This window comes from Halyomorpha halys, unplaced genomic scaffold (assembly GCF_000696795.3).
Source record: "Halyomorpha halys isolate HHAL.00 unplaced genomic scaffold, Hhal_1.1 Scaffold2465.1, whole genome shotgun sequence".
Classification (NCBI taxonomy): Eukaryota; Metazoa; Arthropoda; class Insecta; order Hemiptera; family Pentatomidae; genus Halyomorpha; species Halyomorpha halys.
This window is the reverse complement of record NW_027105788.1, coordinates 1-70,604: the sequence shown is the minus strand read 5'-3', so window position 1 is coordinate 70,604 and position 70,604 is coordinate 1. Positions and strand designations below refer to the sequence as shown.

General features: G+C 30.8%; 2 protein-coding genes across 2 annotated transcripts; one reads left to right on the top strand and one right to left on the bottom strand.

Moving 5' to 3' along the window:
- Nucleotides 1-36,780: 36,780 nt before the first annotated feature.
- On the top strand, nt 36,781-56,945 carry LOC106691534 (serine-rich adhesin for platelets). Its single transcript, XM_067053506.1, has 7 exons — nt 36,781-36,862; nt 41,556-41,791; nt 48,705-48,862; nt 49,640-49,831; nt 50,373-50,639; nt 50,874-52,642; nt 55,090-56,945. The coding sequence occupies exons 1-7, from the start codon at nt 36,781-36,783 to the stop codon at nt 55,926-55,928; spliced, it is 3,543 nt and encodes a 1,180-aa protein (XP_066909607.1). The 3' UTR covers nt 55,929-56,945.
- Nucleotides 56,946-59,102: 2,157 nt separating this feature from the next.
- On the bottom strand, nt 59,103-63,063 carry LOC106691535 (hypoxia-inducible factor 1-alpha inhibitor). The gene is made up of 6 exons (XM_014437330.3): nt 62,755-63,063; nt 62,424-62,674; nt 61,608-61,756; nt 61,383-61,528; nt 60,083-60,253; nt 59,103-59,402 (listed from the first exon to the last, which is right to left on the bottom strand). Exons 1-6 carry the CDS (start codon nt 62,869-62,871, stop codon nt 59,241-59,243), a joined length of 996 nt encoding a protein of 331 aa, XP_014292816.1. The 5' UTR covers nt 62,872-63,063; the 3' UTR covers nt 59,103-59,240.
- Between the last annotated feature and the right edge of the window lie 7,541 nt (nt 63,064-70,604).

The window sequence follows — 70,604 nt, the reverse complement described above, 5'->3', positions numbered from 1 at the left end:
TACTTATTTAGAATTATAATTAATTTTTATATTATATAAAAATTTATAATTCCGGACCTTGGTTTCATAATGATTATAAATCTGAATTTCTTGGTAACTTAAAATTTATTACTTTTCCATTGATTTATTTTTTATTACCCTATTTTTCAAGAGAGCCCTCATTCCGAGTTAAGTACCATTAAGGGTTGGTGGTGACTGGCGATGGCGGTAAATCCACTCTTTATTAGCTGGGCCGATCCTTCCTTGAAGAGACATAGACAAAGAGATGGGAGACAGAGAGACAATGAGAAGGGTCCTCGAAGTGCTATGGTCCCGGTGATGGAGTGCCGCGTCACGGGCAGATGTGATTCCAATTTATTCAATCACCCGGATTCGATATCTGCCTCTGTTTAGGCCCCTTCTTTTACCCCATTGCGCAGTCAATGACTTTTCGATACTTTTTTTTCATTAGTAAAAAGGTCGGTATGTGCAACGTACTTGTTTCCTTTATTAAATTCATACTCCTCACATTTTTTTTAATTAACTTAATTTATTCAATAAACTATATTCCTATATGGAAGGAATATGGTCCGGGTGCGGTCAAGAAAAACTCAAATAGTAGAAATATACTAATTCAATGAGCCTTGAGTAAATAAGTGGAGTAAATAAGTGGCTCATTAAATTAGTATATTTCTACTATTTGAGTTTTTCTTGACCGCACCCGGACCATATTCCTTTCATCTTTACACACGGTCAATCAATAATCTTTCACTATATTCCTATATATCTTAGTGACCTACTACGAATAATATTTTCTTATAAACGTGTTAGGACGATCTATATACGGCAGCAAAATTTATATTATGTTAACAAAATAATATTCTGATACATCCGACGATTTTTTTTTAGGTAACAAAAAACATGTTAATTGGAAAAATTAAAACCTTTACAACGTTAAAATATTTGTATAGTTACTTACCATAAATCAATACCAAAATTTTTTTAAAATCTATGAAATCAATCCTTATAAAATAAGGTAATAATAAAAACATTACTATTTACAAAAAATAATTTGCAACCGAATGCCTCAATCATTTAAAAAAAAATATATTTTTTTTTAATTTAATAAGATTTACAATAACATAAATGCATTAAACTAGTTTATTCATTTACTCATAAAGTTCCTTTTCTGGCATGTTTTGTAAATAAGAAAGGAACGTTAAAGTTGGAACATCAATTTCAATGAAACTTTTTTTTTTTAGAATTGATCGAAAAACATATCAGAATACATCTGATCCGAGAAAAAAAATATTTTTTGTAATTTTAGCAATTTACTATATTGTTTTCTGTCTTTGCTCTGTATAGATTGAAAGATGATTACATAATAAGAAATATTTTTCTGTGTTTCTAAAATGTGAAAAAAATATTGCCAATCGTATTTAATCAGTTTAATACGTATAACAATGTAAAATAAAATAAATACTATTTTTTTAAATGTATTAAAAATTACACAAACCAAAATACGCAATCAAAAGTAAAAAACAAGTCAGATTATTTTTTATCATCCTTTAAGATCTTTCTAAATAATAATTTTCAAAGAAAAAACGAATAGAAAACGTTTAAAGGTTTTTTTTATTCTTTTTTTTTATTCATGATGTCCGGCGGTCATTTAAACATTCATAATTCTTCTGAAATGTTCTCTAAATTTAACGTTATTACAACCCTTGGAAAGCTTAATTTCAGATCACAATAAAATCAATAACTTTTAGATCGTAAACATTTATATAAAATAAAATTAATAAAAAAAAATTAATTTCAATCAAAGGAAAAATCCCATAACTTTTTATTTTATCTACCACAGTGAATAACCGCTAAGGAAATAATTTAATATGCTCTAATACATACACTAGTACCATAGAGAGAGCATATACATACTGTATATGTAAAGTTATTACAGAGAGGAAAAATAAATAAAAAGCTGTTTTTCCTCATTTTAATTTTCGATTAAGAAATAAATGTTATTGTAATATTAATATTGTAAATGTTGTTTATAAATAAAGAGATATTATTCTTAATATTGATTTACCGAAAACTTCATTATTTTGTTAATTGATTCCATGCCATTTGGTCAATTCAAATTGATTTCTTTCTGAAATTATTACCTTTTAACTAACAATTAAATTAATTTTGAAACATTAATTATCACTGTTTTCAAATGTTAATAATTTCAGGATTTAATTTAGTTGATTGTTTTCCATTGCTCCCCTCCTTTCTGTTTCGCCTCCCTTAGGAATTCCTTACTCCAGACTAACGTTTCTTGGAAATAACTCTGTTTCCCTCACTCTCCAATTTCAACCCTAATTACTTTCTTAGCACTCCGTCATGATTTAACTGATTACTTTAAAAAGGTATTCCATAAATATATAAAATACATTTTCATAAGATAATAATTTATTCAGTGTTTAATAATGAATTTCTAATAAAATCGAATAAATTTTGTACATTTTTTATGGGAATTGAAGATGGCGCACATTACTATTCAAGGACATGGCGGGGAACTATGGCGAAAATTGATCGACCGAAATGAAAATATGTATAACTTTGGAATTACCTTAATATCTCAATGCTGACTTTAAAAACAAAAAAAAAAAATTCTTTTGAATTTCATTTGCTTTATCACTTGATATATTTATACAATAGAATCGACGCCATGTATCAATTACAAATTCCCTTTTCTTTGTATTTTGCTATAAAAGCGACATTAGATTATTCAAATCGGCTTCTATATTTAGCTCAATGGACTGCTTTATATACGACTAGACGGATCTCAAGGCAATCTGGCTGAGACTCTGTATGTCTTCTTACCGGACCAATATGCCTACGTACTTCCTCTCAGCCGTTCCTTATGCGCCATAATTCAAATCGCGACATTAGCAACCAAAGGGTAAAAGAGATGGAGGGCTTTATCTGGAGCGGACTGTAAACCTTTCAAGCTGTCTTCATACTATTTGTAGTTGGACTGTAAATGGGATAGAATATATATTCTCCTATCTAAGTGAACGAATCGCTCTCCCGTTTGCTACAAATCACATCGACATGGGGCATCTAGTTTGGTAAGTACTAAATTAGTCATAGGATCATTAGTAGATCCAAGGGGTATGCGCGAGAGGCATGTCCCTCCCTCAATAAACAGGAAAATATAAAATTTTGGAATATTTTTTTTGTTATATCCCCCAAATTAAGGAAAGGTTAAACATGAACTCTCCTGGTTCTAATCTCACGACCCTGGAACATGTCCTTAATGTGTCAGCAATTTTTTCTTGACAAACTTCGTTGACCGTGGCTTGTATTCCACGTTACGGTTTCAAAATGTGATTTAAATGGTTTTCGCACCTTGTGGACACATCCGTGGCAAACAAATAAAATAAAAGTGCCCGTTTTGAACTCAACTTAAAATCCGATTTACTGTTAGGTTCCAATTGATTTTTCATCGTGTTAGAACATACTGTAGGATGTTTACAAAAAAAAATCATTTCATGGACAAATAAAACCTCAAAATGAAAACAGAAAAAGGATAATTTTTAATATCTTCCGAAATCCTGAAATATGTGTTAGCTCTGAAGTTTCCACTTTCACTCTTATTCCTTGGAGTTGGTCGAGAAGTAAAAATAACGGGTTAGTATGTTTTGCATTACTATTAACATTATATGGTATGGTTAATATTTTATTGTTAAATAAAAAATTAATTGTGGCAATCTTGGAACCGGCCGACAGGAATGATACTTCTAATGATGAATTAATATATTAACATTTTATTAATAATGATCATCCCCTCCTTGTTATAGCCTAAGGCAGAAAATATCAACTTCCATAATAATAATAATAATAATTAGAATATAACAGCCAGTTTCTAAATCAATTCTAGTAGGTAATTTTTTGAAATAGTAACAGCAGAGAATATGTTAACAGAAACTCACTCATATTCCGCATGCCGAGATTGTTCAGATACTGTAAGCTCTCACTCTCCTGTTACAATATAACTTTTCCTGCTAAAATTTACCAATGTCGAACCCCCCCTCCCTCCTCCAACCATATCCGTTTCATTTCATCTCCCGCCCAGAAATCAATTTACTCCAATATATTTTTCTTTCTTGAGTTGTAGTAGACCTGTAATGAAGTTTCATTAAAAAAAAAAATGTTTACATTATATTTTGATTACTTGTTGTTACCCTTATGATCTTCAAAATTAATAATCGGACAGTAATGCAATGTTAAATGATATTCATTTTATAATTGTCATTGTTTATGGATTCATTGTCATGGCATCTTTTTAGCCGAGAGCTATCCTAAGGAGAATCAAAATTTTTAATCGTCTTAAAATAAGAGAGAAATATTTTGTTGAAAGTTGGCTGTTATTTGATAAGGGGCAATTTTGACTCTAGGAATATCTTAAGTGTTGTCATAGATTAAATCTTTTCCTTAACTTTAGCCAAATTTTGCTGTTCTATCTGCAAATTTAAATCTTCATCCCTCGCATTAGATCAGGAGACAAGATTCCTGCCCAAGGACTTGCTGTCAAGACTTTAGGTCATTAGTGTAACTTCATTAAGGATGCGGTCGACGACTCCATTATGGCTAATCTGAACGGATCGGGAAGGCTAGGAAGTAAATCCGGAAGCTGAGGCCCTATTTAAAGGAGACTTATAAGTGCTATCTATAGTGGACATCTGTTAGCACTAACTCTGTGGCGAGGCAAAAAGTCTCCAGTGTCAACCCCTTGAAATTGTCTATTTGGGGGCTGGAGGAGGGTGGTCTATTCTTGTCCTCCTTTTCGAGCTGACATGTAGAATAAACCAAGGTGTTTATAAATTGCTCCTTTGGCCGATAACGGCTTGGAATTGTTTATGATCCAATGATGAGACTTCATTTTCTTCACACTCGTGTTTGCTTTCACTTATCTATATATGGAATAGATAGGTAATGTATTGCGATCATGCTATACTTCAAATTCAGGTTTTTGACAGAAACAAGTGTTTTGAGGTCCTCTGAATACGAGTTTCGCGAAATGGTCTGTGTGTGAACAGTCTAGCTCAAAAACATAAATTCGTACGAAACTGAAGTTTATTATTTAAGGCATGTCTATGCCTGGTATGTTAAAATCTACGTTTTCGTCAAAACAGCTTTAATGATTTTTTCGGTAAACCAATGTAAAATTAAGTGAGCTTTAATTCTGGATAGGTATCTTCATTGAAATAATCTAACAGAGCTTAAATAACGAGTAATTTCAAACTGATAAATGCTGCCATGACAGAAACTCGTATACAGCTTATATCATGGCAGTAGCTGCGACAGTTACATTCAAAGAGGACCGCTTGTGGCTGTGGGAGATGAGGCGTAGGCCTTAACAACCTTGGAACTGCAGTGGCGAAAGTTCGAACCCTGTGGCTGTCTCAGGAAATGAAAACGTGATACCTAAAATGGTTAGAATAGGGTAGTATCCAGTAGCTAATCCCCCCCCCCTTCGGTTGCCAGAAATTACCTGGAAGGGAGTCATGGAAAAAGCTACAATCAAAGTAAATCCTCTGAGTTGAAACGAGCCCTTATACTGTTTTTCATCCCTCCAATTGTTACAAACACTATTCCACACTACTTCTTGACACTTTCCCTGTTTATCATGTCGCAGATCAGAATAATTAAAATCTTTGTTTTTTCAAAAGTTGAACAAGCGATAGTTTTTGATGCGCGCACAGCATCAGAGTTGTTTAATACTCTTGTATCTTATTTAGCTTAGTGCTGGTAGAACTTGGATTTTTAACGAAATATTTTCTTTTCTCGCAGAATGGACCCTCAACCAAATTATTCTCCATATAAAATATTCACATGAACCATAGCTTCAGTCACTAATTATATCTACGTTGAACTTTCTAGTCAACATAGTCGTTAATATTGTCATAAATCAGAGCTAGATGCAAAGTTCAACTATCAATGAACTATTAACTGTATCCATGTTAGTTATTAGTTATTAAGTAGTTATCAAGCTCAAGTTTGAGTTGCACTAATTTTGTCCAAATCTGCTGCTGGAATTTTTGTTACTTTTTCTCTCGATAAAGCGAATCTGCGGCAAAATTTATTGGGTTTTTATACAAACTAATTTTTTTTTTTTATTCAAACCTGTGAAGTTTACAAGTCGAACCTTTTTCAACGTTGACAAGAATGAAACCTGGTCACGATTTTCTGGCAAATAAATGTTAATCCCGAGTGTGGGAGGAATAATAATGGAATCGAATCGGCTCCCTCAGGAATCAGTCTTCTCTACCTTCGCTATTTTTCTTCCGATGGCCCTTCCGATAAAATGCTCAATATATCTCCATTCAACGCTAATTTCCCGACTTATTAAATTAAACCTGACTTGTAAACGGATCATTGGTTTCATTGAATTGGAGTGCTATATTTACCTCAGTCTCATTTATTGGACGTACTGCAGACTTTATAGTAAGTCACATACACTGGAAGCAAAATATACAATAATTAATAACTTCTTAAGTTTTATTGAGTAATATACTTATATTGTTAAGGAAAAATCCGTTTAATATATATTTATTACCTAAAAGGAGGAGTGGTAATATGGTAAAATTCCTTGGGACGTAATGTAAGTGTTTTAGAGATTTTGGATTATGTATACATTTTCATAGTAAGAGAATTCAGCGTAATTTAATTACTTTTTTTTGGGTTCATGTAACACTCTGCTGAGTTAAAGTAACTCTAAATTACGTCATTTGAATATTTTTTTATAATTTTCAAAAAACCTTCCACTAAAGTAATATCCACTATATAATTTATTTATTTTATTTATTTGATATAATTAACCATATTCTATTGCTGTACTCATAACAATATTAACTATGCAGGAATGGATCATTAAACAATAAATAAGAAAAAATAATTGTTTTTTTTCAGGATTTTCTTTTTAGGAAGTTTGATTGTATTTTTTTTTTTAAATTGTTGCAGTGAAAAAACTTCCAAAATGAATATAATCTATTCTATATTTTTCATTATACAACGTTTCGGGACAATTGTTCTGTACTCATGCACCATTACAATCCACATATTTGTCATATTTTCAATTTTAATATTGAAATCATGTGGGGTGACGGTAGCAGCTTGGTAACGCGCCTGTCTGCCATCCCAAAGGATACTAGTTCGAGTCCCCTGCCCTATCCGGGATTTTTTCAAGCATGTAATTATGCAATACTCACTCACAGCCTCCCCTCAGGCACTTGTGAAGCCCATTAGTCAATGGATGGCACTCGGTGACGAATCCACCCTATGAAAACCACCAATCCATGGAACGCGGGATGTATTTCCTAAGTACATCGCGCGAGACCTTGGACCTCCACGGTCCGTCGCGGCAATAGTAATAATTATAATATTGAAATCATGTCATCTATATAATAATATAATATTATATCCATATAATTTATACAGATATCTTTAAATACAGTAGTGTAAAACAATTTTAAACTATGATTATATAGATGACATAATTTCATACTAGAAATTGAAAATATGTGGATTGTAAAAGTGAATGAGTATAGGGCAATTGTCCCGAAATGTTGCACAATGAAAAATATAGAATAGATTATATTCATTTTTGAAGTTTTTTCATCTCAACAATTTTTAAAAATTAATAAATGTTTTTGTGTTTCCATAGTTGTAGTGACAATAGTCATAACTTAAAAAAGTCCGTATTATTTACATTTATTAACGATAAGGAGTATTGGTGATTTGGTATAAATGCTTTAGAACGTTAGGCTTTATTTTAAATAAAGCCCAGGTTCCAACAGTTATAATAAAAATAATAGTGACAGTGATTGCACAGCATCCAACATCGTATAAACTGATATGTATACTGTCAGGATTTGCTTAATAGATGGTAGTACTACTATCTGCGCATTCTCCACAAACTTGCTCGTCAGAAATTCCATAAAATGGGTATTGTATTAATCAATAAAGTGAACTTATGTTAGTAAAAATATCATCTAGACCCTAAGCTTTTTATTACATTTTAATTTTTACCTGATATAGTTTAATAATAATGTGGTTTTTTTCTCGTACACACCCTGGAACAGCGTTATTTAAAAAACTTTTTTCTTCGTTTCTATCTTTTAACCGGCGACGTCTATATCCTGAATCGGACGGATAAGCGTAGTTCTACTGTAATAGAAGCTGAGCCTTTGTCACCATTCCAACGGTACTACGAATATACGATTCTCTCATGGATCTTCAGAAGAGATATTGAACTAGGGTTATTTCAGTATGAAGAGAGAAAGGCATTGATTTAGTACTGGTATTATTGTCCTCTTAGGCCACAACAGATTGGTTCGAGCGCGGGCATCTGTCACTAGTCCCGGAAGAGAGACAAGAGAGAGCTTCACGGATTGGTTAACAAAGCCTAGGCGGAAGTGTAATTACTAGTACTAGCACCTCCCCGCTATCATTACAATATATATATATATATATATATATATATAGATTTGTGTGTTTGAGTGTGTGTGTATTTATGAATTGCCTATAAAATTTAATGCTTGTTCTACTTTAAAACATATAGCAAAAAAAGTTAATTGATCTGATCTACTGTATAATAAACAGATAAAGTGTTAATAAGTTGTGCGGAATAGTGTTTGTAACAATTGAAAGAGCAAAAAGCAGCATACAGGCTCGATTCCACGCAGATACTTATACTGGTATAAATTGTGCAATAGTGGACATCATGACAGCATTTACTGGCCTAGAAGCACTGTCGCATTTGATCTAGTATGATATGATGTAATTGACAGTAAATTTACTTTTACATTAATAGGCATTTGTATACTCGTTGATATTGAACTCTATTATTAAAACTTTTAAAAAGTATTTAAACCAACTTCCACCAGCGGAACGGTCTCTCCCCGTTCCAATAATCCAGTGGCGTAAGCCAACCAAGTTTACAACCTTCATTGGACCCCTCAGCTAACCTTATAATGCCAAAAGATAATCCAAGGTATCCTTCATACCCAGCTATACATATAGCATACCTCCTATATGTACGTACTAAATACCAATTAAAATCTTTACAGGAGGGTACGAAAAAAAAAAAGTTTTTAAACCCCAGTTACATGTTTATATACTTAGGTATACATTAATATTGGTATATGTATTTACAATAAAGAGGGTAAGAAAAAAATATAAAGTATTTAAAACACGATGCATTTGTTATTTGTAGGTAAAACAAAAATCTCTATTCTACTGAAAAAATTGCATGGAATATGGCGTCAAATAAAAATTTTTATATTCTATAAATTGTTTTTTAAATTTTATACGTATGTCTACATTCTTCTGCATATATATTAACTATGTATATAAAGACTAGTTACATAAGTGAGGTTCTCACAGAAGCCTTATATCATCTTCCTACTACTATTTTTTTTTTTTTTTTCCCTTCCTTTGAAGTTACGCCATAACTGAAGCCTTTTGTTGCTAATAACTTTAAAGCATGGCTGTGTAGGCTATTCCTGCGTTGTTTTTTTTTCCTGCGTTATTTTTAATATTCATATTTTTGACAGTGATTCTCATTTTTCGAAAAAATAAATAAGTCCGTGAAAACCCTCTACCTTTTTCGTCAAGATTCGGAACATTTTATAAAATCCATATCAGTTATACTGGTTTTGACTTATTTACTTATGCTTATAGAGTTGAAAGGGGAATGATGGTTGCAGCGTGGTAACGCGCCTGTCTGACAACACAAAGGTTGCGAGTTCGAGTCTCCGGCCCTATCCGGGATTTTTCAAGCATATAATTATATAATACTCACTCGCAGCCTCCATTGTGTGGGCCGTTAGCTATAATAGGTCACAAAAATAGGCGTGGGAGTGACGAACCCACCCTATGAAAACCACGTCATGAAACGCATAATGTACTTCCTAAGTACAATGCGCAAGGCCTTGGACCTCCAAGGTCTGTCGCGCCAATAACAAATATCGAGAAATCAAAGCGTTGAAATAATAGTAAGTGTAAAAGAAGAAATCTGGAATAATGAAAATACAATGAGTTGCCAAAACGAAAAGAATAAGAAAGATCCTTGGAGTTTTTTATTTCTCGTTCCAACCGTATTGATATATGGTCGGATTTTTATATCGTCATTTTTTCTACCTTACTAATTTCATTCTTGATTTATAACGTTTCTACAAACGAAATTTTATAATGGAAGATTATTGATTGACCGTGTGTAAAGATGAAAGGAATATGGTCCGGGTGCGGTCAAAAAAGAACAAAAAAATAGTAATGGAAGATTATTGATTGACCGTGTGTAAAGATGAAAGGAATATGGTCCGGGTGCGGTCAAAAAAACTCAAATAGTAGAAATATACTATTTTAATGAGCCAACGTTTTATAATATTTCTTAACCTCGTCACATTACGGCATTAATATTGGAAAATCTTCAAATCTCGTTGAATAAAAAATCTTCAATTTTAACCTCCATACAATTACACCTTAGAACTTACATAAATATTTTTGTTGAACCATTTAATGAAAGCTCTTAAAGACGGTTGAAATATATTGTTTCCGTCGATCTCCGTTATATATTGAATAATATTATACAAAATAACTACTGTTTTTCACAAATGTCATCGACATAAAAAAAATTGATTAATTCATCTCTTGTTCTGAATTTAATGTTAAAATGCTCTGGAAAGATTATTCAGGATAAACGGGATACTAATGTAGTTTTCTTTATTGCTGCAATAAAAAAATCCATTTTGATATTTTACTGGTAAAACTTCATATGTAATTATTCTTTTTTAAAGCCTCTTTACGAGCATTAAACCCATAATTAGTAGAATGTCGTTCTGCCTTTAAGTTGGATTGAGTTCTTGCAAAGAATAATCTTACAAGAGAACCGTTACATAATAAAAATGAACACATGGCGAAGATACATATACCCGTAATGAACTTCATATCGTCATAAATCAACAATTTCGGTAGGCCATGATAATCAGCCTGTCTTGATGCAATATATGATTATTACAACCTGTCGAATGCCAGACAGCTGTTTATTAAATCTGTCTGTAAATATCGGAAGAATTATTGATGGTATTAATACATTCAACAGTAATGGTTGACTAAGTAACTAAATATATTACATATATATGTTTCAAATTTATTTATTTATTATCTGATTATCTTGAGATACATATGGATAAGACTAAATACATGGTTAGCAGTAGAAACGCGAACAATTTCGGTAATATAGATGTAAGAGGAAATACATGTGAACAGGTAGATAGGTTTGAGTATTTAGGTTCCACGGTAACTAGAAAAAACGAAATTGATGAGGAAATAAAGGCTAGGTTGAAGCCGGGAAATGCTTGTTATTTTTCTATTTCGAAACTGCTTAGCTCGCGCCTCCTATCGAAAAACTTAAAAATTAGAATTTACAAAACTATTTTCCTTCCCACTGTTCTTTATGGATGCGAGAACGTGGCCTCTTACACTAAAGAATGAACAGTAAAATATTCGGAGCGAAAAAGGATGAATTAATGGTAAAATTTAGAAGACTGCACAACACTGAATTAAGAGACCTACACCCGGTAAATATAATTCCAATTATAGCATTGCGACGTATAAGATGGGAGTGTCGGGTTGTGGGGCTTAGTAACGAGCGGATACCTAAAATGTTAATAGACACTGCACTGACCGGTAAACGGCCGGGGATAGACCTAGACGTAGATGGGAGGATTGCCTTAAAACTGATTTAGTAGAATTGTGTTTGGAGGGACATCACTGGAAGGATGTAAGTAGAGAGCGATTGGTGGTATCGGCGTCGAACTTTCGGGTTCTTTAGGCCTTTATTATTATTTATTATGTAATATTAATTTATTATTGATGTTGCTGAATGTAATCCATGATGAATTCTTTGGCAGGTGATAAACAGAAGAAATGTGGGGAAATTTATTCAATTAAAAAAAAATTAGTTAAAAGAAAATAAAAATCACATCTTTATGTTAATCAAAACAACTAATAAATATTGCCAACAAAATTTATAAAGACGAAACTAAGACTTATCTTCAATGCTTTTTTACGGTATATCATATGGTTACAGAATAGAAGAAATGATTGGAGGTTTTAGGTATGTTTTATCGAGAAATATCCTCCCATTTTTCACTCTTGACCAAAACTAATTATCAAATTTAAACATATTTTTTTATTTTTAGATATTTTTTATTGAAAAAATAACTTGGTCTGGATTTATTAGACTTTTCTTATTCTTTTTTTGGTTTAGTGTACAAGTATATTGAAGAAAACGAATCATACATGCCACAAACGGCCAATAGTGTGGTTAAAAAAAAAAAAATCAAATATTAATTTGTTAACGAAATTATCTGAATTTTAATCATTTGTTACGAGTAATTCTTTTTCCTTTATTTGTGATTTTATTCCAAGAGATGGGCAATAAATGGTGATAGATCTCTAATTTATTAAATCATCTTTTAAATTTTTTAAATTTAGTCAGATAAATTAAAATTCTAATTTTAGAGAATTTATTTTTATTAGACATCAATAAATTCAATATTAGTGAATTTAATTTTAAATAAATTTCAGTCAATTCCTGGTGCAACAGAGAATAATTCAAAATCGGAATAAATAATAATAATTAATATTTTGAACAATATTTATTATGAATTTTTCAAAGTTTTAGTTAATTTACAATTAAATTACAAAATTATTAATACTTGAAACCTTAATAAGATAGTTTGGTGTATGTCATATATGGAAATTAGTGTTGTTTTTTTTCGTTATTTAATTGTATAAATATACTTTTCTATTTTGAATTTAAGCCTTTTAAAAAATCTATTCTGATTAGTATCACGTAATGATAAATTAATAAATTTTTACTTAATTTCTTATCTTACGATTTATTATATTTGGTATATGTCAAGAAGTATCTTAAATGAGTGATTCATATTCCCTAGGATGTTGTCAAATAAACGTTCTGGAAAGCAAAACTAAAGATAAAAATTTTAATGATATTTTTAAGGTTTCACTAAGAATATATATCAAAGCTTCATTTAAACCTTATACAGCGGTATGAGAGTTTAAGACTTCAATCTTCCAATTCAATTCTCTCACATCTCAGAATCTATCTTGTTCTGATTATATAGCTGTAAGCACTCGTTAAACTATTGATAGTGTGTAGTTTATGTGTTTCTAACATACCGTGAACTATGTAATAGAGACGGGAAAAGCTGTTATTTTCAGTACGACGTTAAAACTGTCACCGGTACTTGGAATAATATTCATAAGTAAGAGTCATTTATATCAGACACGAAGGCGCTGATTCTGATTCTGAATCATTTATTACTAGCCTTATAAAAAATAATGTTTTTATTAATTAAAAATAAATTAATTTGAAGGCTGTCTCTAATAAAATTCCACGTTGCTTTAAATGTATATTGGTTTAGAGTTAGATGCAATACTGCTGGTGATTCAGCTGGTGGGAGACTGATGTACGACTCCTAACCAGAATTTAGATAAGCTTAGTGCTTCCCTAACACTGTCTACGTGACTCGCCTACTAAACACATTTCTGGTTTTAATTACTCTTAATAAGTTGTTAGATGTGGTTCGGTAATACGATTAGGAAATGGTTTTCGACTTAACTGATTGGCTTAAAGGCGGTCATTATAATTTTAATTTAGATTAATATCGTAAGACTATGGCATTAGATTTGCTTTGGACTAACTATACTCTAGACAGAACTCTCTCTGATGAAGCCCTAAAATTCAGATCGAAACGCTGGTAAAAATTAGTGACTTTTTTTATTAATTTGTGTAATTTTTTTTTTTTTTTTTTTGTGAAAATCCTCAATGGGCTTACTCGAGGTGATATCCAATAACGAAAAAAATATTAGAACAAAATTATATAGGTTTTAGAAAAAAATGGTCGACAGCATCTTTAATTAAAATCGGCTGTAGTGTAAATTCAAATTAATCCTCGCTCGTTCCAGAACAGAATATTTGTATATTATCCTAATTTTCCAATTGTGTATTTTAGTTGACATATTGACTAACTCTAATTTCAACAATTCATTACACGTTGTGAAATTTTAACATTTTTCAATTTCAAAAGCATGGCAAAAAATAAAAAAATATAACAGTTTACTAAAACTTACATTCTTCTCTAAATTATTTATTCAATGCTAAATTGTTATAGAATCAATTCTTTTCATGGTTATTTTTATCAATTTTTCATAGCTGATAAAAATGTGAGATGATTTATTATTTTTAAACAAACGAAATTAAAGGGATTTTGTAGGAAGCCATTTTAAAAAGCATTTAAACAATATAAAATTATATCAATGAGAATTTACAGACTTTAATCTTTCAATTTAATTCTCTCACATCTCAGAATCTATCTTGTTCTGGTTATATAGCTGTATGCACTCGTTAAACTATTGATAGTGTGTAGTTACACTATTAACACTTAGCTAATATTAAAGGTCATTGAATTGTACATTAATATACCGAGTTTATTTCGATGAACTCGGTTTGAGTCGTTTTTGATAAATCCGAAAAAAAGGCGTAAAATCGATTTTATTAAGTGTGATAGAGCCACTTCGTTGAACGAAAACATTGCTGTAACATACTAGGTATATACCTGCCCTTAATTTAAATATTTCACAACAGTTATACTTCCTAATATATACTCCATGTATAGGTACTTGAATATAAAAATCATATAGGTATATAAAAGGTAGGATAAGCCGTTAGTTTAAACAACGTTATTAATAATGTTACCTTAGTGATTTATTTAAATTTTTGTTTATCAAAAGATAGGAGCGTGGTTGTTCAGCGACTACTAACTCCATGGATCCGTGTTCGAATCCAGCTGTGACAGATAAGTATTATTATGCCACTGTAGCAGTAAGTCAAACCTGTGGGTTCGGAGAGCCCTCCGGGGTTTTTTTTGATAAAAAATTACCAACAGATCCTTTAACCCCTTAGTACGTTAAACATTTTCATTGTTTTGGCTTACGATAGCTAATGGTTTACGGCATACTACTTGATCAAAATATTAAGTAAATTTACACATACGATGCAGAATTTAATACCCTTTAATTTGTTCTACATTAGCTTTTTCGTTAGGAGTTATAAGCAAAAAACAAGAAATATGACCTAATTCGTTACTTAATTACATTAATTTCTTAGTTGGTAAGAGTTTTAGCACCGTCAGAAATGAGTTTCCGTAGTAAATGCAGTATAAATTAATTACCAAAACTATTTGTGGATTTATGTTTTATGGAACAGGTTATATGCATCGAGTTTTATGCCTTTACTATTTCCCCCATTATGTCTCTTTCACTCCGCTTGCGGTCCAAGCAGGGTATAACCCAATTTTGAAACGTGTTTTTTGGTATAGAACATTTCACAAACAAATTGAGCATTCGTAAATGCACCTGTTTTTGCATATTTCTGAATTTTACTAAATTATTGTATAACAGTTTCAATTTTACAAACGCCACTATCTAATATCCAAAACAAGTTCATGTGCAAACTACAAGACTTATAATTAAATAGCCATATTTCATGAAATTCTTTTGAAGTGCTACTAAATACTATTTTCTTGTATTTCAAATACAATTTTGTTTTTACAATATTTTTTCTCTCCTTCAAAGAATTTAGAGTTCATTACTCCCAAGCCATCATTTCCCTAACTATTGTATCTCTGCGGTCTTCTTTGGAGTCTCAGGTAATTGCTTTGAGGAGGAATCCGATGTCTCCTTTACAATCCGCTATTCCAGCACGATCCCGTAGATATCCTCTCACTATCGAAATCGATTTATGATCCATTGGATTTTTCAATGAGGAAAATCCTAAATAGCTGAATAAAATTTGTAAAAAAATTGAAAATATAAATATCGATAAATTAAAAGTCTAAAAGCTAAAATATTGTTTATAATATTTTTATTTATATTTTTTATTGAAAGTATTGCAATGTTTTACTTATGGACAATATGCTGTAGTGCTATCTAGCTTAAATGAAATAGTTTATATATATTAGAAATACAGAATAAGGAAAGTAAAGAAATATAATTTTAGAGAGATTACAAATAATCCATTTTACTCCATCCACGCTAATTTTCTTATACTAATCTTATAATTTAATTTTTTTTCTAGATTATTAAATAATACACAGGGTGACAGATTCTTTATACAGGCTTTGGAAGTTAAAATCCTATTTAACAAAATAACAGAATTAGTCTACTCTATCAGGTGGTAATCAATAATCGTGGAACAAATATATCAATTGTCGAAAACTGGTTTTTTTGAACCTAAGTTCTCAGAAATACATAAGTCCTAAGAAAACTAACATAAGAAATGTGCCCGATTGTAATCCATTCTGTTACCTTCTAGTGGTAAAAAGAAAAATATCTAATTATGAATTAGATAATAAAAGACTATATGAAAGAAATCCCTAGATTTGCTATTACTTTAATGATATCAAACGTAGATCTTAGATGTGACCGAAAAAAAAACCATTACTTTAATTGATGTATACAAGAATACATGTGCATGGTTCAGCACTTAAGTGCTCCTTATGTATAAGGAAGTATTGGCTCCTTTATAAGAGTCGATATTCCTAAATATGGGAAAAACAGCTCTTTAAATAAATTAGATGAGAAGCTCACACTTCAAATCAACCTCATGACTCAATGCTAGATTGAAAATTATTGAGGTTTTTCACAACATTTTCAAATAAATCAGAACTTAAGTGCTCAAAATCTGCAAACAGTCCTTAATTAAAAAATAAAAAAGGACGATGATTTCGTTCTGTTACTCTGTTTCCTTGAGTCATTATCACTCAGTAAAAAGAGCTGGTTAATTGACGTAAGCTTCTTTTTAGGAAATTCTTTCTGTTAAAAATTCCTCAACGTAGTAGTTTGTAAAAAAAAAAAAAGTACTTAGCAAATTCGTTTTAACCGAATTCGTAGAAATTCATTTCTCCTTTTCTTGATATGCACAATGCACTAAGATATCATTTAACTCAAATACCAATTAATGATACACCATTAGTATCAAGCGGTCTCGTGTCGCGTGCTGTTACTTTTTTGCACATGAGATCTTTTGATACAGCCTTCCTGTCCGACGTTTCCTATCCTTTGACCAGGTGCAGAACCAAGGACGTGGAGTCCACCTGTGTGTTGAGGTGTAACGGACTTTCCAACGTGTCGATCGTTAATGGAATCCCTGACAGTTTTCCGAGTCATCGTCTTTTGTTTTGTTTACTTGCTGTCCGAGAACATCTGGTAGGTCAATTCATCTCATCAAATTTTTTTTTTTTTAAATTCTCTGTTGATCTATTACTTAACTTGGTACCATTTTGTTGAATGAAGGTAATTCAAAGTAACAATAATTCTAATTGCATTGAAATTATCTCCTTATATGTTTTTTTAGTTCAAGAATTGTGTTGAAAATCCAGATCGTTATTTGAACAATACATGGTGCTCAGAGATATATTATTTAATTTTTTTTTTTTCTCGAATACAATAAATGATACATTAGCATGATTTTTAGCTGTCCAGGGCAGAGGAAAATTTTACCGCCCTCTCATTTAGGTATTTCAATTTAAAATTCTAAAGATAGTTTTGGAAATAACAATCATTGTATATATAATCTTTACATTTTCTTGAGACTGATTATTATTGTTTCAATAATATAGATTTTATCCAATTTTAGTCTCAAAACAATATGTATTTCTTTATAAGTCTGACGTTTCGGCCAATTTTAATTTTTAATTTGATATAAAGATTGACAAAATAGGGTAATTGTGAACTGAAATTGATGACTTGGGAAGAATAGCCTGCAAAAAGTTTGTTTTTTTTAATCTATGTGGTTCCAATATTGTATTAAGATTGTCCTTTAGGATTGCCGAATCGGCCGAAACGTCGAATATATAAAGAAATATAAATTGTTTTCAGACTGAAATTGAATAAAATTTATTTTTATTTTATTTAACTACAACAATCATATTTATCGTGTATTGTATTATGTGGTTACAAATAAAAAAAAGTCATGAAATGAAATTGAAAGATACTGTTATTATTTATTGTGAATTTTTTCCGCCCCCATTGCCCACACATAAGCTACACCTCTGACCAATAGTGTAAATTCTAATAAATTACCATGTTCAACTTTTCTTTTCATTCAACTAAGAACATCAAAAATAAAAATAAAAACAATTAAATGTTAATAGGTTACAATTTGATTATAAAATCGATATGATGAATGGTTGGACATATGACTTGTTATAAAAACTTAATATATTGATTGTTTTTTAAATTAATTTCGATTGATCTAGTGACTTTCTATAAATAGAAATATATTTGTACAATTGAGAGAAATTAAGTTGAAAATATTTTCTTTTCATTCATGCTGTCGTATAGTTTAGGTTTCAGTTTTTATATTTTTATTACATGTTTGAATCAATCGAATAATTGTAAGGAGGGCCACATTTTTTTCTTGAACTCCTTGATGAACTTGACGCCTTTAGCCTCGTGCTCATCAGATAACAAAGAACTTCTTCATTAACCTTCTCAATGGACGTTAGTCTGAACATAATACTAGATCGAGGAAAAAAAAAAACGCGTGGGCGTAGTCGAGTATTCAATTCTCGCCCTGATAGACAACTCTCTCTTCGCATACTTCAACCAACTGTCCCATCTGCCTGGTTTTTCTTTAATTTCTCCTTATAAGGATTATATTAATAATTATTTTTATTCATATCTTTATCATAAAACAATAATACACGTAACAAATGACAATTATCTAAGGAGGGAGTATATTACTCGCATTATACAATCAGTACTGTAAAGGATTTACTTTAATTACACCTCTAACATATCCTGAGCCATATTTTAAAATAAAGTACGAATTAAAACTATTGGTTTCGCAGTTTATATTTACTTGTACAATGCTGACTTCTACTATAGTACTTTTTAAGGCCTATAATATTACTAATAGCCACCCTTATATTATATTAAGGTATTAGTACTTGTAATTTTTAGTGTGTATTTTGTATCTATGGACTAATGCTTTCATTATGTGGTATGGCACTTACACCAACCGATTTTATTTTCAAAATTATGTTATCACATTTTTTTTTTTTTTTTTATTTGAACATCCTGCTTTTACCTTGAAGCAGATGCACAAACCGTTTTCATACAATTAGTTTACACTTATTATTAAAAAAATTTTTATTCAGAAGTTATCAAGAAAGTATATGTGCTTGTAAGCGGGGATTATATTATACCAGTGGTACCTCTTTGGAATAAATCAACAATAATATTTTTATACAATTTAAAATGTTTTTAAAAAATTAACAAATCATTCTGGAGACATCTCGTCACAACCATCTATTTGTTGTAAATTTGTATAATATTGTAATGAATCAATTAGTTTATAATAAATACGTTAATATGTATTCTAAATACTTAATTAATGAAATAAAATATCAATATTTATATTAAATGTTTTTCGAAGTGATTACCTTGAGCACTAAGACAGGATCGAGATCTATAAAATTTCATGAATAAAGCAGTTGAAAATATTGATTTAATTTAATTTAATTTATTTATTATAGCCTAAATAATATAGCGTAAACAAAGCAAACATACCTTCACAGGAAAGTATTTTCTTGTTTTGAGATCCCTAATTCTTAATATCAGTTTGGATACTTAACCCTGAAATATCGTATATAAAATTTTTTTTTGCTTACCAAGTATTATGGCTTAAGAACGATGTATTACGTAGATTAGTAAACGTTATTTAAAAAAAAATGTTCTTTTGTTGATTTTTCAAAAATTTTTATAGAATATTTTTTTAATTATTGTTTACATTTCATCTCAGGTAAGTGATGAACTCTGTTAATTTTGCATAGAAATGAAAAATTGTTTGTAAGTACTTTCTCTAATTGTATACTTAAGTCTTCTGTACTTTATGAGTGAATTAAAATTTTTATAGAAGAGTTTAAAACTTTCTTTTTACACCATACTAAAATCAATTCCTTGAAAATTCGTGGAATAATTTTTAATAAAATAAATAAACCAAAATTATAAAATTTTATCAAAATTAAAACCTGCTAAAAATATTTTAAAGTTTTATTAAAATCTTTAGATCGATTTTGAACATTTTAATCAGAATTCATTGTTTTGTTTTTTTAACTTTAACATTTTTTTGTTTTAGAAAATAGTAGTTGTTTATGGTTTTAAGTGTTTTATTTAAATATGATGCAGTTGCCAGATTTATGTCTGTATAAATTATATGGTTCTATTAAAACTTCCTATTATAAGATAGAGGTCGTAAAATTCTGCCTCCTCCATCCCTAATCCAAATGAACCGTTCTTAATAAAATGTCAAAGCTCACCAATAAATTTTCGAAAAAACATTCAATAAAATTTATTAAGAATATATATTAAACATTTAAATTTAAATATCACTAATATTTTGTAGGATGTATGTTTATTTTTAAATGACGTAAATAAAAATAAACGACTGGAAAAAAAAAATAAAAAATACGTATATAAATTATTTTCTCATTTCTTAATTATGACACTTACATAAACAGTAGTAGGATTGTGACTGCGTAAATCAAGAGAAAATGAAATTTACACTTCAGCCTTTTGCAGAGTAAAATCCGACTCACGTACGAGTACGTGAGACTTACTAGGCTCTCAAGTTCATTCTAAAATTATGTTACAACATCACGAGTCGTCTATTGAGATAAAATTGTTTATATATTTATATTTGTTTAATAATTTTTATGTACTATTAATAAATCAGGATTTTAAGTCAATGAACCTTGTTGTTATGAATTTCATCCTATTTAGGCAGTGATATTGTTAAATCCATTGTGTTTTTTACTTACATTCTATTATATTTGAAGTCTATATATTAAACTAATTCTATAAAAATTATTCAATGTCATTTGATTTTACGCTCATCACAATGTTGTTTATATTGTACTTTATATGAAAAATAAAAAAATAGTACAATTCACCAAGATTAGTTGATTTATGAGGTTTATTATTTTTTTTCTATTTAAAAATTTTTTAGAAATTTACAACAATATGACATAAAAATAATTTAATAAATGTGCTATTAATTCTATTACAATGGCATGATACAGACTTGTGGGGAAACTCATTGGCAGCGCTGACTGGGCATATGCATATCAGGCGCCTCAAAGGAATGTGAGAAATAGAAGAGGAAGAAAATTTAGAAACTTGTGGGTTTGGGTTGTAAGGAGTTTAGAATAGAAGGATTCATATCTGGTTCGAGCAAGTTCGGTTACTTATTGATTTTTGTCTTTATATATGATTCTATCTGTTATAACGTAAGGAGCATTGAGGATTTTACGAAGGATCTTGGTTTGTAAGGATTGGATGGTTTACTGGAGCCTAACTCCATATGTCCATGTAATAATAATAATAATAATAATAATAAAATATTATTAAAGGATGGTGTAGAGACTATACATAATCACCTTTACCCTTCGTCCGTAAGGGTAAAGGTTATTTGTTAGGATTTATTTTAATCTTCCAGTTGTGACACCATTCTTTAAGGGATGTGATATGGAATTGGAGAGAGGGATTGCTTGTTTTATGGAACTACAAAAAAAATGTATTAAATGTCTCTCACGTTTTCGTTGGAGTTTTATCAGTGAATTTTATATCTTTTTCAGTACAAAGACATTAATACATATTCAAGAACAGAGTTTAGCGAAAATTATACGATTGACGACTAAAGTTTTAGTCACAGTTTCTTCTATCAGTATTAATATAAAACGACTAATTGGGATATGATCAGATTTTTTTTTTTAGTCAGTTCAAATAACATATTCTCGTAAATTACTGAAAATTTATAATTCAACTTATATTTAGGTGCATAAATCTTTCTGAGTTCAATATTTTATTTATTAATGATTTCTTCATTTTTTCGGTTTGTCTGAGAATATGAAATCACAAATCATAATTATTTTAATAAGAAAAATTATTCTTCCTGATTTTTATCCTGATACTATTATATATTACATTGTTTCAACTGAAGGAAAATATTCAATTCCTTTAAAAAATAATAATAATAGTAATTTCATGTCTTTTCTTTTTTTTTTTTAATGAGATAAATTTTTAACGAACTAATGCCTAATTCCATTTATGAAGCTCTTACATCCGAAGAAAATATATATCTATATTGAAATCTTATTAATTTATCTTTGATAGAATTATTCCTTCTTCGATAACAATGGTTTAAACAAGCTAATTAGGAAAAAAGTTTTTTTAGAAATTTTCGAATTCAAGAAGTATCCGTAATTGAAAACGATTCCCAGATAATTCGTAGGAATTTCGGACGATAAGGCAAGGGAGCATCATTTCGGTAAATCATGACCCACCGTTGAAGTCTCCGTAGATTATACTAACCGTCGAGAAAACATCCCATGGGTCTGAGGACTCGATCAGATAAGTTCCTTCGAGGCCATATTTGGCTCCATCCTAGGACTCATATCCTTAGTGATACTATCTTATTGCCTAATCCTATGTGCAACTGTTGTCGACGGATTAGGTACCCACTTAATTTTATATAAAAGGCATTGGATGTCGGAATAATTTATTGTCAGTTGTGTCCCCTGCTCGTTGACCTCACTGTTCATTATCTCCTGAGGAATGGAATCTCTGTTGCAAATACTTCCTAGCAGAAGTGTATAAATAAAGTTTGCTCATTATTTCCCTTTAAGACCATGGGAGTACTTTGTTATTAGAAACAGAAGTTTTCATTAAATCTTTTGTCCAAGAAGTTCGGAAAATCTTGTAGACGGCACAGTCATGATTAGAAGAGTTCAGAGAGGAATCTTTAAAATAAATGACTATATGAATTGCCCTCAACATAGAATTTTGAATGTTCACAAAGGATTTAAAAGTTGTTACTTTTTAACTTCCACGGATTGTATTTTTAGAATCCTCGATATCCTGATTTGGTAATTTCAAAAGATTCCATGCTGTATTTTTAAGTTGGTTGGACTGTTGGAATTTGTTTCTTGTTTTTGTTATTTTTTTTTTTTAAAGACTTGACATTAGAAACGTTGACAAAACTATCGTAAACAAAAATAATATAAAATATACACTTAATTTGAGTTACTTAATGCAGTAAAAACTTTTCAATAAAGCTTCTCCCTCTCGAAGGCTGGAAAGCTGGAGGTTCGAGTTCTTAGTGACTTTTGTTCCAAGAAAAATGCACCTTGTTGCATATTTGGCAGGGTGCATGCCTATATCTTCTCGACGCAGCTTGTTAATCCAAAAATAAAACCCCCGTTCACTAGTCTATAAGATAAGTTGGACTTGACCCAAACCGTTGTAAATAAATTATATATTAGTGTCTGATTAAAGTAGTGTTGGTTTGATCTCCTTTTTTTCCATCGTTGTAACTAGAGATTGGATTTTTGTGCAGTAAAAGACCCAAAATGTGCTAAATCGTGCCGTGGAAACTCAAAATGTCTATACAATACCCAAATCCTGGGATAATCGTACCAATTGATTTTTTTTTTTAATTTTTATTTTATTAATAATATGGATAGGTAATATAGTAATATAATACAATAATATAGATAGGTAATATAATAGAATAATATATTTAAAAAATAAGAAATTCCCACTAGTTCCAATAGAGCCTGAAGAAAGAAAGAAGGGCTAGAGATGGACGAGGAATCCAAGTTCAAAACAATAACACTAAACGTTCTCTATAACGATCATCTTTCAGAGAGACTTTTTCATAGTAACCCAAAACCTTTGGTTGTTTTTTCTTTTTTCTTTAGGTTGAATTCTGGTCTTTATAAGTTAATCAAAGCAATGCTTTACCTCTAATTTATCAATTTCAAACAATAAATTAATCAAGGAAAAATATAATAAATATGTAATATAAATTCATACATACACATATATGTGTATAATATGAAAAATGTTGATCAAACATTATTTAATATGCAACAAAAAAAAAAATAGTCCAAATAAGGTAAATTGTTCAATTTTGTACATAAAAACTCAAAATGTGATACATTGTGTAAACGTGTAATTTTGTGCAAAGTAAAATTAGTGTTATTTGAATGTATTTTCCATGATTTGCATTTATGTCAAGATTTGGCGGAATTCGAAGTTAAAAAACTGAAGTTGTAATTTGACGAATATCTTGTCTCTAGTGATAGCTATTAAAATTTTTTGTTGCTTTTGAGTGTTTTTTTTATGAAAAGAGTATTTAAATCGCAAGTCTTGTTGATTAAGTCAGACGCTAGTTAGGAACCATTTGTGTTTCCACCAGTCAGCGCAATTTGAAACAAAGATCTTTAAATATCGAAGAAATATTTACACGAGTTTCAAATCCTTCGTGCGTTCCGTGCACTACCCAATCCGACAAATTATATCCGATGAGCTGCGATGTTTGGCCCCAACTGGTGCTATTAGATCTCTGCACGTGATGGCTTTGTCGAGGCTGTGAAGGAATTTCGGTCGTGACCATTCTTCTTCGAGCAGGTTCCCCGTCTTCTGGTATTGACCGATTCTCAATCCTCCTGTGGTCCCTAAACTCAGTTTGCTACAATAGTTCATTAAGCGCTATGGAAATAGTAACGTGATAATCATTTCTTTTGGATGATATTTATTCAATTAAAATTAATGATAGTGGTTTGTTTTAGAAGGTTCCATGCCGATACCACCATTCAGTGCATCTTCTGTTCCACTGCAATTCTAATCAACTAAAAATCCTCAAGATCAGATATAACACAACCCTTTTATTCTTAATGAAAACAGCTATCAAAAAGAAGTTTTTTTAGCAATCAGTTTCCAGATAAATTGAGATGTTATTTCGTTAATGAGATGTATTACTACAGTAATAACTACTATAGTATAATTACTACAGTAATGTATATTACAACAGTACTAAATAAAACATTTAATAAGAGTTAAATTTAATTTTAATGAGAGTAAAATTTTTCGAAACTATTCTACTGACACTCAGCAGTTTTATCCGCGTTGAATGTGTAACGTACAGAATTGTAATGAATGATGTATGATGTAATGAATGTAACTACCTACAGTAATACTAATAGTATTACTACAGTAATAATAGTATTAGAATATATATAGACTATAGTAATAATAGTATTACTATAGTAATACGATAGTACATGTATTACTGTAGGTAGTATATGCTTTTAAGCAGTTTTTACTACAAGTAGTACATACAATTACTACAGGTAGCGCATTAATTACAATTCTGTACGTTACACATTCAACGCGGATAAAACTGCTGAGTGTCAGTAGAATAGTTTCGAAAAATTTTACTCACATTAAAATTAAATTTAACTCTTATTAAATGTTGTATGTTGTTTCTATACCATAATGTTATATGTAAATATGATGAAATTATGGTGTTCGACAGACTGACAGAATTAATAGATTTATTGAGAAACAAAGAAGCATTTTGCAATAAATTCCAATTAAAAAATTCGGTTAAAAATCAAGATGACATTTAAATATATAACATAAAGAAGTAACTCAAGTAACTAAGTATCGCCCTCTAGTCGAAGTGCAGCAAAGGCCTGAGAAAACTGCCATGGATCTTGAAAGATCGGTGTCTATGCATAAGAAAGTCATCCTTCAATGAATCCCTGGACACTTTGTTCTTGCTGGAAATAAGAGGGCAGCCTTGACGACGAGAGGCCCATTGCTTACTCGAATAAGTAAAAAAAAAAAAAGTAAAATAAAAAAAAACCGTCATTAGACTGCGGTGGATGAGGAGCCACCCACATCACGACCCTGGAGATCCCATCCATGAACTGAACTGATGCAAGTGAGCATTCATTTTCCGCTCTCATCCTTCCGCTCAAATCGGCTCTCTGCGAGTGTGGAGGAGTTGAACATAATGGCCAGAATATACTCCAAACGTGTAGGCTCTTTTCTGATCAAAGTTGACTGGTCTGACCTTCTCAAACTGACGTGCAGATAGAGCTCTATGGAAGCCTGGAAGACCACCTATTTCCTCATGTTAGTTAAGGGAAGAACGCCCAAGAAGAGGAAGAAGTAACCATAGTTAGTTTAATAATTATGTATAACCCATTACTTCTCATAACGTTTTCAACTACAAAAGCTAAAGTGATTTTCTTAATCTCATTTGAATTAAACAAAAGATTTCCTGGATCTAAAAGAGTTATTTAAAAAATTGGTTTGTCGTTTTCCATCTATTACTCTGATAACTTTTTTTTTCTCATTAACCACTAAAGCATTTTACGTATATATAATTGTTAATTCAAAGTTATAGATTAGTAAATAACTCTGAGAAATATTCCAGACAGAAGTATTGGTAAAGAAAGTACAATGCGTTGTCTTTACAATAACGGTACTACAACCGAGAAAACGTTATGACAGTAAATATTATGGCGTCATAACGTTCCGCTCAGTTTTTACCTTAACCAATTATCTTTGTGGTATTTTTTATGTTACGGAAAATATTTTCCTCAATTTTCATATGATGTATCCAAAATAATCTCAACAAAAATATTCAATGAAAACTCGGTTTTAAAAAATACGAAAACATTACGATTTGTCACTCGATTAATCTGTTGCATGATGATATTTGAACTTGGTAACAGCTAAGTCAGTGCATGTCCGTTTTGGGAGGAAAATCATAACAGATTTTTTAGAATTCTCATCTTACAGAGTTGAGTTGCAGTGCAAAACTAGACTAGTGCTTTCCGTTTAATTGGTTCTCCATTAAAAGTTGGACACGTGTTGACCTTTGTACATGTTGGATGTTATTTGTCCTTCTGATTTTCAAAGAGCGTATTTTCTAATTTTTTTTTACGACAAATTGGTGTTAAATAGAGTTAATTTATGGATTAAGTAGCAATATTTTTAAATAACAAAGATTTAAGTTAAGGTCTGGACTTACTCCTTAAATTATAGTGAAGATGGTCAGGGTTGCGGTCAAAAAAGAAACAAAAATTGAAAACAATTATTTATTTTTCCACGTTTTGCCCCACTTGCTGGAGCTTCATCAGGGCTAAAAAGATACAAGTGCAACTAAGAATATTTTGACATTGTAGGATATAATAAGATACAAAAAGGTAAATTAAGGTAGGGTTAAAATTATACAAAAATAAGCGAAAAGAAAATTATAAACAAATAAGAGAAAAGAAGAAATAAAGTAGTATTAATATTAAATAAACAATGATAAAAATATAAAAGATTACGTAAACTATAGGGTTAAAAATGTCGAGGAGACGCAATAACACGAAGAAACAGATAAGTGGATATGGGAAAAAAAAATTAAACACACTAAAATATGGAAAATTTTCATTTCCCATATCAACTTCTCTGTTTCTGCGTGTTATTGCGTCTCCTGCACAATTTTAACCTTATAGTTTACATATTTTTCATATTCTTCTCGTTGTTTATTTTAAAATATGCATAAAAATGTACCTCATACATTAACCATGTAAGGCTCACCAGGCCGATCTGGTAAGAAATAAGATAGGAGGGCAAATTTAGGAAAAGATGGCAAAAAAAAGTTTTTCCAATTTTTTTTTATTAAAAAAAAAGGTTTAAATAAAGCATATTAATATTTTTATAATAAATAAGAATATTTATTACATTCATAATTCGATCAGTGACAGATATCACAATCGAAAAATTATTTACGGGACAGTTATGTATTTATTAGTTAATAGTTCACAGTTTTGGCCCACCTAACGAAAATTTAGGAATATTTGTGTAATAATATGAAATAAAAAACAATACAAATAATTCTATGGTGTTAGAGTGAAACATTCAAGCTGTTCAGATGTGTGTACAGACATGGAAGGGCTTTCAACTCTGAAGTCAAGTGGACACACCATTCTTACAAACAAGTCAAGTCAGATTACTGTAAGATGTGCAAAGGTTCCTACCATCGTTGTTAAGAAGCAGAACTTCTGAAAATTGTTCCTTAAAACATTTGTTGCAGAACATCATATTCAAGCGATTCCTCGTTTTTATTCTATGGCCTTCATTTATTTTTTTTTATTTTATTTTTTTAATAATTTATTTATTGATATTTACAACTGCATACACATACATACAACAAGTAAATTTGCTGTAGGTGACATAGTGACATGATAAAAACATGTGGAGAATCTACCCACTGATAGAACTCCAATAACATTTCTAGAGGAGAAGATCTCGAGGCCATCTTCTTTTCAGACGCCTAGGAGGATTATTAGGTAATGAAGGAGAAGCCAGGTTAGAAACTAGTGGATTTGGGTGGTTGAGAAGTTTATTATGGAAGGAACGGTATCTGGTTCTGGCCAAATCGGCAACATATGGAATATTGAGGTCCTGATGGATGACTTGATTTGTGACAAAGTAAGGAGCATTAAGGATTTTACGAAGGATTTTGGACTGTAAGGATTGGATTCTAGAGGAATTTGATGGTTTAGTGGATCCCCAAAGCTCAACTCCGTATGTCCAGATAGGCCTTATAATAGTCATGTAGATCAGTCTTTTGTAATGGATTGGCAATTTATACTATACTATATATATACCGTTTGTCCAGTAAATGTTGCAATAGTCGGAATCTACGAGCAGTTTCTTGTCTTTTTAGTCTTGTATGAGGATTCCATGTCAGTCGTTTGTCGAGATGTAGTCCTAAGTAACGGATCTCATTTATCTTAAAATTTATTTTTTTATTTTTAATATATGCCTATATATTATTCACTAACAAACATTGAATTGGATTGGTCTGAGAACCAAACCTTTTGTAACTATCTGTTGTTTTTTTTATAAGCAGATTTGCTCTTACTGTTCACGATATGTAAAACAGGAATCACCATAAATTTATATAATATATACTTCTGTCTATCTTGCCGGATAAATACCAGAAGAAAACTAAAATAACTTAGTTTAGGGATCTACTTGCATAAACATGAAAGTGAATTGAATGTGCAAAAGGTGCCGCAGGGCAATACCACTCTTCTTCTTAAGCATGCAATTTTCATAATTTGAATACTTCAGCCTGCTGGATTTGAGATTAAAGTGAAAATAAGAAAAGTTATGTACTTATAAAAAGAAGAAATTTACGAGTAAATGAATAATTACTTTTTTAATTTAACTTAATGTTTCCCTTTTCACCATTAGCATAAAAGGTAAAGTGGATTCATCAACTACACAGTCTTTAACAACACTCGGTAGTATGAATAACAATTATTACTTGGAATTAAAGCCGTATATTTATGTGAAAATGTTTAAAGACTTGAGAATAAAACAAATCGAGGCAGGCTCATTAACGAATAGAATTATTGTGCTCCGTTGTACGGAGCGTGTTCACAATCCATGGATTGATAAATAACAAACCATTCATGCAAAACATCCTAGGGTTTACATTATAGGAGTTTATAGTACATTGAACTTCCTTCTTGGAACTATTCTCACTGTAAATTTAATATGTATGAATACATGATATATTAAGGAGCGTTTAAGATCCAATTGAAACCTCCTTTCGAATCTTAAATGTTCATAATTTATAAAATCGTGTCTATTAATTTTATAAATTCCAAAAATCGCCTGAAATTTTGGGGTTTAAACATTTTATAATACTTGTTTAGCGCACATAACATAATCATTCATATAATGGCGTATTTTTTATGACAGTTTATTAAAGAAAATCAAATTATAATGCGATGTTATGGTAACAATATTGATCAAACACTTCAAAAAGACATTCATCCCAGAAACCAGGTTTTCAGAAAAACGTATCCTCTAAATAAAGCCTTGCGAAATTGTAGCAAATACACCTCGTGATACAACTTAATTTAACATATTTCAACTTAACCCAACGTAATTTAACGAAATAGAACGTAAATTCGAAGTTATGCAAAATAAATTTAACGTAATGCAACCTAAATTGAAAGCAACGGGACGTAATTCAATGTCGTCCTCTCCAACAACCAAAGAAGTTGGAAAATAATCGATATATAATCGATAGGGACTATCGAAAATCTCCACATGGAATAGCAGCGCTACTTTGATATCTAAAATTTAGTTGGGCTAAACAACTGGAAAATACGTTGGGTTCGAGATTTTTTTGCACGATCCCTCAATCAAACTTTTTTGAATGCACATATGGTATGATAAATATGAACAGCCTAAAGGCCGTGACAGCCTTACAGGTTGGGGCGTAGATCCCAGAGCGCTCGATTCTGAACGTTGTGGGTTCGATTCCCGCCTGTAGCAGTTAATATTTATTTTTCGGCGGCCTCAAAGAATGAATCTTGACACTCCCACCTTGGTTAGTACGCGGCGGCAACTCAGGTAGCCAGGGGTTGGCAAAAATGACTCGTCCCCCCACCAAAACCAGTACCAGTAATACTCATTGCCCTTGAGTACAGAAGGATTGTATTATTTCAAGAAATAGTTTTGTAAATAAAAAAAATTAAAATAAAAAGATTTTAGATTTCAAAATTTAACAAAAAAATGTTATACCTTTTTATCGTCATTCTCCTCATCACTATATATTAATATAAAATGATAGTATTTAAAAAAGCACTATTTGTTCCGGAACAAAATCACGGTAAAATCAATGAGATCGGGAGTGCTACATGCCAATCTGTATAAAATAAAAAATTTGAATATTTAAACTATACCATAGATTTAACATTTAGGAACGATGTTTTGTCAAAAATTAATGTGGTCTTGGTATTATATCTTTTTTAACTTTTATAACACTTTTTCTTATTACTGTACTATTTTTTAGTATCCCATTGTAAATTTAAATAAAAATATAAAAATTACTAACTAAAATAAGTTATCTTTAATTCTTCATGTTTGCTACCTGCGAGTTGTTTCTCTACTTCCCTGTATCATGCCATTATGATCATGCATCAAATTTACTAGGTGTATATTAATGTAAATACAGTTCTAAATGTCTATAAATAAATAATAAATTTTTCATATAAATCTATCACAAAACAATACTGTCATTCAGTTACTTAGTTGCCTTAACTAATTAGGTTGCAAACATTTGTTACTTTGCTTGTTTACCAAGCGTTTGTAGGTTTGAATTTGCGGCGAGTGGCAATGTTAACGATCAGCGTTGTACTTGTAAATGTTAATATAGGATAATGGAAAAGACACCGTTCAGTTTCCTGTATACTGCCATACTGCTTACTAATGGTAATAAATGCAAAATATAAAATAATGCTGTTAAAATTTATCTATTAGTATAATCTAGGTACATATTAAACTTTTGTATAATTGTGTGTCTTCCTCTCGCAGAATATTCCACTTAGTTAGGTATATTTTCCAACCCAGTTAAGCGTTTTTAGATACTGTCCCTACAACTTAAACGTTATCGAGACAGAAGACAAACCTGTACCACCCACTCGATAGTGTGGCTCGAACTGAGTCTTGTGGTGGGGACAGTCGGTGGAATGTACTCAGTCGTGTGTGGGCCAGTATAACTCCATACCTATTATATGCTTTGTTACATAGCTCCCTTGTAAACTTTGTGGAATTTATATATACTATATTTTTTATATCAAAATATCATTCCATTTATAGTGTATAAACAATGGAGGATATTCTATCAAAACATGCTCTGGAAAAAAAATTGAAAAATATTTATAGGTTCCATAATATAGGTGCGTAATATGCGAGCACACAATTCTGTTTAAAACACTACAATTCGTACTTTATAGGCCTCTAAAAATACGATTATCTGTAAAAAACACAAAAAGTATGGTATATTACAAGCAAGAAATCCACTTGTAGCTGATCTCAAATTTTCCACATTTCATGAACAGCACTCAGACGAATGATCTGTCATTTAATTTAATTTATATTTTTCATCATCTTTCTATAATATATAATTGTTGAACATATACACATCGTTGTTACTTATTATATCAACCTGGTAATTACAAATGATATACCAGTATTTAAGTGGAGTTTTTATTGAATTCTCCGAAATCCCCTCTGAATTTTCCCTCTCCATAGTCAAGAGATTTATTTTGGTTTAACTTATTTACTTATTTTAATATTCCAGATACCAACAGTTTATTTAGAAAAGAAAAAAAATAGGTTCTTATAGGATGTATATGTCAGTGGCGTAGGGATCTCAGCCGCCTGGAACAGAAGAAAATTTTGGTGCCCTATTATTTAGGCATTTCAATTTTTTTTTTAAATAATTTATTTATTGTTATTTACAACTTTATATACATATATACAACAAGTAAATTTGCTGTAGGTGACATAGTGGCATGATACAAACATGTGGAGAATCTACCCACTGATAGAATTCCAATAACATTTCTAGAGGAGAAGATCTCAAGGCCATCTTCTTTTCAAACGCCTAGGAGGATTATTAGGTAATGAAGGAGAAGCCAGGTTAAAAACAAGTGGATTTGGGTGGTTGAGAAGTTTATCATGGAAGGAATGGTATCTGGTTCTGGCCAAATCGGCAACATATGGAACATTGAGGTCCTGATGGATGACTTGATTTGTGACAAAGTAAGGAGCATTAAGGATTTTAGAATGCAAGGGTTGGATTCGGGAGGAATTTGAGCATTTCAATTTAAAAGAGTAAAATATACAGTAATTCTAAAAAAACCTTTTGGCAAGAACAATTATATTTATCCTGTTTTGTTCATATACAAATAAAAAATTTATGAAATGGTTTAAAATTTTTCAAGATATTACTATTTATTGTGAAACTTTCCCGCCCTCAAAAACTGCCGGCCGGCCCCCACTTCACTAGGCCACTGGAAGATGTGATAGAAAAATTTTTTTTTTCAGTTTCCCAGAATTTTATTTCTATGTTTTTCCGGAAACTCTGCTTTTATAAATAGCATGTTTCTCTTTGTTGAACACTGAAGCCTTTCTTATGGAACGTTTTGGGATATTGGCGGTGAGATTTGCATTATCACGTAAAAGCATAAAAATAAAAGATGGGAAGTGAGCTAATATTTCGATAATTGATGTTTTCTTGGACTTAAAAATTAGTACATTGAAAATGGTGACCCTGAGGCCACTGAAAAAAAAATAAACAAAAAAAAAATAATTATAATAATTATATTGGAGTTATATATAGTAAGTGTTTCATAATATCTACACATAAAGTGATATATGTATGTATAAAACAATAATATATACAATATATGTAAAATTAACTATATATGTACTAAATAACAATTAAACTCCAAGTTGAATTAGTCCGTTTCAACTATTTATTTTTAAAAAATCTGTATCATATGTCTAGATTTTTTTTATTCAACTTACTAATATTTTTTATAATATTGAAAACGTGTTAGATTTTTAATCATGTGGGTTATTATCGCATGCATTGAGGAAAACTTGAATCATTTAATTAATTTCATTTTGTTGTTCGTTTTTATATATCAGCATACTTAAAAAATAAAATCAGGAACACATTTCATTTGTGATATTTGAGTACACTCACAGAAAAGTGAAAAAAATCAAATCTATCCAAAAAATAAATCAAAACGAAGTAATTAGAGGGAAATGCCTTATTGAAAGTAAGCAGTGCTGCCCAAAAAACAGTGAGTTGCTTAACACAAAGCATATTGATCTTAAAAGAGAATATATACACATATAAAATAAAATTCTATAGACAGAATATTTAAATTAATTATTGATTTTAAAATTTGAATTTACTTTAAGATAAGGATTATTTTTTTTTAATTTTCTATTTATACTCTATTGAAGTAGGTAACCTGTTAGAAATATTTGTTAAGAGATTTTGATTCGAATGGGAATCAACAACCGATAAATTCATCTAACAACGTTCATTAATTAAGTTCAAAGATTCAAGCTAGAAAAAAAAGAGAAATACTTTAGATTGTAATATTTTTTATATTATATTTTATACGAGCAGTTCCCAGAAGTCTACTCGCTTTCAATCCTGCAATTGTTATCAATTGTTTACGACAGTGAGGACAAATTGACTATTACTGGGAATTACTCATTACATCAGTCTGCTTCCTTTGAATTGCGCTCCAGGCCTGATTAAATAAATCATGCTCCAAAATCGTTTGGCAATAGGATTGGAAAATAAAAAATACAATGAAGAATCCTAATTTATAAATTCTAATATATCCGAAATTATGTTTGTAGCTTAAGTATCCTCCAAAATATTGTAATACGATATCGTAGTCAAAAAATAAAAATTTAATTTTTAAGAATATATTTCTTTATGAAAAAATTCTACAATGCCCGGGTGGAGAGGCTATGAGTGAGAGTAGTATAATTTTATGATGCTTGAAAAATCCGGGATATGTCCGGGGACTCGAACTCGCAACCTTTGAGGTGGCAGACAGGCTCGTTACTACCCTTCTACCGTCACTCCTCTATAATTTTTTATAAATGGATATAAATCGGTACGTCGGGACCCTTTATTCAAAGATTGGAAGAAACAGTGACGTCTAGTATACAAGAATAAATTGACTCCACCATTTTATTTTGGATTTTATTTGGATATTTGGGAACTTCAAAATAAAACTTGGTAGGACTTAGTTATGAGATCTTGTGAAGTTTCTTTAAGTTATGAAGTCGAATTTGAATCCTGTTCCAGTTCTTCTCCAGTGCAGTAACCCCAAAAATTCCAAGGGAATTTATCCAATCCGACGCACCTTGCAGGCGTAAATCATAAAATGGCGTAAAGCAATATTTTATTGTGCATAATGAGCATTGCTTTTGAGGCATCATCATTCTATGAATTCATTCTCCTCAGCTAACTGAAGATACTCAGATATTGATGACGGATTTTTACGGAAAATAAAATTTTTAATAGATTTTACATTTTACGCTTGCTCAATTTTCCACACCATTCCGAACCTCAAATCGTTCGAAAATAGTAAAATATCGTTTGCGGTTTCTCGCGATTCGCATTTTCAAAAAATTCAATTTTCTATGAGAATTTTCCATTGAAAATATGTCTTTCTATTGGAAATGGAGCGAGGTGTGCTGCAGAACAGGGAGAGGTTACAAATTTGAATTCACTACCCAAAAAGAAACCTCTTATAAAAAGACTGTCCGGATGGCGGTCAAAAATGGTACAATAATAGTTAATAGGTACCAACGTTTCGACCCACTTTGCAGGGATAAGTCTAACATATAAAATAATTCTACTTGTTAGACTCAGCCCTGAAGAAACCTTGTACTATTCTTGACCGCCCTTCTTGATCCTTCTTTCTACTATCATCAACGGTCAACTAACAACCTTCCAAAAGAAGCTTCATTTGCTATAACTATTAAGCATTAAGTTTCATTTTATAGTTCTCAGAACTTTCGATAAAGAGGGATGTTTCAACAATGTCTTGAACACCCTGTTCATGGTTTTTTTTGTCATTAGGGCTTCGATAGGCATGAAACCAAGAAATTATAAGCGTTGAAAGACAAGATAAATGCACTTAAATTCGGCATACCAAGAAGATATGTAAGTAGATCAACTTAATGAAGCAATTCAAGATATTTATTGTTTTCGAGTCTGTTTTGAGTATTGTAGTTTCCTAAACGCTTCTTTATTAATTCAGGTAACCGTATGATGAGTATTCTTTAGTAATGACAAGCGTTGTTAGTATCCTCCGTGTGATTTTTTCAACCTCTTTGTTGCGTGATGAATTATTCAGAACCTATTCAGGTCCTCGTTGATTGTGTGCCGCCTACGCTGGTACCTAACAGTACCAACAACTCTCGGAGAGTTTAATACCCGTTGGGGTAAAGCTCGTCTAAGAAAATTGCTCTGGCATAAGAGAACATTTATCTTTATTGCTCATACGAATTATAAAGTCCTATCAGAAGTATCATTGGAAAGATCCCATATTTAGATGAAATACTGAACAAATTAATAAAATGAATGTGCCGTTAAAAATATATTTTTAAGTTGGGTGGGATGCATGTACCAAGAATATCGAAAAAAATTATTAGAAAACATGAAGTGTTCCTTTGCCCACTGTATTTGCTTACATTAGGGGCATATCTTACAAAAAAAAGTTTTTATATATTTTTGAATTGAATGTATTCCAAAAATATTACCTTAGATTATGGGTTACTTTCTCTACTGGGGTCCTTCTAAAGACTGTTCCATTCTAAAGGTGATTTTATCGTTTATACTTTTATTATTTTAACAGTTTGATTACTTTCTACGTTGTTAACTTATATATATAACTAACACTTTAATCCACTCAGTGGCATTACAACGTATTGTGAATACTCATCGTAAATATATTATCACATATCACATGGGTGCTGTCATGTTCAATGAAAATTCAAGAAGTCAAAAGTGTTATTATTCCATGACAAAAGTCGGAAGTTCATTTTAAATCATTTTTGGGATGTTGTAAAAACTTTATAATCAATTGTAAATTTGCGGTTTTATTTATAATTACAAGAGCTGTATCCCTACAGGGTTAATGAGTTAAGGAAATTCACTAATATCGACTCGAAATAAAACAACGATATATTCATCTATGATAGATTAATATTGGATTGATTATTGGCTTTTCTATTGTTTTCGGTTAGCCAGTCGAAAGAACCATTATATACAGTCTGAATGTTTTTAAGATCAATTACCTGTTGTTTCAAGACCTTTGGATCCCAACAAATCCGTTACAAAGCTAAGGTTCGTACCAAGTTCTCGCACTGGTCAGCAAGCCAAACCTAAATGGCGGTAATATGAATGATTCATTGAGAACGAGAATGAAAGCTCTGGTACAAGAACGTGTTCTTCCGCTGGTATCAGTCGCCGGAAATACGAGTATAAAGAAAATAAAACAGGCCAAGGTCTTTGCAATGACAACGGCCTCCGCCTTGAGTCTCTTTTTTATTGTTTCTCTTTGGCTACACTACGACCTTCGTAATCTCTATCCTCTTTGTCTAAAACCAAACTTGTATTAATATTACATAGGTATAAAACAGTTTTGTAATAACCGTTGTACAAAAATATCTAATTACCCTTGGCTACCATCATGTGATAGTTTAATCTTTGCATTAAAAAATTAAGTTTTCTCTTGCTGATCCACCTTCAATGAGATTAGCGATATTTCAAATGAATTCAGACTGAAGACAACCATCCTACAAAATTATGAATGAGTCAAACAGTAAATTTAGCGTTGAAGGAAGAAGTATAAAGGAGAGGATAAGCTGCTAAGAAAGTGAAGCCAAAAAGACGGTCCGATTAACTCCAGGGACGTGAAAGAAAAATAGAAACCAATCTCAGTATATATATAAATTAAAGAGGAGACACGGGATAAAAAAAAAACATTCCTGAGAATCACTATATTAGGGTTCTCTTTTTAAAAAAAATAAAATATGAAACTAATTACACATACATTTTTTTATTTTTAACCATTTCATAGATAATGGGGTGTATTACGCTAAAATTACCGTTTTCAACCAAATATTTATATTATTATTTATTTGATATAAAATACAATTAATACTCAAAGTATAGTCCATAGTTATCTACCGTCATTAGCCATCTGCTTGCCAATTGCTCGATCCCACGCTGACACCATTCTTTGGGATGGCTCTCAAAGAACTCTTGGACTGCAATTTCAACATCCGCAAAATTATCAATTTTTTTCCCTTGAAGAAAATGAGCCATGGATGGAAACAAGTAGTAATCCGATGGTGCGAGGTCTGGACTATATGGTGGATATGGCAGGAGTTCGAACCCATGAAGTTCTTTAAACTTTTCTTTGACAAGTGCTTGCTGATTGCTGAGGTGTAAGTTCGTGAGGGACCAGTCTACTGCTCTTTTTCGCCTCCCTCTTGGAGAGTAGATTACGACTAACAGTATCTTTCAACACACCACACTCCCTGGCAAGTTCGCGAGTACTTGTGGACGGAGCCCTTCCTCCTTTCCATCTTCTTATCTCCACTGCTAAATTTTTCTAACCAATACCGCGTAGTGCGCTGGTCAAGGACACCTTCCCCTTCATATTTAATGTTTTCACGAGTTGCTTCAGCGGCTGTGAATTTTTTTTCCCGTAATGCCTCGAAATTACGAGAACTTCATATGAAACTGTCATGTTTCTTCAGTTGGATGGGATTAAACAAGTTTAGAGAATGCTCTAAAGGAATTATTAAGTATTACCTTTACGAAATTTTTTTTCTGTATCAAAGATCCGCGTAGTTCCTTTTTTTTATAATCCTTTGTTTATAAACCAGTCCTTATTCTCTTTTCTATTCTGAGCCTTAATATTATTTATATTATATATTTTTCATTCCTTAGTTTCTTTCTAAAATGAACCAATATTACTAAACTGTAATATACAATGGTTTCTATGATATTGTATTGAGACGAAGATGTTCTAAGAGACGCGGGCGAAGGCACACCTTCACGTTATCTGTTTTTTGTCCTATCTCTTGAACCGTGTCGCCTGCAGTGATCAACGGGTTCAAGCCACGCAGACATCTTCCAACTTGGAAAATATTTTTCTTATTTATTGTTGTGTTTTTATTTCTTCTATGTGGCTTATCAGAGGAAAAATGTTAACAAGATTTTTCATACATAATGTGTAAACAAAATAAATAGATTAGTAACTAAAATATCGTTTAAAAAAAGTCAATTATTCCTCCTATGTGGGGCCGAGATATCGTCGATCAAGCGGAGTCGAGATATCGTCGGTAAATCCGAGGTATTTAAAAGAAAAATCTCAAAAATTAATTAAAATCACATATTAGGTCAAAATTAAAGTGCAATTAAATTCTTAGTAATAAAGATGATATATATGTTAATATAATATGAAATTAAATGTATCAGACTTACATTTCTACAAAATTTGTGAATATATGATATATTAATGTGTGCATAACGTCATTAACTTTTTAATAGTAGTCTTATAGTCAGTTATTTGGCGAACTTATTGTTTATTTATTTTACCGCCGGTTTAGCGGGATTAAACTGTATTTTTATGTATTTAAAACAATGGTTCCTAACCAGAGGTCTTCAGCCATGTGATGTGGACCATGACAGTGTCTGACTACTCATATTTATAGTTAAAACTATTTTAATAATTATCTTTCCTGATATTTGTCTGTCAGCAATAAGAACGACTCATGATGCACTTTTAAGCAATCTAGTTTTCAAATATTTTTCCAGGAGGATCCTCATTATCCCAAGTTGGTTTGGGCAGTATACGAGTATTAATTTCCAGTTTATTGGTCCACCGACGTTTATGGGTCGAAACCTTTATAAATTATAAACTAAATGAAAGTTATAAATCAGTAACAGTAACACTAAATAATAATATATACCTACGTTAAGTTACTTTTTGCAATACTAAATTGGCCTCTTCACTGATCCAAGGATGAATTTCTGGATGGACTAGCAGTTTTTTTAAGTCTTGAAGATTATTTAGTTGCAATACACGAGCATACTAATAATGATAAATCTGAACATTAATCATTAATTCAACAATGAGGAAGAGAAGGAGGAATCAGTACTCACTGAACGATTAATGAATCCAATTTATGTTTGGCAATTGGTTCGGTTGACACAACAATATGATGGATGGCTCTTTAAACAGCATTCATCTGCATTCCATTCATCAATCAGATCACTTCCTTTCTTTAAGGAGGCATAATTTGTAATTATAAAAAGAAACAGAATAGTTTTCAACAAGTGTCGATGCCCACTGGGTTCGAAATATACAAGTATTTTATTTTCCTCAAAACCATAGATATAGATCTGTGGCTTGTAGCGATAAAAACCAGTATCCAATTTCCAAATCCTAAGAAAAAATGAATTGTTAAAACGAAACTGAAGATTTGCAGAAACGAGGATGGACATATATTGTACATTAAAAAATAAAAGTTACCAGTTTTCTAGAACTAAGTTTGTTTTGGCATAAAAATTTAAGCTTTGAAAGACGGACAAAGTTACTACATAAAAACTAGAAAACCTTCTAAATTATTGATCTTTCAAAAATACCATTAAGTTGTAATAAAGTTTTTCTTTATTCCTTTGTTTTTGCTTAATTTTATTTATTTTTTTTAATTTCCTCCATTTCCAAGATTGGATAGTTTTAAAGTTGGAATAAATAAATGAATAATTTTAAAATTAATCAAACTTCATTTTTTTTATTCCTATTTCATTCTGAATTGATCTCCTTTAAGTCACTGACAGTCCCTTGACCATAAAGATAAGCCGGTTAGTTTTAAGTTGCAGTCATAAAGTTGTGCACCTGTGAACTTCATGGCCACACCTGCCTGTAGATCGAGATGATCTACCTGTCTTAAGTCTCGTTGCTACTAGTATTAACAGAACACATAAAAGAATGTTATTTATTTTCATATGGAGTTATAATTATTAATACAAAAATCCTTATATCAGTTTATATGGGTGAAACTATTTTTTATGCTCATTTGTTATATACATAAAAAAAAAAACTCTCTTCTCGAAAACAAAAAAAAATTGCGTTTCGACCTGAAAACTAAATATTTCTTGAGTTACTAAAAGTGAATTGACTTTTTTAGTTAAAAAATTAATAATTAAATAATTAATTATTGATTACAAGATGTACAATACTTGGTTGAGTACATTATTATAGAGGAGTACAAATAATTGTCTATCTTTTCTATTTCTATTTATTTACTTTTTCTCACTACACTATTTTGATTATTATTTATTTTCATCATTTTTCTTGTAACATTAATTATAATTTTAAAAACGTATTAATGAAATTGAAAAACCAAATTTTCATCCTGACTGCCCAGTACATATTGCCTCAGAGACCCAGGAAGACAGTTATAAAAGCACAAATCTCATTCTGACAAAGCTCACTAATTTTCTATTTATAAAAAATAGAAGTTATTAAAAAAGGAGTTGCAAGCCTACCTTCTACGCCACAACTCCTGATGAAGACCTGAAACTCAGGTCGAAACGTCGGCATAAAATAAATAAATATGGTTTTGTTTATTTATGTTGTTCTTTGCTGACCGCTCCCCCCGACAAACTTCTCCAATTATAAAACATTTTGACTGCCAGTTACCATTTTTATGTTATTTTAGATTCAAAAGAAAAAAATATATGTATATTTTTACTTAGGGATTTATTTATTGATTTTGAGTTACGGGACCAGTTTATCACTCAAACCAACTGGCTGTTTGAATATTTTTTGTATATTTATTTATTTTGTTATGTCATAATGTAAATATAAAAATATATCTATATTTATAATTTACATCATTCATTGATTTGTTTAAGTTACGGGCCGATATCTGTGACCTCAATCAGCAACAAACGTCCCAATAACAAATTCCAAAATATGAATTTTAAAAACTGAAGTTTCATCTTAGTTTAAAAATTGGATTCTTTGACCAACATAGTCACATAAAAAAATTGACTTTGGTCATTTTTCAAGCCACAGATATCCACTTGCATAACAATTATCCTTCTACCAGATTATTTACTTTTGATATTCAACCTCTTGTTTTCTTTTCAGCCGAAAGCGACCTGACGGAGTTCTGGGCGCTGAAGAACCACTACAAAACCAGACAAGAACTGACGAAGGGTCTCTTCACCGAAGCATCCCGCCCTGACGCGGTGAAGAGGCTCTATGAACAAGCCAGGGAAGCCGATGACTCCCTCTGTGGGACGAGGAACGAAAGGATCATCTCGGTGAGTCCTGTCCTCGGGAAGCGGAAGAACAAATTGCCATTGGACATAGAGACAAGAAAGGTAAGTCATTCTATTTTCTTCAGTATTTAATTTAATAATTAAATGGAAATGGTTTGAATAGTTTTCATTAATCATTGCCAATTTTCTCTATGACTTCTAGGTGCTTCAAAGTAATTCATTTCTAGATTGAGTTAAGCTAAAAACTGGTATATGTAACCGTTCCGAACAAAAACCTTGGTATCGTACCCGAATGATTCGCTAGCACCTTTGAGTCGCGAAGCTTTACGTGGATAATATATAAATGAAACCTTAGTACCGAGGATTGAAAACGTAGTACGTTGATACGAACCACCCTGACTCAGATTAGGAAACGTCATTCATGACTTTAATTACCCTCTCCAAGTGATTCAACTAACTAAATTGCTCCTATTTTTTCTTGAATCACCGATAACTTTCTCAAATATATGAATCAGGTCATTAGAACATTTTAATATAGCTAGCAACACAGGCTACCGATGAGAATGCTGTTTCTTGTAGTACTCTCTGTGTCTAATGGATGTAATATTAACTCCTTAAGACGTTGATGACCTTCCCTTCCATCCCCCATTGGCTTTATGATGAACATTATCCTTCATCTACTTCAAGGTTCAGTCACATCCCAACCTTGAAGCGAGGAATCAGTGAGGTTCAACCAGGCATTATCATTATATAATAATAATGACATAATAATTATCTGATCTATTATTATTAATTTATACTTATTATTTTTAAAATCTCTGTTGTATCGAATGTCAATAAATCAGAACTTTTGGGTTATGTTTTGTTTATAATTTTCTTTCACTTCATCGCCGGACCATTGCTTCACCATTACTGACGGAAAGGCTGATAAAACACTGATCTCGTCATCTTCCCCAGCATTACTTCCAGTTTTACGGTAAGTTGTTGATGCGGAACAGGTGTGGGAACGCCGAGAATTCGATCCACTAGTTTTTTTCCCTCTTGACCACCATCAGCTCGTTATTGACTCTTCTTAACCAGGACTGAACGAACATGGAATCGGACTAAACCAAGGTGTAAACGAAGTCTATGCCTTCGGAGATGAACTCAAGCGAATATAACTAAATTATAAAGATACAGACATTGTTTTAATTCTAATAGTTTTTCGTTGAGTAATCCGAAGAAAGATATGGAAATAATAAGATTACTAGGGAATTAAAAATTCAAAGGTAATATCGAATAAAAGAGAGGTTTATGACAATGAGAATTGTCGAAGGGACGAGTTAATTCATGGAAGCATGGAGCTGACAGGATATGCAACACTCCTCCTTCGACTACTTCCGTCGCTGTATTCCGCTGATTTCTATTAAGTATTCAACTGGGTTACCTACTTGGCACTGTGATCTTTTAAGTTTTTTCTCATATCCGGAGTATTCGATGAATCCAAGGAATTGTGTTCATCTGTCGAAATATTTGTTTTCCTGATTTCTCACAGAATTTCTAATCTCAAATTATCTTCGGATTCTTTTAATCTATTATCGCTATAATAAATCGCTTTTAGTTTCAAAAAGAAAAAATGTCTGAATGTGTCCAAAGACAGGTAACCATTAGATAAGACCGTTATTGCGGAGGCATTGGGACGTTAGTTCCCTTCCGGCATTCTACAGCTGGACGCTAAAGGAGATACCCCCGAGCATCCAGTTAGGTCAGGATTGCCTTTTATGTTCTAGCCGGCTTCACTCATGTCCACCACACACAACGGTTCTCACGATAACCGCTCTGCTACAATTCCATTCCTCGGTTACCATACCGTATCGAAGGCAACTTGAGTCTTGATATTTAAATACTCCAATTCAGGAGTACGCCATGGGTAATAAATACGTTAATTTAATGTTTGTTTATTTTAATCTTTATTGCTTATTGCAACTATAACTAAAACAATTAGAAATACAATAAGTAAATGTGATGTGTAATTAATGTTTTTTTACGCCCTCATTATTTTCGGCTCAAGAAGTGGTCATCTTACAGATTACTCACTTATTCTAATCAGAGTGGGAAGCTTGAGTTTTCATTCTATGGGACCGCCAAGAAATAAAAGTCAACCACTGCAGTTAGTAACCATCTATTGCCAGCTCCCAACGAAAGTTTATACCAGCAGGCTCCAAGTGTAACTTTAAATTCTTTCCTTGTTATACCTTAAACAAGAATTAAGACTGAAGAGATTAATAAATCGTATCAAGAATCCCGGGCGCCCTTATGCCTCTACTTAGTATGCCGAGTTAAGGAGGCTTCACTTTGTAATTGGAATACCAGTTTTCAACCCAGCAATTTGTACAACCCCCACCCCATCCCCTTTTAAACTTATTATTATTATTAGCGCGACAGATCGTGGAGGTCCAAGACATGTATTTCCTTAATACAGTCGCGCGTTTCTTGATCTGGTTTTCATAGAGTGAGGTCTTCACTACCATGCCTATTTTTGTGAGTGCCACCAATAGGCTAACGGGCCGCACAAATGCCCGGGGGGAGGCTGTGAGTGAGTATTGTATAATAATTAGCTTGAATAAATCCCGGAAAAGGCTGGGGACTCGAACTCGCAACCTTTGGGTTGGCAGACAGGCTCGTTAACACGCTGCTACCGTCATCCACTTCCTGCAACTGCCGATTAATATTGGTTTTTATGTTCTGGAGTGATATTTGCAATCCTTTGTTCCTCCATTAGCTGTAACATCACTATGTAACACGTTTAAAAAAAAACTGTGTTCCTTCGAATTTAAAACAACTAAGAACATGATTTTAAAAAAGCAAATATTATCAGAGGACTCTAAGGGTTATCGGACGAAAACAAAAAAAAATTATATTTCAAAGCATTATTCTTTCGTTTATAGTATCATCAGAGAATACTTTCTTTATGAATAATTGAAATAATAGAGATATATTAATGGTGAGTATAGGAAAATATAACCTAAAAGTTTAAAAATTGACTTCAGCGATCTTGAATATGAATCTGTTAAGGATTCATTATACTCTTGTAACAAATCAATACATGTTCCGAAGCATTATTCCTAAATACAATGGTTTTCTTTGTTAGATTCTTTTTCCTCTTTTTCCGAGCAGATACAAATGAAACGTTCCTCATTAATATTCGTATTTTCTTTCTAAAGGTAAAATTCTATAGAAAATCTCTGCTGACCGAAACACTATCATTAAGAGCGTTAGAAACAATTTATCTGAATTTCATTGTGAAGTTTTTTTCCCGGTGATGGACTGCGCCTAAGGAAATAATGTTGAACAGTTTGATCTCAAAGCCTTTTGATTCTTAAAATTTTAGATCCCATTCTAATCTCTAGCTCAATTAGAATGTAAGCATTTTGCCTTTAATATATAACATTATTTTGTATCACAAAAAACATATCACTAAAACCTCACAATGATCAATAAACATGGTTATTTTAGTTGGCAGAGTACTTCTATGAATCAAATTCTGAATGAGTATAGATACACATACATTTATTTAATCACTTATATAAATGAGAAGTTCTGTAACCTTTTCGACTTAGGTGACCTCGACCAAGATTGAAGGTGCCGGGGTCGAATCTGGTTTTCGTAACCTTGAAGATTGGCGGGAACATTCCAGCACTCGTAAACTATGGACTCGCAAGCTCTTCATTCAAATGTTAACTTTTCCTACGTTTGCGAACCAAGAATTGTTGATACTCATATTTTTAACTGCGAATTAACTCAAAAATAATTGTAAACATAAAATGTATGTCAGTAATCAAAAGAATCATTTAATAAATAAAAGTCATTACTTCGACAACTACTCACGGAGAAACCATTGCAGGCTGTCAATGTTTTTAGTAATTCATTGTCTTTCCAAATTCTAATTTAATTGATATCCTTTAGGGCTACTGGAACGTTCCTTCAAAAAAGCTGAACTGTTTTCGATGAAAATGTCGAGATATGAGAATTATAATATCGTCTACATACCATTAAACATTATAGTAATTCACTTATTCCATTAATCTAAGTTAACGCGACATTCGCTATGATCATCATGGTCAGCATCCGGTGTCCTTTAAGAACCTTGTAGATCGCAAGGTAACAAAGGCCAAAGAGCCGCATTGTAGCCCGACAACAAAGAAGTCTACTTCCCAAGCACAGTGAAAGCTTCCGCTCTATTATCTAACGTTTACTGCTCCTTGTCTTGTCCTAGGTCGTCGTCACTTTATGCTATGACAATAAAATTTGTAAATAACTAAATTAAACATTTTACGTTTTAATTAAAACATTAGACAAAAATTGATCGATAACGAAAGTAAATAGGTAGAGTTAAGTGAGGATTTTTTTCTTGGAGATTCCACTTACATTTCTCCTTGTTTGCGAATAAAATATCTTTACTTTTAGAAGTTAGGTAAATCTAACTTTTCAAAATCGACTTAAAAATGATACTGGATGTATTCCAAAAATAGTGCAGTTTCTTCTACATTAGGAGTCACACTGTAATGTAAATTAAAGTTATCCTAGGTTAAAAAATAATCCAGGTCTAAGATACTACCTTTGGAATACATCCATTAAAAAATAAATTTTTTTTTCAGTTATGCTACATTTAAAAACAAAGGGAATGATATATAGAATTTTCTTTTCGATTAATTTTCATAAAGTAACACTTTAACATTTATTGAATTCTACACTCAATGGTAGAATCCTTATAAAGAAATATAAAGAAACCGGACACTGATTTTCTTTATAATTCTTGTAAACATGATTTTTTTTTTTAATTTGAGGTAAGAATTAGTTTAATTATAGGTTATTTAAACAAAGCATACCATAAAGAAATCATTTCTATCAATAATTGTCTATAAATAAATTATAAAGTACAAAAATGATGAGGTGTTTATTGTTGACCGTAGATTGGCGATCTATTATGATCTGTCTCTCTGCGGAAACTCCGTAGGTGTCGCCTTGATGAAGGTCTGATATTCAGGCCGAAACGTAAGGCACAAAAAATAAGTTTTCTTATTTCTGCATCATTACTGACCGCACTCTGAACCATCTTCTAATAAAAAATGATTAATTGAAATGTTTATTCTTCATTTATATGAGGTTTTCTGACAGAGAATGGTCTCCTAAAATACATATCCCAGAAATTCTCTATCAGATTCATATCGCGAGATCGTACGAAACAGTCTACAAGTATTCGATGACAATTCTTGTGGTGTATAATTACAATTACCCTCAAGAGTAAATATATTACTATATATATATATATCAAAAAATATGAAGTTTCCGTTTTATTTCTCTATAATCCAGAAATAATTATTGATAAGAGTTGTGATTGTAACAAAACATGCGAAATTAGTTCCGAGTAGCCTCATGTGAACTATTTATAAGTCTTTGGCATGTTCGTGAATTAAAATTAGCGAACGAATCGTTCTTGATCATAACCTAACTCTGTTCTACACCCGGCTTTTTGCTTTGATGTTTTTAAGAATCGCAGTGACCAGAAGCAATTGATAATTTTAAGGATTAATAAATCGTACACTTCCTTATATCTTTCTTTTCAGTTAATATTTTATAAAAATAATTTGTTATGTAACATATCTACTTAAATAATAGGTCCATGTAGGAATTCCCTGATGCGGTCTTATCAATATTGTTTGCGAATTCTTATAATGAAATTAAACTAAAAATTATGAACATAATATAATAAAAATGTTACTAGCCTGAGAATAGCTCGAAATCGCTGCTAAACCACTCCTGAGTATAATTAATGAACCTTGACATGAAGGAATATGAAAAAAACAGTATGGATGATATTTTCATTGAAAACCAAAAGGTGAGGAGATTTGAACATTCCTAATTATTACTTTCATTATAGAATTGATTATGACAGTCTCCTAAGAATAATTGCACAGTTCAGACTTTATATTTGTTTGGTAAGATATTTACAAAACTAAACATATCAGTTTTCTCATAGTAATTTATACTAAAGTTGTGTATATAGTTTTCTTCAATATAATGGTTTGATTATGAAGTTAAATTAGTGTATAGTATAAGCAGGTGAAGGAAGAGGTTGGGCTTAAACAAAGAAACAGGGAGGGGGAGATCAACAGAGATGGGTAGAGTATTTTAGAAGAAAGCTACAATAATGACAAAAGGATTTTCTAAAGGATGCAGTTATATTCGAGAGCATATATTAAATATAATAGGTAGAGATATGTAGTATTTAATGAATTGATGAAGGAACATAGAGTGAGGAGATTATATTTATGAAAGTACTTAAAAAAGTAAAACACCAAGGAGGTATTGCCATCAAAAAACCATTTCAACTTGGTACACCAACAGGAGATATGAGGGCACCTGGGAAACCTGAAGATAACTCTTATGAACCAATTCTTAATTATTTTCAGTCTCACCTCTAGCTCAACAGATGGACCAAGCACCATAATTGTAGTAGGGAAAAACGATTGGGTATCGGCAATCTTTAGAAAATAACTGGTGGCTATTTTTAGGGATGGAATCATTTAAGTACAACTCAGAGAAATGTGCTTATTCCAGGAGAGGTGCTGATAAAAAACAACTGTGGTTTTTACACTGAAGTACGAAAATGATTTGATTTATTATTCGGATAAAGTAGTCGATAGTAAAAGAGGCACTTGTAACCATCTATTCAGTTTTATATACGAAAATATATATATCTATGTAAAAGTTCAACAATTTAGAACGACATTATTCATCACTTATCTTTAAATCAAATCCAAAAGTCAAATTTAATAAGAAAAGTTGTCCTTGGGACCTATAAATTTATGTTTCAATTGTTTCTTGCTCTCTTTATAAATTTATTCTTCAAAGTAATTCACCCTTACAAATCTATTTTAATTGCAGAAAGATTTTCCTTCCCTCTTATCTCTTACTGAGAGCCTGATCTTATTCCCCCCCTCAATTGTTATTAATGCATGTTTTCTGTTTTCAGCCTGCTGCTCTAAGAAAACTGAGGCGATGGACATCTACAGAAGCTCTCGGCAGGGTAACTGTTGAACCTGATTCAAGCCTTAGGCTCGAACCAACCCCAGATACGACGGACCACACATTACCATCTCCAGAGGAGCAGCTTCAAGCTATAGCACTGAAGTATGTTATACCATTTTTTCTAAGTATTTTTTTTTATTCTGGTCTAACATGATAATGTCTTTGTGTAAAAGCAGAATTTTTAATTTAAACACTTCTTCAGGTCTCTATTTTCTTTGGCTTAAGTATATATTAAAATTATTTTTTTCATACAGTATGAGGATCCAATAGCTGATGAGAACTTTCGGGTGAGGGTTCCAGAGTGGTTCAGAAAGTAATTAGTTCAATTTCAACCTGGATCCGTCAATATTTATTTTTCAAGAGCCGTGAGAAATGAATTTTGAGGTTCTCAATATGGATCTATGTAACACTCCAATGGTAGTCTTGACAAGATAGAATCTGTATCTAGTTTAGTTTTCTTCTGTCATATTAATAAAATAAAAAATGTAGAATGTATTGTTGAACTGCGTTTTTTTCAAAGACTAATAGTTAAATAAAGCCGCATACTTTTATGTATTACTTTAAGTTTTTGCTCTTTTATCATTCGATATAATACTGAAGAAAACTAAGGAGAATAATAAATAAAGTTCTTCTAAAAAAAGACAAAAACGAGTAATGCTACCTGAAGATAATGAGTCCCTACAATACACATAAGACTAAATTAATTATTCAAGATGCTTAGTTGTTATTATTCATGTAAAAAAAAAGATAATGTAGTTATTATTAGTTCATTATAAATAAGAACACTAAAATTTATTTTATTACAAATCATTTTGACTTTTTTTAATATTTTAAATTATAAAATGACTCATACTGTAATGTGTTCACTTTATAAATTAGATTTCCTGCTGAAATGGTGACAGTGGATGTGACAGGAAAAAACTTCGAACGAATGTCCCACCTACGTAGATCCATGATGAATTCAGAATATGATGATACTGTTAGAAGAAGAACCAAGGCAAAGAAACCAAGAGGCAAAAGGCGAAATACAATCGCTGGGACTGATACTAAAGAATTAGCAGCTATCGTTGGGTAATATATATATACATTTTTTAAATTTAAATATTAGTAACTTTTATATTGGCTTTCTTTAAACTAAATAAACTGTTTTTGTTTTTTTATTAAAACTGATTATATATAGTATATTACTATTATGTTTTACTTTTAGTACTTGGGCAATACTAAATATCGCCACCTTACTTTCAAAACCTCCTAACTAAATTATTTATCTAAAGTAAAGATTTAAGTTCTTGAAGTTTGAAGGATTTATTTATTATTTGTTGATAATTCAGTTTTTAGAATCACATGAATGCTTTGGCTAGTGACTTTTCTAAACACTTTTTTGATTCTTTAAACTATCAATAGATGATTAATGCATCAAAGTTCAAGATTATCTTAAATCCTTAATTTAGATAAATAATGTAGTTTAAAAAGCTTTATTTTTCAAAAGTATGATGTGTCTCATTGTTAGTAATGATTGTTTAATATTTTATATTAATGATTCTCTTTATTAAGATTAACTCTTTAAAATACTAATTCAGTTATTCTTCAATTGAAGTAATTTAATTTTTAGGGAATCATCTGATACAAACATGGGTAAATCAACGCCTGAGGGAGCAACATTAGGTCCAGAGAAGAAATCTCACTTGGAAAACTTGAAAGAATGGGGTAGGTCTCGACTCAGACAGATTAGAAACATGGAAAGCGGTGTTAGACTTCGTTCTGTATCTAGTTCAAGAAGAAAATGGGATAAGGATGAACCTAACCCTCATTCCTCTTCGGGAAATTGGAGTGCTTCCTCGGAAAGTGGTCATTCTACTGCTACTTCTCATGTACCTCGGTAAGTTGTGATTTTTTATTCAGAATATTTATTTTGAATTGTATATAAAATATGGTTTTGTATAGTATTCTTGATAATTGATTAGAAATAAGTTTATTTTATTGTGTCAATTAATTTTTAGTAAATATTAGGATGATCTAATATGAAATTATCTCTTTCAGCAAATAATCTGAATATTTTAATGATAATGTTCATTTAACAAGTTAAACTTAACATATTTTATTTTGTTTTCAGGTCCAGTGCAAGCAGTGGTAGTGGATGTACTAAAAATAAGAAGGGCCCAATCATTTCGACCTCTTCATCAGTTACTAGCGAGAGTACGTTGACCCCTGATGAAGGAGAAACCTCATCAATGTATTCATGTGATACAGAAGGATATTATACCTCATTTCATTTGGACAGTGGCCTCAAAACTCTTCGAGAAGAGGAGCCATGCACTCCATTGCACTCAACATCAGCATTATCTGTGAATAGTCAATCTAATAACCAGTCTGCAGAAAGTGAATACGAGTTATTTGGAAAAGGTTCAACGTCAACTACAGCAAGCTCTGCAGGAACAGTTTGTACCACACTCCTTGTCCCACCTGCTCCAACTGTACCGGAGAGAGTATGCAGTCAGCTCTCGGGCATCAAAACCCTTCCTGAGCGAACAACTCGATCACACGATCCCGAGAAGAGGGAAACTCAAAGCCTCAAGCTTGCAAAACATGTAGACATGAAAATGCTATCTTTTGATGAGATTAAAAGAATTAGCGAGTCCAACTCAGACCTCAACAAACAGAATGACATGGATCATGATCAAATGGAGAATAAAAATTGTATAATAACTGTTGATGTCCACCATGAGAGGAATACCACTCCAGAAAAATGTGGTGATTCTCCCGATTCGGGTCATAATACCTGCAGTTCTCCAGTCGACTCAGTGGCAAGTCCATCATTAGATTTAGAAATGTCAGAATGCTCAGATTTAGAAGGTGTTGATAGAATGGAAAGAATTAGAGTAAAAACTACTATAAATTCTAGTAGGATTCCATCAATGTGTGTTATCACACCCCCTCAAAGTGACGATGAAGTAAGTCTTACTCACTCATACAAACCTGTTGATTCAGGAGAATATGTCACTATTGCTGACATAAGAGGTCCAAGTTCTCCCAAAGCTGTTGCACCATCGCCAGTTCTCAAGCCTGATACTGAATTTGTTTCATTAAATGATCTTCCAAAATCAGAAGGACTGTCAGAACCAAAACGGCAAGGTGCTCGGGTCACACTCAATGCAGAAGGAAAGGTAGTTTACTCTTCTGACAGCTTACGGAGAAGAAAAACTGTTCACACTACAGGTACGTTCGAACCAGGGCCTTGTGTTGTGCGCAATGAAAATAGCCCAGTTCCACAGAGGCAAGTAAACATACGCCCTATTAATATACAAAGTCCTTTATTTGCAAACAGGAAAGTTATTACACCTACCCCAGTTCAAAAGAACCAGCCAAAAACTGTGACAAAAAATGAAAAAGAGACATTTAACAGTAGTACAAGACAACCTTTGTCATCCGTCAATAGGACATTATCCCCACAAAGCCAGAGAAAAGACAGTATTTCCAACCAAAAACAATATTTTACAAAGGCTGATATAGACAAAACTCCTACTACCCCCACGTCTAGGCCTTTATCGCCTTTAGTCTCTCCAACAAACCAAAGAAATTTCATGAGAAATAGTTCACCAGTGACGTTGTCAAACAGAGCCACTTCACCAAAGATGATTGTGAAGGCAAAGGCTGGAACAAGGCCCCTCAGTCCTACACAGAGCAGGGGAGCTTACGTCAGGGTGAATCAGCCTTCCCCACCCGATGACAATAAATTGATCGTAAAGAGGAGCGATAGCTATAGAATAGCCAACGAGGAAACAGTTTTCAATCCTAATTCACTCGGCAGAAAGCAGTATGGACCAGGAGTTATAGCAGGTCCGAGCTTGATATCAGCCATACAAGCGGCTCGCAATAATAAAGGTAATTCTAAAATTGAGAATACTGATATTTGGTAACTTTATGTAGCCATTGTATTGTTTATAAATACATGTTTTTTAATTTATTTGCTGTATTTTTTTAGTAATGTATAATTTCTGTTGTACTCAGAATTGTAAATAGTAAATGACTGGATTTTGTATTTTGATTAGTTTATGTTGTTATATTTTTTTTTTTACACTTTTTGTAGAATCATTGACTAATGTGTGTAAATATTTTGTAAATAATAGATTATTGAAAAGTATTGATAGAATTTTGCTTAGTGATTGCATGTATATATGTACAGTCCATGTCTTATTTGTTTGCTGCACCTATTTGTATGGAATTTGTTGCTTTTATTTTTCTTGTGTTTAATTGTCTGCAATAAACATTTCTTACAGCTTACTACGTATTACTTATTAAGTTTAATTTTTTGAATTAATAGAAGTATGAATTTCCTGATGATTCAATTAGTAATTTATTATCACTTTCTTGTGAATTAAATATAAATATTCCATAATTTCTCAAGAAAACTCAAGCACCCTTGTATTTGATAATGATTCTAATCATTGCTAAAAGATTTGCGGAGAAGTCATACACAGGAATACAGAAGAAATAGCAAAATATCCAAAAATGATTGTTACGGATGATGTAAGAAAAATGTCTATTTACTTGTTGTCTCCAACAAAAAAATTAAATAATTCTTGAATAATGTTTTCTTTAAAATCATTCAACAGTTGTTTCAAGAGAGATATTCTGTAACTTCCCTATGCTATTGTAACACTGAACAGAAATTTCAATTGCAAGTAGTTCGAAAGGAAGTATGTCACATAGTGTATCAAATAAACATTATAAAAGAGCAATTTTTAGTGTGCTAATCAATAAATCAAAAGTTTAAGATGTTTATTTATCTATGGAATAGTTATTCAACATAAAACACTTAATAGACACACTTAATAAAACACCATTCATTCTCAATATTAGTGGCCAACATAAGCACCTCGTGCTACCTTTTATTTTCATTATTTGTGATCATTGTTTTGACTACTGGCATGATATGAATAAGAAAGTTATTAGCACCTTCCGGATTAGAAAGATGCTCAGAAACTGAAAATTTATTTTTCAGAAAAATATATCATAAGGTTGTAAAAATAAAAAACTGTACCAATACAGTTAGTATTGCTTCCTCGCTATTTTTTATTTTTTTAAATCTTATTTACACATGTTTAAGTAAAAGTTATGAACTAAATCAAATAAAATCAATATGGGGCCGTCTAGGTATCAACCTGCACAATCATTTGATTGTTTTTGTCCGAATTCAAATTTGACTACAGAAGGACACAGGACAAAGCTTGTCCCTTAATGTCTAAGTTTCCCTACCTTTGTCAGTGAGGAAGTAAAATTAGTGAAATTATGAGGTTTTTTGTAAAACAGCCAATTTTTGATAGGTAATTTAAAACTTTAAAATTGCTCCCATGAAAAGTTTTAATTCTCATCTTAACAGCAACATGTCAACTGGTAGTAAGAAAATCTTTACCTTTTTTATTTGATTTTATTATTATTATTTTAAAGCAATTAATATAACAATTTGTTTTTATTTTTGATAAATGAATTCATAATTGAAATGTTAAGTATGAAAAAAAAAAAACATATGCTCAAACTGAAGATAACTTAATTTAATGATGTTTGATAGTTTAATTGTTTTGAAAAATAAAAAAGGCATTCTTTTTTTCATTTTCCAAGTATAACATATTGAATATTTTAATTAAAACAGCTTTATTAACATACATTTTTTAACATTTTTTTCCATATAAAATAATAATCCCCAAATATTAATGAGGGAAAAGTTAAGAAAATAATTTTTAAAAAAGAAAAGAAGATTGTACATGAATGTTAAAAAAATTAGTTTTCATTAAAACAAAATCACTACTCTAATCAAAAAATCTAGCAGTTAAAAAAAATTTTAATTTGGTTTGTATCTCCAAATGAACTTGCAGATGAACTAAAAGAAGAAATGACTCTGATGTGTACAACTTAATGTGTTCATTGTATGCCATATTTATTTCTAATACATCTAAATGAGATATAAGTTTATGTTAAATTTTTAAATGTGATATGAGCTTATTAATTGTTACTACTCCATGGTAACTGTTTTCAAGATTTTTGTTTTGGTTTAAAGTTATTAAACCATTAACAGCTAACAAGAAATGGTGTTTGTGGCAAATGCACGGCTTTTTTATTGCACTGATTGTATTTAATTTATTGTTTTAAATGTCACTGGATGATTTGAAGTAACAAGTCTAACAGTCAAGGTGAGCCATTTTCTTCTGTATATGCATGTTTTGTGTTTCCTTTGTTGCACATATATCTTGGTATTTTGGTTATTCCTAATTCATTATTGAGGTAATTATTTCATTTTAAGAAAAAAACTGAAGGTATGTTTTCCTTTGTAGCCCCAGAGGAAGCGAAAAGTAACGACTTTAGCAGAAGTTTTAACGACAGCAGTGAAAGTAGCGGTCAACTTACCTGGCCTCGATCCACATCTACACCTACCAAAGCAAATGAATCTCCACCTCTAAACTTCTCAACAACTTCACCAATTAGTAAAAATGTTACTCCAACTAAGAATAGTCGTTCTGCCATGGATCTTTATGCTATAATTCATGAATCCAAAAAAAGAATTCAAAGTTTACAGAAGCCTCTTAGTCAACCAATTAATTGGCCTAAAGCGATTCCTGCAAAAAGTGTTGCTCCTGTTCCAGTTCCGTTAGACAATAATATTCCAAAGCCCATGCCGCCTTTGACAAATATCAATCAGCAAAGGTATGTAAAGCAGGCCAACATTGGCTATGGGTCACTACCGAGATTGCAAGTTCAGACTCTTGAGGAGTCTCCAAGAAACCTTCAAAGGAAAGCATATTCAAGGCAACCTCATGAACCATTCTCAAGAAGCTCTCACAACCCAGAGCGATCTTCATTGGCTTCAGACAGGCATGGTCCTCAGCAACCAACATCTAGGAATGACTTTAAGAAGCTCCTATTACAGGCTGCTTGGGGAACCAACCCCACTAGAGGATCAGCAGTTGAAAGGCTCAAGAATAAAGGGTTACAACAGTCTATCAAACCATTATCCCATGATGTTCTCTCTTCCACAATACTCGAAGATTGTGATGACGAAGATGAACAGGCGGAACAAGAACAAGAAAACCATAAGTTGGCTTCTTCTTCATTGGTTAATGACCAAGATAAAAAATTCAAAACAAAATTATCCAAGCTGGAAACAGCTTTATAATAATTAATTTTATTGATTGTAAAACTTTCTCAGTTGTTGAAATACTGCATACAATTTTATTCCTGCTCGGAAATGGATTGAAATAACACTCATCTCTCCATTCATGTTGAACATTTTCTTCTATATTCATTTATTTTAGTAGAAGGAAAAGTATATAAATGAAAAGTCAGTACAAAACAAAAGATTAGAAAGAAAATGTTTTAAGTATATTTTAACTGAGCTTCTTCTTACTTTTTATAGATTAATCACACACAGCGGGATAAATTTATCTTGGGTCTGCTGAAACCAATTGTAAAGGTGTTCTAATTTTTCATGCCTCAACAAGTAATTTTACTTTCTATCTCTTATAAATTTTTTAAAAAGAAATTACTGGAATTCCTAAATTATACCTGTCCTTGTGAATCCAACATGGAGCTTGCATATCAGTATTTAAAAAAAAAAAAAAAGGAGACTTCTTTGCTACTTTATATATGTGCATGAATCGAGGGATGCATCTGTATAAAATATACATGTTTTTTTCTTCAGGTTAATAAATCACAAATTAAGACTGTTAAGTTCCATTCATTTAGAAGATATAGAAGAATGTAAATACTATTGTGTGAATATAATATCTATTTTATACTTTTAATACTTTTTCAAATGTAGCGATCCTAGGTCTTATTGTATGATCGAGTATTAGGAAATGAGGCGTTACTAAATGTGTACAGTGTACATTAATGTTAATTATTTTATTCTAGAGGTCTATTTTACATTCCAAGAGTGTATTATTTATTCCTATTATTTTATTATTTATTCGCCTATTTATTGACAGAGTTAAAATCTGTAGATATAGAATTTTTCATTAGAAGTTAAAGAACTTCAAAAAAAAAAAAATTGAATAATAAATATTCATGTCCAACATACAACCTTACATTAAGAATCTATATTCTTAACAATGCATTGAAATAATCAAGCGAATCATGTAAGCGCATTGTGCATAGTCATTTAAGTGAATAAAATAAACTTTAGTTTGGTTTATATATCTAGTCTTAATTTATCAATCCAAAGACATGAAATTCAAATTACAGGTCAGGTTATTTGTAAAGTGCCTTAAATATTTTATGTATTTTAAATTAAAAAAAATATATTATGAAAGACCTTTATTTTCTTCCAAATGCACCTTTTAATGTTTTGTTTCAGCTTTTTTAGTTGAAATTACTACAATACGAGTGAATAGAACAATATATTGATTTTAAAATGAGTAATTAGAGTAGAAATTTAATCTTGGTAAGTTAAAATAGGCCAATTCTACAGAATTAATCTGTTTTAAAATGTAACATATTAACATAACAAATCAGGCTTAAAAATTGAAATTATTCACTGCCTACCGAACCAATTAGTTACTGATTAGCTCTTTTCAAAACCTGATTATTTTCTTAAAAGTGAGTTTTTAAAACTGTGATAAGAAATAAATTCCTGGAACTATCTTCTTTGTAATATACAGTACAGTGTAATTGTATTCAGGTCTGCAAAAAAAAAATCGTAAAATAAACAATCCTAATTTGAAGTGAAATTAATCTTTTTATTTTTCTAAATTACAATTTCTTTATTATTCAGGAAGGCAATACTTCCACTTATATATATTTCATATTGAGGTAAGTGAAAGTAAAATCAGACTATTGTCTTAGCAACCATAGAAACATTATAACATTAAATTTAATATCTCCTTTAATTAAGTATAAAATTCTTTCATATTATATTTGGATCTGCAATTGCCAGTAGTCCAGTTTTCGAGTTTAATTTACTTTAAATAATAAATGGTTAATTATTTAAAATAAATAAGATTAAAGGTACTTTGGAGTGGGCCATTTCGAAAATTGGTAATTACCAATGACCTTGTCACACTTTCAATTAGGATAATACTTATCTGATATTAAAAGTCACCTAATTTTACTTAGATATGATGAGTTAAATAATAAAAATTGTACAGCCATTTTGAAGAAAATGGTAAAAGTAGAAATCAATGATATAATGTGTCACATCCAGTGAATTGATTTTAGCAAAACAGTTACTGTAGCATCCCAGATGTATATCTACCTTAAATACGTAATTTGCTTTTCAAATATTTCATTTTTGAGGTAGGCAGTTTATATATATACATTTTTGGGGGGGATCTTGAGAATCAGTCAATAACACATCTATATTTAAGAAGAGGATAGTCAGAAGATGATATTATGGAAATCCTGATGGAGTAAGGTCTCATGGAAGGCAGACTCTAGTGAGGACAGCTTTATATATCTTGTTTCGAGTTGGAGTTAGTACCCACCACACTCCCAGCCTAAAACTTAACACCCCATTCTCCCATTTGTTATTTACTTAAAAATATTTTTTCCATGCCTGGCACAATCTAGTACCAAATATTTGTTAAAGTGTAGTAGTTTTGGTTAAGGATTATAACAATTTCTTTTTTTACATGAAAATATATTTATTTAGCTCATATTGAATTTGTTGTCTGCTTAAACAACAGACAAATTTACTGGAATGAAAGATGAATAAAAAAATTTCTTTTGAACAAATTAGAAAAACGAACAGAGATTAGTGCAGCGATTCTCTTGGCCAGCACCACAATATGAATATGGTTATAAACAGTAAGCCAAATTTAGATGAAAGAAAGTGGAAATATATAATATTAATTATTAATCTAGTTATATCTGAATTCAGCCTGGTGAGATATACTAATACTTTGAGACATAATTTTTAACAGCTGTAAGCAAACTGTTTTTCACTGAACATTATCAAGCCATTTACCAATATAAATGTCGGTAACTTCTATTTTGAAAGAGAAATATGCATAGGAGAAAATATTTCAGCTAATTTATAATTTCCTAGCAGACATTTAATTTATTTATAACCAATGAACCTCACCCTTCTGTAATATATTTATAATACCTTGATGACACATAAATAAAAAGGTTAGGGTGAATCAAATCCAGTCTGGGAGGTAGACTTTTATTTCTGTGAAGGTCCCATGAAAGGAAAACTTGACCCCCATCCAAAGTTTGTACAGGGTGGTAATCTGTACATAAACCCCTGAGTATCAGAAATGACCAGGAAGGATGTAATAAAAAATAAAGACACATAGATACGAAGGATGGAAAAAAGTAGGTTAAAAAAAATCAAGAAGTACAAGACACATTATTTAAAAGTTCTATAATTTATTTATAATATCAAGTATAATTTACATTTACAAATATTTGAGCTTGGAAAAGCTTTTAGCGACTATATTTTGCACAGAATAGAACATAAAAAAAATCAACATTTATATTTTAATGCTTATGTCTCTTCTGTGTATCTTCCGAGGACAATAGCCCTCAATAAGGAACCGACTTCTTCTGGGTCTTTTAGTGCTTCATTTAACATTTTTTCAACATTTCTCATGATGGCTAGTTTCTGATGTCCTTGAAGAGGATAAATAATATCACCAGTGGGTCCGGCCTATAACATAATATAAATTCGATTTTCGAATAAGTAAAAGCTAAGATTTCTAATTTATTAATTATTAATAATCACAAGTATTTTTCATAGTTTTTTTTTTTTTTAATGTATTAATATTTCTTAAACTATTGAGTTTTTATGTATGTTTTATTTTACTTTTATGTATATTTCAAATTATTATTATTCTGATGCTTTGATAAAATTCTCTTTTGTTTTAAATTAAGATAGTTATTTCAAGTTCAATTTTGTTATATATTAAGTTACTTGTGCACTATGTTATGTTAGGACTTATGTCCTGATTTTATACTAAATAAATACAAAAGATATATCAGTACATTAAAATATAATTATTAAATAATTAACTCGAATTAACAAATTTAAATGAAATAATTAGAGAAATTTTTCTCAACATGAAGAGAACCTTTTTAAGTTAATTTTATTAATTTATTTATTATTATTTTACTTTGTCAACTAAATAATGTTTTCTCAACATTTAAAAATAGGTAAACAATTTGCATTATCAAATTATTGAGTTGTCAATAATGACTACATAGATGAGCATGGCAGGCAGCCATTTATCTCAACTCACAATTAATAACTAAAAGAAAGACATAAACTATTTCTCTTTTAAACAAAACAATGATTAATTTCCATTCAAACAGAACAGAAATGATGCATACCTTATACCAAAAGTTAATGGAAACAGTATAACCACCATTAAGAATTGATTCAACATGATGCCACCAGTACACGGGTATATAAAGAACTTCGCCTGGGCCAACAATAGCTTCCTCTCCCTGGACCTCTTCAAATCTAGGAAACCTTTTCAAATCTGGTTTTTCAAAATCCACCTTTAAAGAAATACATCAATAAATTTCTTCAAACATTTTATTCAATTAAACTATTGAGATTGACGATAAATCAAAATTACAGAAAAATTATAGTAAAAAATAAATGACTGGATACGGAAACCAAACCCTTCCATATCAAGTATACATGAAAATAAACTAATTTCAGTCATACAAAAGGACTATGATCTAAATAATTATTAGAAAACAATGTGGGATAATTTATAACTGTGTGGATGTGGGAAACCCATGAAGTCATTGGGCCTAATAACAGTCATCTAACTATCTTAGCTAATCAGCTATAATATAGGTTCAACAATTTACTAAAATTATGATAACATAATAACTTATTTCAAAACATTAATACTTGTAAAATGTATTCATCCTTTTTAATGCATCTATTGTTTATTAATTTTTCCTCTATGTTCCGGAATGTTTTTCCTATCTTTGAGATTACATTACCTTTATCCTAGTATCCTTGTTAATTACATCTACATAATTATATATGATTATATTAATAATTAGTCTTAATTTTTCATAGCTTATTCTGTTTAAACCATTTTCACTATTAGTTAACTATAGTTTGTTTTTTCAGTAGAAGAGAACAGCCCAGTTTTTTTTTTCTTCACTGAAATTATTCAAATATGTATTTATACACATTTATCAAAAAATATGCAAAATAAAATTTGGCTTATTGCACTTAAGTATACTAATTTATATAGATATTTGATCAACTGTAAAAAATATTTGTAACCAAAATATGCTATTATGTAAAAATCTGGACTCTGGTTATGACCCAGCAAAAAACAAATAAAAATTGTAGAGTGGAACTTGGAGAGTGGAAATGTAAAGTGGAACATCCTGCATATGTTAAGATTAATAAAGAAATGAGAAAAGTTAGTGTTTGGAATTAAAAGAATCTTTACCCCTTTAAAATCAAATCGATTGAAAAATTACAAGAATCCCAGAAATGAATAAACAAGGAGTAAACAAACATATAATAAATAAACAATGAACAATAAATTAACATCATATTAAAAAATACAACATTTATAAATACTTTACTACTTAGAATACTTTATTTTATACCTTTGTGACATAAGTTTTAAAAAGTTACCTTTTATTTAGATACCTGACTTTGACGATCATGAGGATGAAAAACAGTATGAGGATACAAGCATTCATAATGTTCTGGTGAGAATAAAATAATCCTTTTCCAGCCTTTGACTTGAGCAAAAAAGTTTTGTTGTTCATCATAATGACATGGTGTTACGTTACCTAAAAAATCGAACATATATCTCATAACACAGGAGTAATCAAAACATGTTTCTGTTATACAACAATGGACAAGAAATACCTTCCATTCCTATCAGTAATAAATTGGAAGTAAGTGGGCCCCAAGACATCTTTTTTTGAATGGCTGTAATCCAGTCCCATCGAAACCTGATGAAATCTTGAACAATGCCAGGCCCTACAGTGTTATTTAGTGTTTGCTGAAGATACAACCTAGAATATAAAATACTCATGTTAACCATTTTCATAGTTAGAACAATCATCTAAAATTTTTTTTTTGATGATTCTGGCAATAATTATAAAAAGTTACTAAAAAACTAGAAAAATTAATTCACACTAATTTCCCAAATAAAACATCAATAAAAAAAAGCTACTGCCTTCACAATGTGCACCTTTCACCATGCCTTTCATGTGCATAGTGGCTGTACAAAGATCATAACGTTTACATAGCGTGTGGAGTGCCAAAAGTACAAGAGTGTGTCCAATTAACACCTACTAGTTCTCAAGTGTCTACATGAATTTGGATGTGCCCTCACTGTTATTTACTTATTGTAGCCAATAAACGAATAACCAGCCAAAGAGGCTTAACTAAATTTTTAATCTTCTATACAAAATAACATAGACTTCCACAAAGAACAATATTTTGGACAATCAAAGTATATCTTGTATAATAGATACAAAAAAAAGGAAGACTCCTCAAAATTTATTAAATACTATAAATGGTCATTAAGTACACTTACGAACATGTTGGGGTGAAGTACTTGTGAACTAGTGGGTAATATCGAACACACAAAGGTATTCCATGTGCAATGTGGTCCTAGTCCAGTCACCACAGGTAAACACTTGTAAAAAAGTACCAAAATAAAAACTGGACACATACCTGTCTTCGCCATTAGTCCAATTCTTGAGTTTTTTTGAAAAATCACTAATTTTCATCGATACTTTTTTTGTTGGGGGTACAAATTTATTTTTCATAGCTGGTGTTATCGCTTTTTCATCAAAATACTTGAAATTATGGTTTGGTGAGGTGATGACAGTACAGGTTGAGTTTTCCATATGCTTCTCTAGATATTCCAGGTTCCATTTGGAGGCAGAATAAACCAGATTAGACCCAGTAATAATAACAGGTTTCTAAAACAAATTGAAATTTTTAATGACATTAATATAAATAATGTCATTTAATAACATTAAAAGCCACAATTGAAACATACGTTCTCAGATATCAGTTGTTCCACTCGGGGATCATCGAATGAGAATTTTGGTACACTTTTTAAAGGAATATCATAGTTCCTTAATTGACTTTCTTTCCAAGAGGTACCATCGCACATTTTTCTTAAATGTTAAATTTACTTTTTCACCAGTAAGAATAAGACATTAGAATTGTCACGCCACTCAAATACACATAAATTAATAACTATCACGACTACTAAATATATTTTCGATGACAAATACTTTGACGAAAACGCATGACATTTAAAGCCAAACAATAACAAAGCTACCGAGCTAAAACAATTTCCGAAATCACGTTCGTGAATGAGTAAGAAATCGATATACGATTTTTAGTAACATCTTAGAGAAAGGAGTATTGTGGAGAGGCCAAGCTACCAGAAACATGGATACAAGCCAAAAAGGATGTCTTATTGTGTTGTAAAATAAATTCCTAGCGTTTTTTACTGGTGATTTCAATAAAAACTTCAGATTCTTGTAAATATTTTTAAACAATTATATATGACCCATTTTGTTCATATATGTTACCATCTTTCAGGTAATTTTTTAATTCCTTCCTTCCAGAACTTCTTAGATTATTGCGCAATGAACTCCTCAGTATGAGTTTTGCAGTCTTCGAGCAACTTAAAGTGTTTCCCGTTAAGAGAGTTTTGAAGGGCCCGAAATAAGTACAAATCTGTTGGGGCAAGGGAGAAGCGAGGGAATCGCTATTGGATATGCGGTCCAATAAATTCTTTTCCGTCAAATTGGTAAGAACCCATATATCACTTCGAACAACATATCCCGTAGCCCCAAATGATTTGAGACACTTGCATGAGATATGTAAAACGTTTTTGCGATATCCCGTGTCGTAGAGTGAGGTTTGTCTGTGGCCAATGTTTGAGTTTGGTTATCAACAGTTGAAGAACGACTCGGGCGTTTGGGTCTTCCATGTCAAAATTTCCGGTTCTGAACCGAACAAACCACTTATGGACGGTGCTTTCTCCTAAGGCATCATCGCCATACACACTGCAAACTTTTTTAACCGTCTGTGCAACGGATTTTCCTTTTTGGAAATAAAAAATCATTAAATGACGAAAATAACTTTTTTTTCTCTTCCATTTTGGGCAAGAAATTGATGCATAAAAGCACCTTGACTAATTCTTTTTTAGAATATGTAAACATGATTTTATAAACACAGAGAAGATTAAATTGAAATATTGAAAAACGCTAAGAATTTATTTTCCTACCAAACAGGCAGGACAGAGAAGAACTAGAGGCAATCATCGCCTTCATTCTGTCTCAAATTACATTTCAATTGTTGTTTGCATGAATTTTAACGTAAATAAGATTAAAACTTAATTTTTTAACACTCCTGTAAAGTTGGGATAGGACATTTACATGTTTTCAAACTTTTCCCGACGATGTGATGGATGTAAAAGAGTTATTATTTGTGCTATTTTATATATATATATATATATATATGTATTTATATAAGCGGAGATGGGTTATCTATCTACAGGTAACAAATCTCTTTTAAGCAGAGAGGGTGTCAAGTTTTCATAGTAGGGCCTCCATGAAATAAAAGCATTATCAAGAGGTGTCATTTTGTGAGAATGTAACAGAAATATAAGTCCCCCTCAGGCCCGATTTGAACCAGCAATGAGCCAGTCAAACTTGGGGATTTATCGTTCTTTGCCCATGCTCTGCAGGAGGGAACCGTTAAAAACTCTTTAAATCATAGTCAAGGAAGCCTGAGTATGCTCCCAATTATTAGACTGAATAAGATAAAATTGAAAATTTCGGTGGATTGTTTTTTAAATATCAATTTCTCCAGTGGTGTTGATAAATACACACAACGTTATGTTACTACAAAGCATAAGGTCCAGAAAACAGGGACTGTACAGTGATACCCTTCCCATTTAACTCAGTCCCTGTGAGATCATTGAAACTACAGAGATTTATGGATGACAAAACTGTCCTTTTTTTTGTCCAAACAAGACTTCCTATTTTAATTCAATAGAACATCTCACATGTAGCTGATAGGGTATCTATTGCGTGTTTTGGTTTGGCCTGATATTTGAAGTCTGACTGCTCTTTGTAGGTGATAGGGGCCTCAACTTTTAAAATTTCCTATTCTAAAGATTTTTAGTTGGGCCTTTTTCTGAATGTGTGATAGGTTGCCCTTAGAGACTTCAACTAATGCATAAAGTGAGTTCTTGACAAAAAGTTACTATGATGGAAGTTTCTACATGATAATGGTATTTAATTGCAAAAAAATAAAGTTTACTCTGATATTGGTCTTGTTTCTCTGATATTGGTTCTTCAGAATACCATCTGTTTTGGTATATGCTGTCAATAACATTCAAATTTTTAAGACATTATAAAAAATTGTTTTTGAATGGATTCCATTTTTTATGGGAACCTTGTTTTCCCTGAAAGATGAACCAAGTTCATAAATTCCAATATTGAATAATTTGATTACCACAACATAAAAAGAAGAACACAATGATTATAATTGTTTTTTTATTATTACCCATGTTTTTTTTTCACAATTAATACATTATTTTTATTACTAAGCATTATGTAGGTCCGCCAAGATGTTTAGATATTATCATCATTTTTATGTAATACTTCGTCACTTCTATGTCTTAGCCTCATGCTCCATGGAGTTACCAGATCAATTTTCTGATGCTGGATATTAGAATCTTGGGATTTATTTATAAATATCTTTCATACGATCTAGAAGGCATCGACGATAGGAAGTTCAACTTCAGGTTACACAGTAATAATAAAGGAACCTATAGGAGAACAATCAGTTTCAAATGGGAAATAGATGATTTTATCAGTTATTTATAATGATTTAAAATTAGTTAATTAATTGAGAACAATTTTGAAAATTGCAATTTTCATATATTGCGGTGATTGGGACTAGTTCTTTTTGAAGAAAAACATTAGCATGTATAATCAAAATAAATATTGACTGACCAGGTAGGAATCAAAGCCAAAAAAATTCAAACCAAGCACTCCAGAACCCTCATTACAATGTGTTCAACTATCAGGTCCTCTACAGAGTATCACATTAAGATTATAATAATAAAATGAATTAGAAGATCCAAATAATTTAATTGAGATCTGTTTATTCATGGGATATTTTATAATATAATATATATTTACAGTATCATAGTATGCATTCCATTATTACAATATAAGGCGATATAACTTATTGATTTGTTATTTTATGGGAGACAGGTACTGATTAGCATTATGATAAAGCTTAGAACATTTAATAATGTAAGTTATTGACTTTATTGTTTTACATAAAATAGTATCTTTTATGTATGATGAGCTTTGACTAAATTGTCTTTTAATGTATCACAAAAAGTTTTTTTAAATTATTATTAGTTCTTACATAGACAAGTTAAACTAGTTTCCACCATGTTTGCATAAAATTAAAGATTCTAGTGGATATTTATCTCTAAAAAATATTACTGACTTTGGTCCTTCATAGAAAAAAAAAATGATTGAAGTAATTGGTACAGAACTCTATATAAATTAAATTTTTTAAATGTTTCCTGAGACATAAAAAGTTTTAATTAAACTTAATGAACCAACAAATAAATATATTATGTTAATATTAGGATTAATATTGGTCTCGCTGTAACAGTTATTCTTGCTTATCATTATTACTATTGATCCCTTGGAATAAATAGAATGTACTTTGCATTTAAAAACATAGATAGATAACCAATTGACTTATTTACTATCACAAACGACTCAGAGTGTGGAAACCTTTGAACTTAATAATTCCTTGTGAGAATTGGAAACCTACTAATACATTCATTCTTCTTTAAGTAGCTGAAATAACTGTATGTAAGTGATGATTTTTTTTTTTTTTTTATGAAAAGATATTTTGAATTATATTTTTATATCGAAAGACACAACATCAATTCGGAAATAGTTAGCTGTAATTTGAATTAAAACTAATGAAATTAATGAATACAACTTGAAAATCTTGTAACATAATTACTAAATCCAATGAGATATTAATATTTATTATGGAAGTTGATAAATATGTTCGTACTAATTAGTTAAACCTTTAATAAGGTACCAAATATAAACCATAAAATTTTTATTTACATTTTTAAGCATTATTTCCAAAAGCATTTGTTATAACCGAGGATCTCATTTATCAAAGCTTAGATAGCTGATGCTCAATTAATTTTGGATTTTTAGAGTATCAAAAATTCAAATTTTAACTAATCATGTACATAATGTTGAAGGTAAACTACCTTTGAAAGAACAGTCCTGTCGAAATATTAGGTACTTTAAATCATAAGCTAGGTTTAAATTTATTATTTTAATGCTTTTCTTTTTGATTATGTCATCCCAAAAATATGCTCTACAAAGGGTATTATATTGTATGAAATTGTGGCGTATTGATATAAGTATTAATTTGTACGACATCCTATTAGTAATATCATCAATAAATGTACAAAAATCACAACTCATATGATCATTCTCAAATTATAAGACAATATAACAATTATTTTGAAACATTATAAAAATAATTCTATAACATTATCTAATGAAAGGTTACAGGAGAAAAACAATCAAGATCAGAACTTATATACTTTTAAAAATAAAATAGCGTAAACCTATCTCTTCCACAATATTTCATATCAGTTTCTTTGTAATATTAATAATATGTGTTTATTTTATTATTGCATCAAATGAATGACTAGTTGAACAGAAAGCTTTCATTAAAACGTAATAGATACAATTCCATACCTTTAATATGTACATGACTTGGTTATGTTTTACTAGACAATTTTATTCTAGGCAAGAATATAGTTGATATTCATTCCTTGTACCTTAAGAAGCCCTTAACTATGAATTTTCATAGCAATATAATAATAAAAATTGTTTAAAATGTTTGCCTTCCAGTGAGATCGCACAAGTGGAAGTTTTCATTTTTTCTACCTTTATAATTAAACTTAATACCAATAAATATTTAGTAATTAGTATATTTAATGTGATGTATCTTGTATATGGCAGAATATTTGATTGTGATTGTGATGTCCTCTGAATGTTCACTTTGAGGAGCAGCCCACCTTGATTACTCTAATCGTTTTACTATCATTCTGAGTAGAGTTGAGAATATTTTGGAGTTTTTTGTGAACTTAATAAACCTGGAGTTCAGAAAAAAAAATTATAATTTCATTCTTAATACAAAAAATTCAATTATTTACATATTAATATACTAAAGAAATAAATTAACTAGGTCAGTCCCTAAGGGTTCTGTTGACAAATTAAGAGATAGAAGACACTCCTTACTTTATTTGAACTAACAAATATGTTTCATTGGAAGTTTTAAAGAAGTGTTTACCACAACTGGCATCCTAATAGATATATTATAGTAAGGAAAGGATTAATGTAATAAAGATACCATGATGAAAAATAAGACTGCAGTACTGGTATAATTCATTACAGGCCAATGGTCCTAAAATGATGTTTTTAAACTATAAATTTCTTAATAAAGAATAATTTATCAAGAACAATGATCTTTGCTAAACTATATTAAATAATAAAATAACCATCTTCTAGTCAAAATAGTTAATTTAAAGCATTACAGATTTGATGCATCAACAAATAAATCTTAGCTATATGTTATTTATATATATTTTTATAATTTATTACTTCAAGAATCACTCTAAAATAATGTAATCATGCTATCTGAAACTAAAATGATTTTGGCTACACCAATATTTCAAAATAGAACTACAGGAATACAATATTGAGGAAATCATTAAGGGGGATAAATCCTGTGTAGAGAAAATAGGGCACAACTCTACCAGGTTAATGAAACAGATAATTTATGTCAAGCTTAGAACAAATAACTTTTTATAAAAAAGTAATTTCTAATCCCTATTTATATAAAACTAGTTATTATAGTTCTAGCATAGAAAGAAAATGTACTAAAAACCTAAATACCTCTTTCATATGTGTAAATGGTTTTCAATTTTTCATAAATCTAATTTGTAACTTAGTGATTAAATTCTTATACTATTTAAGAAAATCTAATAGATCGTGTAGAACACTCAAAAAATATACTTTATCATATTCTAAATCAAATAATAATACACTTTAAATGACAACATTTTATTGTTTCAAATTTCATTACTGACTCTCCACAGTTTACTACTTACTACTAGTGTATTTATCCCTAATAGTCCTTAATTTTTCATAATAAAATTAATTTGTTAATTAATAAATAACTTTTATTAACAATTTAAACAAATTATTAAAAAGTAATTTCTAATCTCTATTTTTCTAAAACTAGTTAGTTATTGTAGTTTCAGTATAGTTAGAAAACATGCTGAAAACCTAAATTTCTCTTTCATATGTAAATCGTTTTCAATTTTTCATAACAAAACTAATTTTCAAAGTAGTAATCAAATTCTTATGTTATTTGAAACATTCTAATAGAGCTTGTAGAACAATACTACACACATTCGAAGAAAGAACAAAATATTTTAAATAAAATAATAGTACACTTTAAATTACAATATTTTATTGTTTTACATTTAATTATTCAACCTCCATCAGAAAAACTGATTTGTTTATCCTAAATAGTCTTCATTTTTTTATAATTAAACTAATTAGAAACTTATAAATTAAATCATAATTAAAATCTTATCTTATTTAAAAATTTCTAATTGATCATGTATTATAAAGCAATAAACATTCAAAAAAGGGAAGAATTGTCGTTTTTATATTTAAAATAAAATAATAAAATACTTTAAATGACAATATTTTATTGTTTCACATTTTATTACTTAATCTACACTATTTATTAAGTTAAAAAAACATAAAAGACGTACAATAAATTAATCATACTAAATTAGCAATAAGCCCAAACAAATATTATTAAAAATTTAGCATAATTTAAGCTCCAATCAATAAAAAAAACCAAAAATATTAGCAATAAATCACAAAAGTAAGAATTAAAATAATGTTAAGTTGATAGTTCAACTATTTATTCAAAGATAGCAGCACCAATCAAGGAATATAAAAAATAGTAGTTCTAAGAACCGCCACAAGAGGCCAGCACCATCCAGGCAGCTCTTTTTGACGTCTAGCAGGAAAATTTTAGATTTGTATTAGGATATTAGGAAGGCATAAGAGCTTGAAAATTCGGTCAGTGGCTAGTATATATGATTAAATGAGCTCCTGCGACTTCCTAATATCCTAGTACAAATCAAAAATTTTCCTACTAGACTTCGGAAATGGCTTTTGGATGGTGCTGGCATCTTACGGCTCTTTCTTGAACTACTATTTCATAACTTCCTTGATTAGTGCTGCTATCTTTAGAAAATTAGTTGAACTACTATTATTTTGGAAAATAAATATTTTTACCTATATTATAACATCCTAAATGGCTGTTTGGATGGTGTTGGTCTCTAGCGGTGCTTATTGAAACTAATAGTTTCTACTTTTCTTGATTTGTGCTGCTATCTTTAGGCGACCAGTTAAACTATTATTGTAACATTTCTTTGATTCCCAATTTTATTAATAATTGTTTCTGCTTATTCCTAATTTAGTATTACTAATTGATTTTACGTCATTTATACTTTTGTTAACTAAATAAAATGTGGAGATTAAGTAAGGAAATAAAAATTAATCAAATATTTTAATTTAAAATATGAAAATGATAATTCTTTCTTTTTTTTGAGTACATTGTATTATATAACAGGATAGTAGGGTAATAAAGCCGATTCTGGGCCAGTAAATGAGCCTTTTTGGACTTTGGACCCTAGCCTGGAACCAGCCTTAACCACGTGTCCTTGGACTT

Coding starts and splice junctions, on each gene's coding strand:
- LOC106691534 (XM_067053506.1), top strand. CDS start 36,781: ATGAATGATTCATTGAGAACGAGAATGAAAGCTCTGGTACAAGAACGT. Junction 36,863..41,555: donor ATCAGTCGCCGGAAATACGA/GTATAAAGAAAA, acceptor TTTTCTTTTCAG/CCGAAAGCGACCTGACGGAG. Junction 48,863..49,639: donor CTTCAAGCTATAGCACTGAA/GTATGTTATACC, acceptor TTTATAAATTAG/ATTTCCTGCTGAAATGGTGA.
- LOC106691535 (XM_014437330.3), bottom strand. CDS start 62,871: ATGTGCGATGGTACCTCTTGGAAAGAAAGTCAATTAAGGAACTATGAT. Junction 62,675..62,754: donor AACAACTGATATCTGAGAAC/GTATGTTTCAAT, acceptor AATTTGTTTTAG/AAACCTGTTATTATTACTGG. Junction 60,254..61,382: donor CTCATGATCGTCAAAGTCAG/GTATCTAAATAA, acceptor ATTTCTTTAAAG/GTGGATTTTGAAAAACCAGA.